General features: G+C 36.4%; 5 protein-coding genes across 8 annotated transcripts in view; 1 reads left to right on the forward strand and 4 right to left on the reverse strand.

Annotated features, from left to right (window-relative positions):
- Window positions 1-4944: 4944 nt before the first annotated feature.
- DR1 (down-regulator of transcription 1) lies at window positions 4945-15821 on the reverse strand. Its single transcript, XM_057374070.1, has 3 exons — window positions 15200-15821; window positions 10297-10460; window positions 4945-7095 (listed from the first exon to the last, which is right to left on the reverse strand). The coding sequence occupies exons 1-3, from the start codon at window positions 15417-15419 to the stop codon at window positions 6949-6951; spliced, it is 531 nt and encodes a 176-aa protein (XP_057230053.1). The 5' UTR covers window positions 15420-15821; the 3' UTR covers window positions 4945-6948.
- Window positions 15822-17246: 1425 nt separating this feature from the next.
- Window positions 17247-26858, reverse strand: LOC130578142 (retinol dehydrogenase 8-like). 2 transcript variants are annotated; one of them, XM_057374036.1, is made up of 7 exons: window positions 26805-26858; window positions 23833-23901; window positions 23297-23458; window positions 21879-22058; window positions 20720-20813; window positions 18955-19138; window positions 17247-18112 (listed from the first exon to the last, which is right to left on the reverse strand). In XM_057374036.1, the coding sequence occupies exons 2-7, from the start codon at window positions 23861-23863 to the stop codon at window positions 17879-17881; spliced, it is 885 nt and encodes a 294-aa protein (XP_057230019.1). In that variant the 5' UTR covers window positions 23864-23901; window positions 26805-26858; the 3' UTR covers window positions 17247-17878. The 2 variants fall into 2 exon arrangements, with proteins under 2 accessions (XP_057230019.1, XP_057230009.1); XM_057374026.1 differs by lacking the exon at window positions 26805-26858 and having other exon boundaries at window positions 23833-26588.
- Window positions 26695-48447, reverse strand: CCDC18 (coiled-coil domain containing 18; the record flags this gene model as incomplete). Its single annotated transcript, XM_057373157.1, has 23 exons — window positions 26695-26882; window positions 29703-29850; window positions 30322-30438; window positions 31445-31544; window positions 32110-32323; window positions 33142-33305; window positions 33724-33866; window positions 34296-34463; window positions 35779-35895; window positions 37441-37518; window positions 38128-38262; window positions 38989-39120; window positions 39728-39838; window positions 40612-40832; window positions 41379-41539; window positions 41649-41749; window positions 41962-42271; window positions 43081-43202; window positions 43826-43922; window positions 45493-45621; window positions 46519-46628; window positions 47549-47716; window positions 48259-48447. Coding segments are annotated over 22 exons (3201 nt in total), but the record flags the coding sequence as incomplete, so codon positions are not given.
- A 1030-nt stretch (window positions 48448-49477) lies between these two features.
- Window positions 49478-57915, forward strand: TMED5 (transmembrane p24 trafficking protein 5). Its single transcript, XM_057374061.1, has 4 exons — window positions 49478-49708; window positions 51991-52088; window positions 52758-52941; window positions 55250-57915. The coding sequence occupies exons 1-4, from the start codon at window positions 49529-49531 to the stop codon at window positions 55466-55468; spliced, it is 681 nt and encodes a 226-aa protein (XP_057230044.1). The 5' UTR covers window positions 49478-49528; the 3' UTR covers window positions 55469-57915.
- A 3162-nt stretch (window positions 57916-61077) lies between these two features.
- Window positions 61078-71872, reverse strand: part of MTF2 (metal response element binding transcription factor 2) — a 13360-nt gene continuing 2565 nt past the window's right edge. For 2 of the 3 annotated variants that reach the window (XM_057373981.1, XM_057373972.1), the window contains 10 exons: window positions 71564-71712; window positions 70236-70331; window positions 69065-69133; window positions 68265-68388; window positions 67393-67460; window positions 66848-67018; window positions 66089-66197; window positions 65868-65926; window positions 65636-65740; window positions 61078-64842 (listed from right to left, as the gene is read on the reverse strand). In XM_057373981.1, the coding sequence (XP_057229964.1) occupies window positions 64485-64842; window positions 65636-65740; window positions 65868-65926; window positions 66089-66197; window positions 66848-67018; window positions 67393-67460; window positions 68265-68388; window positions 69065-69133; window positions 70236-70331; window positions 71564-71712 (1308 nt within the window). In that variant the 3' untranslated portion in view covers window positions 61078-64484. The remainder of the gene's footprint in view (window positions 64843-65635; window positions 65741-65867; window positions 65927-66088; window positions 66198-66847; window positions 67019-67392; window positions 67461-68264; window positions 68389-69064; window positions 69134-70235; window positions 70332-71563; window positions 71713-71872) is intronic. The other variant, XM_057373989.1, reaches the window with a different exon arrangement.

The raw sequence follows: 71872 nt of genomic DNA on the forward strand, positions 1-71872 counted from the left end.
GACACGGACATGGACACGGACACGGCACCGAGCGCTGCTGCTGCCGCTGCTGCACAGCCGGGCCCAGCCCGCTGAACGCCCTGTGAGGGACATAACGGGACACTGAGAAGGCCAACGACCCCTGCATTGTCCTACCTTCCGTGCACCTGCGAGTCTTGACTTCTCTCCTTTAAAGACTTCATTTCAGTGGCCTCTGGTTTAATTTCACGTGTCCTCCTTCCCTTATTTACCTCTGCGGTGGTTCCTCCTCCTTTCCTGAGAAAGTTGATGACCACGTTGCATAATATCACATTTAACTGATGCATGAAAAGACTTCCAAACGATCACAATCTGTAGAGAAACTCAAAAGTTACTCACATGTCAAAGAAAACTCTTTCCCTCCCACTATTAATCACTTTAAAAGAATAGGAATTAGTAAATAAATCATCAATGGGAATGAAAACTCTGTGCTGTGCATAGAATAGCTACCCCACTAAGCAAATCATTTACCTTTCTATGTCTCCATTTCACATTAATAAAGATAACTRCAACTTAGTCTATCATTTTTATTTGCTCCGAGTGAGATTCTGATCAAAGACTAACTGCAGAAATTTTCAACTAATCCCAGAGAAACAAAACCAAAAGTAAAGAAATCATTTATGATAGAATTTTGGGTTTGTGACATTACACTTTTGAAGCTCTATTTAACGAAATTCAAAGAGCAATGCTTGCTCTTTGGATTTCAAAGGCAGATCAAATCCAACAGGTAGCAAATTGCATCCTAGTAAGACTTTTCCTCCACATCCCTTTCTCTTTGCACATTTTTCCCCTTGAGACAAGGTTAGATGCAAAGGGAAGAAYATACACAAATTAATAAGATTGTTCTTTTCCCTCCCTAACACACTCATCTTCTAGTAGCCAAGGTTTTTCCCTTTGGATTTACCACTGYCTTGGGTACTCTCCTTACGTTCAGMCCTCTTCAGTTAATAAACTTCTGAAAATTAAATACACAGAACATAAAGGTTGAGTTGGGTTGGCACTACCTTTATGACTTTAGTAGCTAATCCACAAAAAGAAGTTATCATGTCACTATTTCCTATGTCCTCTTTTCACATTAAAAAATGCACTATTTTCAGCACCAAATAAAATATCTGACCAATTTGAGGAATAAATTCCCCCTCTGGGTTGGAATATAGAGACCACAGAGGCAGGTTACAAAAATACATCCCAACACAGGTAAGAATGAAAACTCTGTTTCAGCGTTCAGAATCTTTATCCTGTGTCCATAAAGGAGAAACTTTTAAGTTAAAGCAATCAGTGAAATGTTCTCCCTCCAGGCTGCTCTGCTACCATACCACAGGACTGTGTGATTCATGCCCTAGATCCTTCACTTCTAGGAAGGGATGCACACCAGCTGATCATCTGCCTGAGAGCAAAGTCTGAAGGGTGATTTTTGCCTCACAACATCCACTAGAGCTTTTGATAAAGGTAAAATATTTTAATTTTTTTACACATTTGGAAAAGATAATTGCTGACAGCAGTCACATTGAGTTTTGACTTGTTTTCACATCCTGCAAACAGGATAAAAACCTTTCTCATATTCACTCAAAAACTGTCCCTTTCATTTTAATCATACAATCCATCAAGATAAGTTTTTTGTCTGTAACATTTTATCTTGTTTAAATTCTTAGAACTTTTTTTAAAAAAATTTAGAGAACATATTGAACATATTRAAATGTTAGAACATATTGAAACAAGAACAAGTTATTAATGATTTAAGGGTCAYGAGTTTACCCAGCAATTCCAGACAATTAAATTACCACAGGTATAGAAAAGTTAACGCCATAAGATAATACGGAAGATAWATGTAAGTACGTATTTAAGAAGCAACTGTATTTAAATTTTGAATTTTATCTGCCTGAATATTATCTGTATGAGAAAATTGTACCAGTTTGGTGTTTACATTACAGTAGAATGAAAAAAAATTTTTTGATCACATTACTCCTTTATCGCATTTTGTAGTATTTTTAGTGGTGTCTCCTTTACTGTAGGATGGGATGGTGAAGACTTTCAGATTTTGCATTACTAGCACTGCCACTGCCCTGATAAATGTACTTTTCTTCCATGAAAAACAAACTACCTGAAACAAAAACGACATTGTATTTGATTTCTAATTCAGATGTGGTTTTTCACTCTGAGCTCACAGTATGAAACTCGAACACATTAATAAAAACAAGTCCTGGTCCATAACCAGCAATCCCAAGCACTGTGCTATTATAAATAAATGCTTTCATCTCTAACAATGACTTTTACAAGTCTGTTTTCCCAATTACTTGTTCTGTAGATGACTCACCCAGTCATGAAGATAACATYTTCTTCCTCTACATAGTGCACCACCTTTTAGTCCTGTAGCATGTGAAAGTGTTAACTGTTAACTTCAAAGCACAGTGTAACATTGCCCACACCTAATTAATACTTGTATCATGCTTTGAAGATGTGAAAGTTTATGATTACTGACTAGTAAGTTTTGAACTAATACCAAAACCRGACTAATTACTACCAAAATGAGTGTGGAAATCAAAGTTATACTACACAACTCTACTACTCCAATGTTAGTCACCCTGGGTTGGGGCTCAGGGAAGACCAATTACTTCCTTTGAAACAAGAAAAAATATCTCTGAGGTATTACAAAAATGAACCACATGAACAAAGCTTAAAATTAAGTGTAATCTTAAAATACTTTTAATAGGCTCTTACAAATCTTCACCCCGGATATGTAAATCATAGTAGCTGTCCACATTTAAAACTCAGGAAAAAACCCAAACTGGTTGTAAGCAGTATTGTYCATCCTTACCTGAACTTTTGGCTCAAGCTGAGAGATAGATGTCTTCATGTATTTCTGTAGTTGATGCAACAATAAATCATGGCCATGAAGAATTAAAAAYCAAATGTTTCTTTCCCAGCATCTGCAGGACCATCATCTGTTACAGATTTCTAGATCGTTGAAGTTTATGCTAGGCTACTCCACACAGCAAAACCCATGTTTACAGGATTTATCCATGACTGATGTATAAAATTTGGTGTATCCAATTGGATTCACTGTTTAATTATTTTGTTGTGAAACCTCCAATCCCCAGGTATTTGCTTCAGTTACATTACAGCACAGGACCGCAGAACAGAACAGCGTTCACTCAATCTGTTTCTTTCCAGAAATGCACAGCTGTAACACACTTGTTGCCCTACACACTAAAAAACTGGGGTAAGTACTTCCAAAGCCATTATCAGATTCTCAGAGTTACTGATTTCTGTAGATATGGTAGCATGGAATCAAAAACTTTATTTAMATCAGGGGAAGAAGTTCAAAATAAGCACAAACGTATTTTCAAAAGGAACCTATTGGTTTTGATTGCCAGCAAACCTTAACAGGCCTACAATGAGGCTCACAGACACTCCATTTTGTCAGTGAGTTGCACCCATGCAAGCATCCTTTAGTACCAAATGGCACATTTATGGAGTGGACTTTTAACAAGTCCAAGAGCTCAGAGCTAGACTGCCTAGTACTGACTACAGGCAAAATCCATCTCTGAACACTGGCCAGCATCCCACTGATGTGCTCTCATTGTAAAGCAGCAGAGTAAAACTTTTCCATGTTAGACAGGTCAATAGTATAATACCAAAAGTAAATTTAACCATAGCATGCTTTATCTTTCATATTACACTTCTCCTCCTGCTCCTTCCACATGGTTTTGTGTATGGATTACACAAAATCACAATCTACCACTAGGAAACTAAAATGAAGTACACATTTCAGAGCAAGGGTTCGGCTGTTTCTGCAATGATCATTAAGTCACTTTRCTTGGCATTGTTTCAAATGCCAAGTCACCTTTACTTGGCGTTGTTTCAAATGAAAACAATCTTCCCATACAAAATTATCAACCAAGCATTATTACAAAGAGTCCTCCTTAGTGGAGGTACTTTACAAAACCTGAAGATCATTTATATTTGTGCCTTTCAGGGACATTTTCCATAGTGGCAGAAATTCCAGTGTTTCAAAACTAAGCTCAATTAGCCACATGCAAATACTGAAATTCAAATATCATTTTAGGAATTTGAYGTTTAGAATCACTAAGATACTCCTTTAAAAGCACCTCCATGTAGTAAATACAACTATTTTCATTACCCACAATGTCATGCAGACATGCACTTTATTGAAGTAATAGAAAAGAAAGATTTTGTAAAAAAGTCACTTGAGCACTCTGAAGCAGACTCTCAGAATAATTATGGAAAACCCACAGATAATCTCATCAATTCAATATCAATTCATCAAGAAGCAGACACATCTTTGTACATGTTTCTTGTGAGACAAAGCAACAATACAGTTCACTAACCAAACATTATGCTCTATGTACCTGGTGTACCAAAGCATCAGGGGTACCATATATTCAGAAATCTGTCTTCACTGAGCAGCTCCTGCATCGAAGCACAACAGCAAAGTAATACAAAATTCATTTGTTGAAAGATCAGTGAAGATTCTCCCTGCAAGTGCCACAGTTTATTTCATTTCTCATACTTAAGGGGGAATGGCTGAATAAGTAATCTCTAATCAGKACTATCTACATAAAATTAAATTCTTACCACCTCTGCCTGTGGCCTTTCACTTTGTGAAAGTATTTCAGTAGCTGGCACACAATCTACAGGGTTTTTGTTCAACTTCTTGGGTGAACAATGTCWGGTTATAAAATACATACATACTAAATGCAATGCCCAAGAGGAAAGAGAGCAGGACAAGCCCAGAAATACTGTTTGCAAGCAGTAACAACCCAGTGAACAACAATGCCACCCAACAGCCCTCAGGCTGTAAAGACTTCAGGTCACAAAAAGTGTCCAGTGAGCCAAAGTAAAAACAGGTTTTATGTAGTCTTAACTTTTTTTTCCATAAAGGCAATGAAGAAGACAGACGGTTCATTAAATATAAAAGCAATTTTATAAAAACACATCAGAATTTTATTGCTTGAAGAATACAGCATATGAAAAAGCACAAGAATGTCCAAAAAGAAAGGTCACAAAAATTCAAACATTACACCATACATACCAGATGCAGTAAAATGTTAACCTGATTTCTGCATCAGAAAAGAAGGGTGTGAAAATATACCTAGTATCATTTAGAAGGAAAAGACTCATTTAAAATAGAAAGTGTGAAGGTGTTACAGTACAAATTAGAAAAGCCAACACTGCACATTAACATTGTATCACTAGACTAGATTTTCTACCTTTGGTACTTAAACCTTTACAGAAAATCACTTCCTCAGTCAAACCTTGCCTAACATATTTTATGTAGCATCCAGGAAAGTTTTTTGTTGTTTTTTTTTTTTTTAACTTAAACATTCAAACAAATACTCTTCTGAGTTTTCACTGCATTATTGCATTTAAAGACATGTTCRCATTTATTCAATCCACAACTCAACGCATCTCAAATTTAAATCAAAAGTCACTATGTGACTTAGATCTGAATACTTTCCAATTGGATCTTGTTCAGATCTTTATGTAAAAATGGGCCCACCATTTGCTGTTTGCATCCTTATGTAAACAGATGCAGCCCTCCTAAGAATTTTAACGAGAGCAACTTGCTGAGGATGTAAGTTAATAAAATCATCCACATTGTTAGAGAGCCATGGGGTCATCTACAGCAGCATGCAAGTGGCTTTTCTACTCTGCTCAGATTAGTGTACCAGAAGATATGCCAGTATTACTTCAAGTAACACATTAAAACTCAGCAATGGACACTACTGTGCTTTATTTCAACACAAAGGACAGCTGCTCATCCATTAAATCAACAAAACCATCAAAAGGACAAGTACATCACTTCTGTTTCATGTACCTGCTGACCACTCTTGGGGAACAGTTTATCAGAAACCTGGACTTACCTACAATTCATTTCGAGTGAAGAAAAGGTTGTCTTTCAACAAGGTATCTAAGTAATCCAGTGGCAATCTAGTCTGGAGAATGTTAGCATTATGCTGACCATGACTAATCAAATTTAAATAAATTCCCTCTTTTAGGATAAACATGCTGTTAGGGTCAGCTTTTGCCTTCTTGGGCTTGAATATTCAATCACTCCCAGTCACATCAGCAGAACAAACAATTCTGTTTCTTTAAGTTCCAGCTTTATATTTCAACAATACCAATAAATCTGGACTATGAAATACCATCAACAACAGTTAACACTAAACTGGAGTGAAGTAATAGAAGAGTTAGTTCTTCAAACCAGGCAGTCTTTAAAGTGAAATATTCAGTTAGGACTGTCAAAAGGATGTCATAATAAAACCACGGGTTTATTTTTTTTTTCACCCCCTATACAAAAGAAAAAAGACTGAATTTGTACAACTCCTATTAAACATACCTTTTCCTAGCTTGGTGAAAATGTATCATTTTCAAATTTTAACAAATGTTGTATTTGAGCATATATAATATTTATTGCCATATACATCCTCATTTTAAAAAGAACTAAGAATTCAGACTCTTCTATGCTGAACTCTACTTTTTTCCCATTAACAGATTATGTCTACTGTACCACTCCCCCAAAAAACAATTAAAAATTCTAAGTAAGATTTTATAGTTTAGTTAAAAGGGAGGAAATGCAAATGTGGATTTAGAGCTTTTTGTATAAATCTCACTATATTTTATAAACATGTTGTTTATTGTAACACTGTTTATTGATCAAATAAATGACGGACTATCTAAAATTTCCATATACACCATTAAAAATCCAAAGTTGATATGATACTGAACCTTAAATCTTCAAGAGTTCAAAAAAAGACAGTTTATACATGTACAGCACACAACAGCAGACACCCCTAGAATACCAACTGCCAGTCCACAATGCATACAAACTTACAGGTAAGCATTCATTTCACTGTTTTCATTGTGCAGGAAAAGTATTTCTTAGTAAGACAACTCAGCTGGTGATTTTCAGATATCATCTTCATCATCTTCATCCTGAGAAGATCCTGCCTGATTGGATGCACTGGCTGAGGCAGCAGCAAGCTGTGCCTGTTGAGCTGCTTGTTGCATCTGTAGCCATTCCTGCTGTGCCAGTTCTGCTTGCTGCTGTCTAGCCTAGAGACATGAATTTAATTGTTAAGGCCATACACGGCTTGTGAAGAATCTCTAGAACACAATACAAGCATTTTTATCTGTACCTGCAGATTCCTTTTATAGATTTTTTATTAATTGCACATGCAAAACCACATCTAGAAGTACCTTAATTATTTGTGCCAAGAAGTTTAGCTATAATCTCTCTTCCTCTGAAGACACCACTGTTTAGAGGCTTTACATTTATAAAAACAACTCACAGAAACTAATGTACTTAAATTCCATTGTAAGGATTGTGCTGAACCATTAGCTAATGAAAAATTTAACTGAGGCAAAGCAAAGGAAACTTTAGACATCAGTTTCAAGGGATCTTAACATTTAATCACAGTTCAGAGATGAGAACAACCTTGCTTTGTTGATTACAAATAACAAAACTTCCAATTAYGAAATCATCCAACTAAACCACAGAGGCACACATTATTACAAAAAACAAAGAAAGCCATTATCTTACTTTGCTAAGGAATCTTTGTAAAACAGAACTAGGTAAGGTCTTCTCAAATTCAGGTATGACAACTGAGGATGGCTTTGCTACAGAAAAGTACAATTCTTTACTGAAAAGTACAAGACATCTATCAAAACATTTCAAATAGAAAAATGAGAATTCACCAGTTGAACAATCTAGGGTTTTCACCAGTTTTTTGGCAACTCCTGTTGATTTCAACCATATACTAATTGCTTGTGTTAAAGTTACAACTTCAATCTCTACTTTGAACATTAAGAAAACATTCTCAAAATGAAAAGCTTTCCGTCTTTTTTACTAYTCTACTTTTACAAGTCTAACGCTATAATAATTTCCTTTCTAATCCTATTGCACTCAATGAATTTTGCTTTTTTTTTTTTTTCAAAGCATCAAGTTTTTTACAGTTTTGCAAACTTTAAGATGCCAGAAGATGATGCTTTGGAAAACAGTCARATCCAGTTTTTCTACTTAGCAATGTGAAAAAAAGGGAATCCTCCTTTATTACTACAAAGTGCCACATTTTTCTCAGTCAGTTCTACAGTAAAARAATTACTTTATAGAGGTAGAAATCTCTTCTCAATGAAAACTTTTCAGTATTTCAAACTTCCAGTGGTAGCATGGTTACAAGCGTTGGAAAACAATTTAAGACATCGTAAAGTTTTAAAGGAAAGACAGCAGCATCTGTACACATAGGAAGGCACAAATATTTATCAGACAGGAGATAACAACAGGGCTCCCTACTGACCCTGCTATGRTAAAGTTTACTGTACTCTCAATGTGGTGATACTCATGCATGCTCCAGGAAATAGAGGTTCAGCACCTCACACTGGATACATCACTTTGGCAGTGCCCACCCTCACTGCCATACTCGTAACGGTAACACTTCACCATTTCAAAAATGGGAAAAGAAAAAAACCTCACATACAATTCCATTGTGTTGGATCGACCAAGAAGCTCTATAAGCATCTGMTAAAGTTTACTCATTTACTGCACAGCTCCAGCAAAGAAGCCTCAGAAAACCCCCAAATCTGTCCTTGTCTTGCACAAAAACTTAGACACGCATGAATATCAGGATAAGCCATTCCCCTGACTTCAAATATTTACATTCATCCAAGAGAGAGGTGTCAAACATTCATAATATTAATAAGCAGGTATTTTAAAACCAGAGCAAGAAGTCAGCATAGTGGCATGCTCTAGAACATTAAAAAGATTAACACAAATAAATAAGCATGCCCTTGCGTAACTATTTTTAAGACTAATTACAGTACTTCCAACAGCACATCACAGCTACTATTTTTGAAAAATGAGACTGTCATCTTTGAATCTAAGCAAACATCTTCCATATTACCGAATACTATTTTTAAAAAACATTCATACAATCTTGTCAAACTGGCATGTGCTGTCTTAATTTAGAAGGCACAGTAACAGAATTTTAAAAAAAATATACTGCAAGTTGTCATTCYTTAGACAAAGTGTGGCTTGCATATGGTGGTTTCAGTAATTTTTTTTTTTCCAATGATACTCTCATGCTAATAGTCCCTTAAAATGATCCCTCAGTTTTGTTGTGTTTTCTTTTTGTATATCATGCTGAGTTATTTGCACAATTTAGTAAGCAAAACGCAGGTATCAAACTGACTATTATTTGTAAATCTTCCCCAAAATCCAGAAGCAGCCATATTGGTTTTTCTAATGTTAGTACAGTCAAACAAGAGGCACATGATTTGATCATAAGTAGCTCACTGCAATAGCTACATGGTATGCCGAAATTTTAAATGCCTTAAAATTCATCATGCAATGAAGATTAAAGTAGTTGGCATGTTATAAGATGAAAAACAACAGTTTCAGCAAGATACAAGTATAGCAAAGGAGAGAGAAGGTCACAGTAATCAGACTTTAACTGAATAAGCATTTTCATCAGAGGAAATCAAAATAAGCAAACTGAAAAAATAAAACTCTGGCCTTGGTTAAGAGAAAAGAGAGATGCCAGACAACTTTCCCCTCRCTTACAGAATGATCCTGTCAAACTGACAGAATAACAGAGAGAAAGACAGTGTAGATAAATAAATAATATTGAGTCTTAGTCAATTAAACTGGGAGATGTTAAACCATCTAGGAAAGCTGGAATGGGATAAGGCTGGGATGAAGGAGAATGTGAGTGTGTGTTAGTACATTATTTGGAGGCAAATGCTTTTTCCATGTCTCAATAGCCTCTTTAAAAATTAATGCATGATTTCAATCAATTACAGTCTTGCCAAGATTAAAGTTTCTTTCAAAGTATAAAACATAACATTGGTGCACTGATGGTCAGAAATTGAAAAGTTATTTTCACCTTTTAATGTTTCAAAACTGGTCATTTTCTAAAATACCAGATGTTATTCTTTTACTTCCTCAACTAAGTAATTCTTCATGTATTCTCCATGATAGACTGGAAACACCCAAGTAGCAGCAAAACCCCATGCTTTTTAAACTAAAGTATGAAATACATTCATATACCAAGTTCTATATATCAAATCACAGAAGTATCAAGTAGCAGCATCTTATTTGTTGACTTCACATTCCCCAATTCAAATGGCCAAGGCCAATAGCATCTTAGATGCCACATCAATTCATGGGGATACTTCTTGAGGTGTGCACATGTCTGTGTGGCCCTAGACCTGCAGCATTAATTATTCTAACTTCATCAGAACAAGTATTGCTTCACTTACTTGTGCAAATAATTCCTGTTGCTGCCTTAGTAGCTCTTCTTCCGGAATGCCAAGGTTCTCCAAGCGTGAACTGGCCTTTCTTCTCTTTAGTGCTACTGTTTTGCATTCTTGTAAGACTTCTTTTACTTCACTGATATAGGAGCCAAACCCCAAACTTTCTAGTGCTAGAAAAAAAGAAAAGACACTGTTTACCTTTTACTAAGTTTTTGATAATAGATATTGATTTGTTTATCTAAATTTCTRTATTTAAAATGCATATATATAAAACTACATATAAGCTATTCATTGTTTTGTTTCTCAACAGAACCTCTTCCATTTATCTCCATATTAAAATGTATTCAAAAACTAAAATCTTGCACTTTTATCTGCCCAAAGAAATCTGTAATGTAGCTATATCCTGCAACAACAGTTTTTTTTAAAGAATGCAAAGGTAGCAGAAAGGATTATAAAAGCCCAGGTAGAACATGTGACAAAAGACAACTGTTTCCTCATGCACCATTTACTGTGACATGCCTCCACACACACCCAAAGTGAACCTATTGCAGAATATACTAGAAACTTTACATAAACACCAATTATCCTAGAAACAGGTATCAGTTTAATAAAAAAACTGGTTTATTTCCAGTATTTACACCATTCAGAGTTTACCTCACAAAATTTGGTTTAACCCTTATCTTAATCTCAACTTTATGTGACCRCCTATTCAAGGAATAGCACTACACTGCACAACAGCAATCGACAGATTGATATAAAACAGCTTGATATAAACAAGATCTTTGTTACAGTAACTCAGACAATATTCCAACACTAATGTTGTAAGCAACATTTTCTTACCCATAGTTACAGCAGCACTGCATCATAATATAAAYAATAACCCAAAGCCATTCTCTAAATTTTCAGCTTCCAACTTGTACTCAGGGAGACAATTCACAGTCTTCAACAGGGATGTCAGTGCTGCTGTCTACTCATGCAGCACCACTATCCCTTTAAGAAAGAACACTTGGCAAAGTAATTTACATAATACTTATTTCTTTTAAAAAATTAAKTTAAAAGATAAACTGATCTAGAGATAGTAAAATTACTTTAGAGAGAGTATGCCAGTTTAGCCTCAGCCCACACACAGACACTGGAAACACTTTTTCTAATTAACCCACAGTTTGTAGGAGAATCACCTAAAACTTCAGAAACCTGTTTCATCCACCCTCAGCAGACAGGAGGCAAATCCATGTCTCATAGTCCAGAACTGGTTATCTTACCACTCTACAGATATTTAAGAACTCATTCAATTTTAAAATGTAAACAGTATACACAGTAAATTTTTTAAGTCACACTTTTTTAACCGAACTGAAGAAATATGTAAGTCTAACATCACTAAGACAAACCATCACAGCAAAACCCAGAGGTGTTTGTTAAAAGACCAGGGCTGGCAATCTGTTGTATCAGAATATGAACAACTGCCGAGTCTGAAGTTAACAGTAATATGTGTTTTTAGAGAAATTTTAAATGGTCCTTACAATAATATAAATAATGGAAAGAACTTACATTGTACAGCAGAGACACACAAAAACAAATAAAATCCCCCCATGTGATACAACCAAGACAAATTTTTACAATTACTCAATATAAGCAAGCTATGAAGAACCATATATGCATCATAAATCTACTGCATTGAAATTCTCCTGGCTGTGAAACAACCTACAAAACTTACCATGCTCTTGAAGCACATCAAGGCTTTACAGAACATATGAATGGAAGGAATACAGATCCCTTTATACCACCATGGTGCTAAAATGTGGGAGAAGTGATTACTACTTTATCAGAGCTGCTGTTTCATCAAAACTTAAAGCCTCYCAGATGGCTGAAAATCCAATATCTCACCAAGGCTAGAATGATCCCACCAAATATAAACTGCTGAATTCCAAAACACAGCATTTGGGGGGATAACCCAACTCATAACACCAGACCACAATTACCCTTTCCCCAGTTTTCCACTCTTAAMGACTGCAAGAAGGTGAAGGTCTCTGAGTAAGTATAAGGTCTCTAAGTATAATTAATATCTGATACTTTTAAATTTTTATGCTCCTTTCAAAGAAAAAAGAACTTCCGAAATACAATCCTAAACAYGAACAGTTGTGTGGGATTTTTTTAATTAAATAATAACACACACASAGAGTCAGTATCCGAACAGTCCATGAAAAGAAGCTACAAGATTTGACATCCATCTGCAGCCTACCTTACTGCACAACAGTTCCACGTGACCAAGTAAAGTAACCAACTTCATAAAACGGTGATTTTATAAGTCACCATTTTCTGAATAAAAAATTCATTTCTTATAAAAAGCCTCCTTTATCACAAGTCATGTAACACTCAAATGACTCTGTTTTCTCTTCCAGAATGGAAGAACATTCTTCTGCTTACTAGAGCTGCAGATTCACTGCTGGGTTCCTGATGGTGGGATTCAACAATAAATGTGGAGATGTCCACTTAGAACTATTGCAGAGCCTAGATGCTTTTGGGTATTCTCCAAAAAAGCTGTCTGGCATTTCACTACCAGTAGTAAGTGCCTGGCATAGTCTGAGTACATCTATCAAATCAGAGTGCTAATGGGATGCAAGAAGCCTCTGCTTTCCTTTCCCTATGCCATGGACAGCACTGTACCAGTCAAATGTTTGTGCTACCACACAATAAAACGTAGCAGGGACCTCATCTATCTCCCAGTGGTGGAGAAAGAGTTCTTGCTCAGCATGTGGCTACACAATCATTTTACCAGYGCAACAAAGGAAGGGGTATCTCAAGCATCACTGCACCAAACATCTAAGCACAGTGACGAAGCGCAGTTTCATGTTACCTCTAATATTGTCCAATGGCAGAGTGTCACCAACTGTAGAGTGCCTCTTTCCCCTTCCTCCTGCCCAGGCAAATACCCTTCCTGCTTCTTGTTTACAGTCTAATAATTTCTAGTTTACAGCCCCAGTCAGCCAGCAAACTCACCTGAAAGCACACCGTGCTCTGCCCTAAATTCTCGAAAGCCACAGGGTCAGTTGCATTGGCAATTGCCAGATCCATCTCTTGGAGGGTACAAAAAGACTCCTCTTGGCAGCACCTTGGACCAGGTGTGATGTGATTGCCATTAACCTCAATTTACTTCCACGCATTCAGAAGGACAAAGATACATATATGGCCACAACAAACAGATTTCAACTGCCTAATTCGTTAGCATCATCATCATGAAGCTGCATCAAGAGGAAGTCAAAATAGCAAGTCTAGAATGTATGATAATAGATAAAAATTATTAAATACTCTACCTATGCACACAATCACCATTTCTCAAACTTCACAGAGAGAACACCTACTAACTGACCAGAATCTGAAAGGAGCTAACAGCAAACACACCTCCTTCAAGATAAGAACAGCAGAAAACCCAAGAACAACAACTTCTATCTCTAGAACATTACAAAAATGGATACAATGACACATTTTACTAGAGCGTTTAGATTTTATTTCCTAGCTCTATAGTGTGGTAACACAAGGACATAGAACCCACCAAAATACTTGGCATGGGACCACCTGCTGATGTTATGCACACATACTTTAGTTTCAATTTGTTTTCCAAAAAACTGAGACCAAGCATAGGACAACAATACGTGAAACTTTTTCCACAGACCACTATTGGGCACAAAATATTTTCACACATAAACTCTTTATAGCCCTCAGCCTTGAAGACCACATCTATTCCTGYGTTAAGAGTTAACCTCAAACTTTTTTTGTGGTGACTGGAAGAAACTTTCTGCATATTAAAGAGCTTCACACCTTCCATGTGCAAGCACAGGTTTTACTCTTTGCATCCTAGGCTTCTGTGTTGGAGCTACTTTGCTAAATTTTTAAGGTACATGTATTTATTTAATATTAAAGCTCATACACACTACATATTTTCTTTTTCTGTACTTGAACCTCTTGAACCTGTACTTGAACCTCTTCTAGTGAGCAAGCTAATACATTTCAAATGAACCATTTTTTTTGTTTCAAACAGCAAATACTACTAAAAAAACCAGCAAACAATAACGTTCTTTTAATTAAATTGATACCATTCCAGTTCTGAAAACAGCTCTACTACAAATGCTACTGTTCGTATCTCTACTACGCAGCAAAGTACTCTTTCACTACTGCTGCTATAAATTTGTTTGCAGTAGACACTGGTATCAACAACCCTGTCTTAAGTAGCAAAGCAAATGAATTCTGACAAAAGATTCCTGATGCAGACTTTAGGATGAGGCAAGAATATAAAGAAAAAAAACGAGGCACAGAGAGAGAACTCGCCTTTTATTCAAGCAAGGGGAAGTGGAAGTCAACAGCAGAGAAAGATACAAGGGCATAGGTCACGTTTAAATGCTTTCTGCAACAGATACAAAGATGCAACATTAAACAATGAGACTATAAGGACAGCCCTAAAGAAAAATGATACTCTTTAGAGATTCCAGACAAGACTACCACAAATTAAGGCCTGAGTCCCACATAATCAATCTCCAACTAGAAAGACGTTTAATATATTCAGAATCTTAAAGCACTCTGCATATCCTTTCGAAAAAGCAGACCTCGTTTTACAGGTAGGAAAAAGAGGAAGAGATTCGGTGACTTCACTCAAAGCATCACAGGCTTCTCTGAAGCACAAAACCAGAGCTGGTCCTAAGCACACGCAGCAGCCGCTTTAACCACACAAAGACAACCTCCCTTGCAGCGCGACTGGCAAGCCGGACAACACAGGCTTTTCCTCCAGACCCTTACGAGACTCTTCCTTTTGTGTTCTACACAGCTGCAAGCAAGCGGAGAGGAAAAGGCGGCAGCGGGACAGGAGAGGCTCACAGGTGCCSGACCCGGCAGCGGCACAGCGCCCGCGGAAGCTCACCTTGTATGACATGCTCCGGGGAGATAGTTTTCTTCTCCGATTTGTTGCAGATCTCGTTGGCCTCGGAGGAGATGAGGTGGATGAATTCAGTGCAGCAGTTGACCACCAGCTCCCGGGCGTCGTTCGCCACACGGACGTTGGGCAGCGTCTCTTTGATCATCTTGTTGATGGCAGCCCTGGGGATGGTGAGGTCGTCGTCGTTGCCGGACGACGAGGCCATCCTGGCTGCGCTCGGCTCACGGGCTGCGCTCAGCGCCCGCACGGGGCTCCAGGGCGCGGGGACCCGGCGGGGGCGGGCGGGGCCGCGGGGAGCGACGTCGAGGAGGGGCGGAGGGCAGAGGGGGCCGGGCCGGGGGTCGCTGCCGAGCCGGGGGAGTCGCGGGGCCGGGAAGGGCTGCTCGGGCTCAGGGCTCCCTCGGCCGCGGCGCCTGCCACTGCCGCCTCCGCCACATCCTTCGGCCGCCGGCGCCGCCGCCTTATGACCAGCCTGAGGGGAGGCGAGCGGCGGAACGCCCCGACGCGCGGCGCAGCTTGACTCGGCTCGGCTGGGCTGGCTCCGGCCGTGCGGCGGCCGCGAGGCGGAAACGCTCCGGCTCCAGCTCAACCTGCGAGGGACGGCGCTTCCGCCGGAAGGGGGAACAGCTTCCGCCGCCGAGAGCACCGGAAGGGCTGCGGCGCCACGTGCGGGCCCCGGCGGCAGCGGCGGCGGCAGCGAGGGCTCCTTTAGCCTTCCCCAMTGCCAGGAGCCGCGCTCGGGCCCCSCCGGGGYTCCCCACGGCCCCGCCCGCCCTTCCCTKCGGTTCCGGCAGGCGTAGGGGATCTGACAGCCCCGGCAGGCTTGTTYCCAAAGCAGGACGGGCTCGGCGCTTCATCCGCAGTTTATTCACGACTTGTAGGCATGGCTGGTTTTACTCGGCATCTGTCTGTAACGCTATATTTTCTGCTTTCACTGGCGCCCTAACCAGTAGCGTCAGGGTTGTATGAGGCAGAATTAGCCAGACCACGAGGGCGTTTGTGGAAGGCCCGTTAAAGCTCACAGTCCTGATTGTGCCTTGGTTGTGCTGTAATGGAAAAGCGCCTGGGAATGCAGCCCAGCCCAAGCTGCGGGCCAGACACACCCACAGCTGAGCAACGCTGAGGGGCTTCTGACAGGCCCAGCCCTTCTGTGGATGGTCCCTGTGCTGACCCTCACCGGCTGGCGATGGGATTTTCGGGCTGCGGAGGGGCGATTTGCCAGGCTTCCCTCAGCCCCAGCAGCATTCTCCTGTCATTTAATTCCTGCTTTCTGATTTTCAGCCTAGCTGCTGTTCCCACCTCTCTGCCATCCGTAGGTTGATGCTGGGCTGCGGGYAGCTGGTGTTTTGCAGGAGGTGTGSGTTAGGATGTMCAGCTGTGCACCGGGGCTGCTGCGGGTGCTGTTGTCCCCTCAGTCCCCGGCTGCTGKCCGAGGGAGGTCCCTGCACGCCCCGCACCTTGGGCCCCACTAAAGGAGTCACAGCTGCAGAGCAAGCCCTGCGTTATCTGCAGTGTTTGGTACCCGCGGGAGCTTTGAGCTGCTCTGGGGAAAGGCAGGGCAGGGCAGGGCTGCTGCAAGTCCCAGCACGGAGTTAGATTTTGGCTTACTGAGRCAGTATTGAAGGAAAGAGAAAGTTGTGTATCCCCAGTGAGCTCCAGCCGGGCTCTGGGGGTGAAACAAGGGCAGCTGCTGGAATGTGCTGAGAAATTGCAGCCTGGAGGCCCGAGGGACACTCGGCCTTGCCTCAGCCCGGGGCAGCCCCGCGGAGAGGCTGGAGGTCACGGAACAGGAATGCCAGGCAGGAACAGCGCCTCAGCCCAGGCACTTGGCTCAGCTGATTTATAGGACTAGGCTGAGAGAAGAAAGGGGAAAAGACCTGCTCTACATGACAGAATTTTGGTTTATTATTAGGATAGCTTGGAACAAGAGGGCTCTGTGTCAAACACTCAAAGTACTGATGGCATTTAATGGATTGAAATTACTTATTACTGACAATAATTCMAAAAAATAGTACTCAGACAGTAAGATATTTTATGTTATGATGCTTCTAAAAATCATTTTATTGTTCACTAAGTGCAATATGCTAGTCACCATTGCCTATAAAGGAAGCATTCCGAATTTTATGGTAAATATATATTAATAATAAATATTCTATTTGTTACATTTTAAGATTGATTAAACTTTCTCTTACGTTGCTGATAAATAGGTCTTGGCTTCTGGAAATGAGAATACCAATGTGATTGAKGGATTACTATGCTAATTCTATCTTAATAAATAAAAACATGTAATATTTTTATGATACTAAGAATCTAAACARTTTGCATACTGTACACATCTTAGTGTGCATTACATTCTCATAAGTAAAGGGGATTGGGTTAATATTGAATACGCAAATATCAGTCAGCATTCATGCTCCTATGAAAACATCTATGGAAAAAGCAAACACTAAACAGAATGAACCTATAGTTAGAGGGTTTTAATTGCAAGGCTTTGCAAACTGTAACATTCGAGAGATACACATTGAACTGAATATCTTAGCTGAGCTCAAACAAGCTTCTTACATGCCTTTTCATAATTACAGACCAAAGGCATTTGAATGACAACATACTGTGTCATCAGTAGCTACAAGAAGTAATTGCAATTTGCACTATATAATCTCATACTTATTGTGAGGGTTTTCCCAGGTCAAAGCTCTTTCTACTTCTCCACCGTAGCAGTTTGATGAAGTTGAGACTTGCACTGAAGATTTTGTCATGCTGAAAAACCATTTTGTAGAATATGTCAATGGGTAGATCYCCATTTGGATCTGCATACTTCAGAGTTGTCATTGGAGTATACARGGTGTTGGTCTGATGGCGAAAAGGTGGGTTTTCTGCAAGAATTATCTTTATTGTGTGCTGTAGAGAAGGAGAAATAAACATTTTTAAGTACTTTTACCAAAATAGTAAAATACCAGTTTTCAGTTAAACTGTGGAAAAGTAGAAGAATAAAGTGCTAGAATTATATAAAACCCTCTATATTGTTTTAATAGAACTCATTAGAAGTTCTTCTTAAAGTATCTTAAGGCCATAAGAAGTATTTCTCTTTCTTAAGAGAAATAAGCATAGTGATAGCACCTGACACCTAAGTATCCTGAATAGTCTTCCAAAATGATTGTGGGCTTATATGCCCACAAAAGGCAAATCCTTCCCTTCACTGGGAAAGGATCAGGACAGTGCATTTTGCAGCAAGTTCTGTGAAACCTCAGTTGACACCAAAGCTATTCCTTACCAGCAAACACCTGAAATCATCATCCCCTCCCACAGCTTGCCTAAACTTGTCTTCCTGTAGGAAGCCCCAAGCACCAGAAACATCATATTTCTTCTATTGAGCCTTGGTGGACTGTGGTGGCTGAGTGAACTTCCCTTAGTGGAGGGATTATTAGTGAGATGGAGAGGACAGGGCWTTTCCAGTGGTGGGAGATCTGTGTGGATGCAAAGAGCATCTGATATCTCAGTAGTATTTAAATTACAATTCATAGTTGTCTTCAATACTTCAAAATCAACATTCTTTTCTTATTTTATATGCTTTTGCTTAAAATTCTGAAGATTCTCTTAAACTTTTAAAAACACTTTTTACTTGTGTATATTCCATTTTATTAAATCTAATGCTTCTGCCAGAAAAACCCACCAACCAACCACTGCATTTATAAATGATGAAGAAAAAAAATTTAAAAGAAGATGAATTTTTGATGAGTTACCTCTGCAACATCTTCAGCACTTTGTCCCAAGCTCTGGAAAATTTGTTTGTAATTTTTAAGGTAAATATTAGTAAACATCTCAGCTGTTTCTTCATCTGCAGCTGAAAGATCCATTTTCATTCCATCTTCAAACACTTTTCTTTCAAATTCTGTAACCACTGGCCCTGGTTCAATCAAACTTAACCTGTTCAAAAAAAAGGTCTACTGGTTGTTGACTATCCTCCATGGAAAATATACCTCTCAATCTGTCTCGAAAAGGAATATTGAGGAGTTGCACTAGCAAGCAGTATATAACAGTACCTTCTATAAGGGCAATCTATACTGCATTTTTGCTTTCCTGCTCCTCCCACCCATCCACATATGATGATGTAGAAATCTGCATAGTTTRATTTTCAGAGAAGTGCTATGATTTAATCCATGACAAAATGAGTGCAGTTGTTACCTGTTGTCTCATGGCTGTGGAATCTAAAGGTGATTTATTCACAAGAACAAAGCAGATTTAAGAAAAATAATTAATGAATGGTAACAAAATTCATTATTTTCTGGACAAAATTCTGCATAAGTTCCTTTGCTTCTCATGATRGAGTAGCTGAAAGAGATGGGGCAATTGCCCAAACGTGTTGGTGATTTTCTTTGTTGAGCTGTCAGTGTTACATAATTTATGATCCCACCACTCTATGATAATAAAATACAATATAGAGACTTTTACCGTGGGTGGACAGGTTCTGGCTGCTGCCAARTCTGAAAAACTTTGTTTTGCTCAGTAGTATATTATAGCAAATCATGGAAATACAGTTACTGGTCAGGTTTTTCCTGGTTCTTTTCTCAGGCAGTAAAGTAACTCCCAGCCACTGTGTTTATCAAAACATTCTTTGGGATTGGGCATCTTTTTAGCCTTGAGTTCTTCAGGGGATGTTGTAAAGGCTCTTCTTTAGAACTAAATCAAGCTCTTGACCTTCACAGCAGAAAAGCAGCTACTGCTGAAATTAAAGCCTTTTCTCTTGTATCACTCTTCCCATTGGACCTTGAATTTTTCCTATTATACTTCCTTACTTTAACCTCCTTTTTGCTSTGTCTGATACTCTTGAAATCTCATTATGAATTGTGATATATTAAGTGTATCATTACATTTATTTAAAATCCCTCCAGACTTTGCAGAACAATCTGCACAATCACAATTTTGTCTCTGAAATTCCACAACAGCAGCTGTCYTTTTTTCCACAAGGCTTAAACGCTTAGACACACATGGGCATTCACCAGTTGTTGGACTTTGCACAAAGAGCAGTAGCAGAATTACATGTGTGGATATACATGTGACAAATCAAACTAAGGTCATACACATGATGAACAGGACCAGTCTCTAAATACTTACTAAAATGTTAGAAATTAGTACACCACACTTCTCACTTTCCTTCCACCTCCCTTCATTGCAGCTATCTCACCCTGTGTAACATTCTGGTGGATTTGCACTTGCTCACTCTCTGTGATGAGCCYTTGAACTTTTTTATCTTTGAATTGCCTAAGAAGGCCATTATCCTTTCTAATAGCCTTTAACTGTTCAAGAGAACATGTTTATTTTAACAGCTAGATCTTTTTATTTGCCTACATAGCATGAAGAGCATGGGTATTTCTATGCCTTTTGTGATGTACAATTTTCAAGGGCTTCTCAGTCTGTTTAGCAGCAAGCTTAAAAGATATTTTTACTACCTCTACATATATTTTAAACTATCTAAAATATATTTGACACCAGTGGAGCAATACTTACTGCAGTTTGAACTTGAGTGCTTGTATAGCTAAACTTTCGCAGAATCCTTCCACAGCAAACTTAGATGCCGCGTAAACATCATTAAATAAGATGCCTGATGGTACAAACAAAACATCCTGAGAATGTGATTGTACCCAACATACTYGTAGTTTAATTTTAAAAACTCAGGTGTTTTCCCAAAATTTTTATAGTCTTCTGGGAAAACATCAGAAAAATCCTTGTGTATACTGAATCTAAAGAGTATTTTGTGCCTGTGTTCTCAAAATTGCTTAGTCTAGGAAAGATGCTTGCCTAATGGTTTTCCTCGTCCTAGCTGATGCTGTCGTCTCCTTGGATGATATTATTTTGTAGTCTAAGATATGAAAGTGTCTGTACATAAAACACTATCTGCATTATTTATCAGCAAGACTTTAATAGGCTCTAGATTAACAGAGGCTGAGTGTATTGCAGGAGATACAATTATGCAAGAGATCCAGCTTGCATCTGAGTGAATTAGAAAAAGCACATCAATCCATTTAGGTGGAATGTAAGTATTGTATTAAAATACCTATTCTTGGAGTTTGATGGAGAACACCTCCTCACCAGGATAATCCAGGTAAGATCAATGTCACAGTTGTAATAATTGAAAAAAAACCACAGCTAGACAGGATGGAATACAAGAGTAGGAATGTCATTATCTGGCACTAAAATTTGACTCTCAAGTTCTATGAGACTAAAACTTTACAAAAAGGTGGTGCAGCTRTCCAGGATTTTATTCTATTATTATTGTGTACTGTAGAGAGTGTGGTAAGCATGTTTGTCTGTTCCCATAATTTTTTCCAAGAGGAAAGAGAAAAGCAATGTGAAGGCCTATTTTCCAGATAATAAAAATAGAAAAAATTTAGAAATATGTATAGTCTAAGTTAAAACTCTTTAAAAAATTTAYTCTGCAGCTTTTGTTGTTAAAATACCATGATAGTAGCTGTGTAGTAACAAACTACCTGGATGCATAAAACCCACCATAAAACCACCCCTGGATTTGAGTTTTTTAGCGTTACAAAACACAAGAGTCAGAATGCCAGCTCCTAAGAATTKTTTTTCTTTTTAGATAAAAAGAGGAAAGCTTTAGACTTTGAATACAGAACTCTTAGTTCAAGCAAACAGGAAAAACCAACTTTACCTTGTATTCCCATGACACTGCTTATTATAACTATATGCCCACTCTTTCTCCTCTTCATGTCAGGCAAAATCTCCTTCAGGAGTCGAACCAGGCCAAAGAAGTTGGTATCCATCACAGTTTTCATTTCATCTATGGTCTGACATTCAATAGGTCCAATGAGCCCCATTCCAGCATTGCTCACTGCACAAAATGGGAGACAACAGCAAGCAAAAACCTCCATAAACATACACTTGTAATCTTTACTGGAAAGCATTTGAAAGTAATGTGAGGATTAAGGGTTAAATGATCCTAAATAATCCTTAAAGAAAGGATGAAAAAAAAAGGTTAGTCACTAAGGCTTTCCAAATACACTCGACATTTCCATATGTCTTTATTTTTAATTATGCTTTTAATCAAATTATCTGACATTTTGCATTTTAACTCATTTATTTCTGATTAATYCTTTTAAAAAGTATTAAAGGATTACAGGAAAATGAGTCAAGAATTACCTGTATTTATTTATAATTCAGTATTAAGTATTGGAAGCTACAGCCAATACGCATAGAAATGAACAAAAACCTTCCAAGAGTGATAGACCAAACCATATTTTGATCTATTTTCTGTTTTATTAACATTCATATCTTCAAGAGAAAATAAACCCCCGACAAAATAGACAAACAAACCAAAACACAYTTCCATTGATTTTTATTTGACTTCTGGATATTTATAAGTGGGGAATGATGATAGGACTGGTATTCTGCACTAGAAGTAGTATGTCAAATYAGAGTGTAATAAATTTTGCAGAAATTGTTGTTAAGCACTGCTTTAATAATTAATCAGAAAAAAAAGCAGGTCCATAATTTTCTATTAGGTAAGATTTATTAGCTGATGGTGTAAGCATTTCCATCTYAATAAAAGACTAATATTTATTTTTAGCAAAGCTATATGCAAACATTTCTTGTTGAATGACTGTAAAGTACAATTGCAATTCTCAATACAAAATGAARATATCCTTACTTGCTTTGTGTTTGTTCTTTTACTTGCTAATTCCCAAATGCTGCTGCTTTCTTAGTAMAGACAGTTGTTACCTTCATTGTAAAAAGGGCTATGCTTTTTCAATAGGGTAGAAAGTCTTGCTCATGAAGGTGCCAGTTTAGGCAAAATTTCTCACATTTACTAAAAATATGTATTGTTTTAGCCAAAACACCTCTCTGATCAAGTTTCTCCTTTGTAGGCAGGGAAAACAAGCTTCACAGAAGCAGGGTAAGATTTAATCCACTCATATCTGCCTGAAGTGTTAAGAATCTTGAACCAAATACTCTAAGTAATTATTACTTTGACAATTTAAAAAATACACTAATGAAACTTCTCCTGGGTATTTGAGACAATGTTTTGTAGAAATCTGATATCTGTTCAKAGCACACACATCCTGTACTTGCCTAGGACATCAATCCTTCTGTCAGGGATACTATTGACACAGGTTTTAATGGACTGTTCATCACAGACATCCAGTTGTTTGATTTCGAGGGTTTTGCCCAGCCTGTGACCTGCAGCTTCCTCCAGTGGTTCTTTCTTGGCCAGATTCCGCATTGTGGCATACACTGCAACACACCAGAAACAACACKTACCAGAAATAAACTCTTTATTGTGGCAGTCTTACTGAGCACTATCAAAGAACATTGCATGTACATCTAGATTTTAAATATCAGTGATAGAAACCAGATAAAAACTAAAAGTTAAAACATTCTATTTTCAACATATATTGTCATTAATTTCCCAGTCTGGTTCTAAAATCTTCAAGAAATTCAAAAGTAGAATTGAACAGTATGTTTTCAGTGTMTTTTCTTGACAGTAGAATAGGAAAACAAACCAGAAACAAGTCATAAAACTGAATACAAATGCCTGTTAAATCACAGGGAAAAAAACAGCACCATCTCAAAAAGTATGTTTTTATTAAGAACAGATAGATTGTTACCTTTAAATCTTTTCTGTTCATCTTTTGCCATTTTTACAGCTAGAGCCAGTCCAATTCCTGATGAGCAACCTGTAATGAGGACATTTCTTCTTGCCATTCTTTTCACTGAGTGGTTCAATTCTTCAGAGGAGCAACAATGTAAATGTACCTACAGCATAATGTGGCTGGCCTTTAATGGTATCTCCAGCATCCCTGAGTCAACAAATCTGAAAATGCACACCTGGACCTTGCATGATTAAGGGATAATCTCCAACTAGACAAATAGAAGCAGATGCTTCTACATGTGCTTGTAATCTGCATTACCAAAACTGATTCTATTTAATACAAAACTTGATTAATCTATAAAATGAGGCATTTGTAAACTACATGGATTTTTTTTTTTTAATAGAATAACCAGCTTGCACAGTACTGGCAGGAAAAGCCTTGCCACAGTTACAGTCAGTCTGTAGTGCCAAGTCCTCTACTCACATSTATGGAAAGTAAACTGCACCAGGAATTTACCAGTTTCAGCCGAGCGATCCCTCTGCTAAAGCTGTTCAGAATTCCTACACCTACAGCACCCTCCTTGTTCTTTTGTAACAGACTGAGGAATGGATTTCTTCCCTGGTGCCTTACTATTGTTAGAGTCCTGATAAGCATTACAGAAAAAAAAACCCATTGAAAAATGGGATGTGAATTCTGAAAGAGACAGGTTGTTGGACAGATTCCTCACATTTCATTTTGGCAGTGTTCCCAGTCAAGAACAGAGAAAGTGAGCAACTATGCTGCAGTGGAGACCTGAAAGGAAGATGTTGAACAGACCAGCTTCACTACATTCTTGCTAAGACTGAAATCTCTTTCAACACTTGACTCTGCAATTGACAAGTCAGAAATTTAAAAAAAATAAGAACTAGCCTAAAGTCTAAGTTTTGGAGAAAATACTTTGCATATAAACTGGATTAAACAGAGAGGCATTTGGACTGGCACTTCAGTGCAATTCCTGTTTAACATACAGTAACTGTAGGCATACTACATTCAGGAAGAAAATCAGTCCCTTGTTTCCTGAGTGACAGAAAAAAAATACCCTAATAAACAATTAGCCTAATGAACAGTGTTCAGCTAATTGCAGTGCCATTATACACAGTAAAATGTTTTCCAAGATTCAAAAACCCCATGTCAATGCARTGCACTTCAGAAGAATGAACTCAGTGTTCCAGTATTTGTATAGATGTAAACTGGTTATTAACTGAAAAAAAATAGGACACTACAGAAATATTTAAATTATGAAATTATGTTTAAAAAAAAGTCCATCCTTTCCAAAAGAAATAAATTGACTTGAACAGTATAAGTGGAATCGTTAASTTCTCAGGCAAGCAACAATAACAGCAAAACAGCAAAATAACTAAAGATAAAATATAATTATGATTATACTTATTTATCCAGTCCAACCCAAAGTTTAACCAGATAAGACAGTATACAGACAAAATTTTAGTGCAAATGCTATTTAGCTGATTCAGAGATTAGGCAAATTGCTTTTGCTGCTCATGCACATTTATATTTAGTGCATGTAGGAGGAGCAAACAAGGCTTTATGCAATGCTAGGTAGTGGCATTCCACTAGCGTTGTGATGCAGCTGTAATTACAGATTGGTTATATTTACCACTTGAAATCCTGATTTGAAGGGCTTATATATTCCACTGCTTTTAAAAATCTGTCTGAAATTTGATGCATGTACTTTTAGGCTGAAGCAAAGTGATGTGCATAAAGAGAATTAAAAAATAAAAGTTATTGCACTGGTCAACCTAATTCTAAGGTATATCCTTTCCAGTCATGTAGAGAAACAATTAGCTTGATTTAAAACACACAATATATTTATTTCTGTAAATAACAGTGGGTTTTGCCACATCATAATTTTCATAATAGTAGAATAAATAATCTGAAAATGCAGAAATACTTCAGGTGAGGGTATCTTGCCCTTATCACTGGTAGCAGAACGTGTGGCTGGTTTTGTAGAACTGCTTAATGTAGACCATGTGGCATTTGTGGAACATATTTACATAAAGTGAAAGGCCCAGTACTGCCCAAGGAGTTTAGCACACTGCCACTTGCAGAATTGCTGAAATACGTCAGATAGGATTGTTGGCCAAGATCCACTTTTAATATGCAAAACACTTAACTGAGGCCTGGTATTTAAACTRAAATATATTCAATTCTGTTCCTCTTCTGTACATCAACTAATCTACTAACTTGATTTTCTGAAGTATGAATCTCGTCTTAATGCACATAAATCATGTGTGCATTAATCAGAMTTAGACTGAGGCCTCAAAACCATATTTGCAGTTTCTGATGCTTATGCAAATATTAAAAGCGGGGCCATTAGCCATTCATACCAGCTAAATTGTGTAGTACTTTTGGAAACCTGGAAATAAATACATTTTACAACACACAGTTATGATGCAAATTTAATCAATGAAAATTTTGTACGGATTTTCATTTAATTAAAAATAACAAAAGAAACAAGCTCAAGCTTTATGGCCTGTCCCACAACCCTTTGCATCTTAAAGATACTGCTTGGAGTAAAGCAAGCAGGTTTTGCCGGTGTCTATGATCAAATCAGTGTCCCAAAACATCTTACAAATATGTCAATTTGAATAAGGTGTTGTGTCTGCAACACTGCATGCGTACAAAAAAGATAAAATATTCCCAAACAAAAAGTGTTGATAAGRTAGTACCATGGTGCTTTTAATTAGAAGTGAGAYAGGAAACAAGTACATMATTTWAAAAAAAACTTTAAAAAAGATGACAGCTGAAATTAATCCCTACAACTTAGGATATATAATTTTATTTTTAAGTATAAAAAATAAATACGTTATTCTATGAAGGCAATATCCCAATAACAGTAGGAAAAATAAAAAGGTTGTCATCTGCTTTAGTACAAATAACTACATTCCTTAGTTAGAAATACAATGTTAAAATTTCCTCTTTGAATGCACCTTTATGATGCCAGTAACCACATTCCTGGGTTGCTGCTTGTTCAATGAGCAGCAGTCATTTCTTCACACTTCTTGCTCCTGAAACAAAGTATCTCTGATTAATTACATTTCTAAATCAATTTGCACCAAGATGTAACTCCTCATTACTAAAAATTACCATAAAAATTCAAGAACACTAACAACAGGTCTCAAGTCCATGGCTTCCTTCTCAAATGCTGACCCCCTACACTGATGTTATTTTTTTGTTCCCTGTTACTGTAACTGGAGTGCATTTGCTTCTGAATGAGCACAACTTACAAATTTTCCACTACATAATAAGTTCTAGCAGATAAGTAGGAAGGTATTATGCAGAATATTTTTGAGAAGAAATCTTCATATGCAAATCCCTGTAAAAATTTTGTATAATGTAAATTTTGTACAGTACTATCTTTTGAAATAACTCCTCCGTGTAAGGCTTAAGGTTTCATGTTGGATTGCACAGTTGTTCTTAAGTTCCCAACTACKTAAGTTTCTATCAACTGAGGAAGTGCCTGTAAAGACGACATCAACAGTATTACAGTATCAAGTATCAAGAGGAAAAAAACCTATGATGTCTGCCAGAGCAAGAAAAATAGCAACACAAATGTAAGCTGTATAGAGAAATAAATGCAGCCAAACAGCATTTTTGAGATCGGAGTACTTCTGTTAATTTCTAGAGCTTTATCTTCCCCCTACCCCTCCTTTTAAAAACAAGTGTATATGCTGGATCTAATTATTCAACAGATCATTTCTAGAAAAAACAGAGTTTTAAGTCTCTTTAGTACATGATACACAGCAGCTATGTTTACATTAGGCAGGGTACAAGAGACTGTACCAGCCACTACTATTTCACATCATATTAYACTATGGTTCCTGTTAACTATGAATTTTAAAAGAGATTATGCTGGTTCTCTGTTTATCTGTGTTTAGCTAGGTGGTTATTCTTTATGAGGAGTGCTATACATCCTGTACACAAACACTCGTAAGTAGCATATGAGCAGCTTACAGTTAATAATTTTTTTATGCTATGCACATTTTTTCAAAAACATTGTAAAAATCACCCTTTTAAAAWGTCAATCAGTGTAATTTTTTCCTACTTCACTTACCAATTTAATACAATTTTGCTTCTCATTTCAAAAGGAACTATGGTCACAAAAATTAAGATTGCTATTAGTCCAATCTGCCTTTTTTTTTAATAAAGGTAATTACTTCAATTTTCCAGAAAARTGAAAAACCCATTCCTTATGTTCAGTAAGACATTTTCAGTTCCTTTATTTGGAATATTTACAGCTTCTAAGGGTAGCAGAGTGATGTTACAAAATCTTCACTGCAGATTGAAGCAGAGTAAAACAAAGRTTCAACTGAAAACTCTGTGACCTGGTTATTTTATGAGTCCTAAAGGGACAGAGTGGACCAGAACAGAAATCAACCCTCCTAGCAGTTCCTTCCCTGAACTAATATATTTTCTGTAATGAGCAAGGAAGGTAGTGTGTTAAGAAGAACAAGAATGAGACAGACTGTAGCCCTGGGCAAGACACACTGCCCCTCTATTCCCTAGACAGATTAGGCAATTTAGTTTTTAGAACTAGGACAGAAAATTTCAGTGGAAGACTGATCAATCAGTCTGCCATGGAGAAACTAATAGAAAAAGTGTTTTCTTACATAAATATACTCAATTTTTAACAAAGAAGGAACCACATCATATTCTAGGTGGAGGCAGAAGCCCTCTGCAACRTATTTCATATTTTACATAGAATGCTTCCAAAATCCCATGGTTTTTTATCTTCACTCCAATGAAAATAAAATTTCATTTCCTTATCCCAAGTCTCCTAAGGAACATGACTGGACATAGGTCTATTTTCGAAGCCTTTCTTAWATCATTCTTAGGCCTCTCTCTACGTGGTATTCTTTAGCAATTTGTCTGGAAAGAAAGGGTCTAGTCAGCAATTGTACAGGGCCTAGCTAGGAAATTCTTTCTTTCACAATCATCCCTTAGGAGAAGTTGGAAATTGTTAACAGTATGTGTGAAAGGTAGCAGCAATCACTGTCCTGTTCTGGAACATTGTCAATAACTTAAGAGAATTCAAGATGGAAGAGCTGACATTGCTTTAATTTGCAGTGAAAAACCTTCCTATTCAGTTGTGACATAGCCAAGCCCTCATGCTCTAGAACACAGATCAAATGCCTTTGGTGTTCACACAGAAATAAGGCTTCACTGACATCTCACCCAAGGGAAAAGAAACGCAGAAATACAGCATAATCRAAGTGGCAGAGGCCATTTTGGCTTTGATGTTTAGCTCCAGCTTGGAATCATGCTTGACCGAACTTAATTCTGCAGAAAGTTTGTTTATCTCAGATCCCATTTATACTTGTAGTGACTGATTCATGYACCAAACCAAAGATTTGTATAATTCATTAAGTTAGCCATCTTCTTGAGTCCCTCCATACACTACCATACACTGGCCAAAAAATTCTCACTTCTCGTTCTGACAAGCATGCAGATCTCACTGCCCTTTTGATGCAATAATTTTCACAAGATAGGTKCCCAAGTCAGAAGCTCTCATTCAGCATATTGGTTTTTTTCATTTCAAGGAAGACCATGCTGTCCATAGCCAGAAAATCAGGTCCCTGAAGACAGCCAGTAATCAAATTTCTCCAYAGAAAGCAAACAATTAAGAGTGTGCCATTAAGTTTGTAATTTTAATCTAATTAAACCAGTTTAATTTTAGGGGATTAAGATTCAGCAAACACAAGGATATAAAATACAATGATTCTGGGAGAAGTAATGACACTTAAAGAGACACCATATAATTTCTTCTAGGCAGTAGAGTAATGGCATTAAAAATCGATAATTACTTGTGCAGCCAAGGTATGTTTTACCTTTCCAAGAGCTTCTGGGCTATATTATTTTCTTTCATTTTCTTTTTTTCTTCAGCTGATTTATTTCCTGATCTCTCTGGAGCAATTCAAACTCTTTTTCACGAAGCTCWTCTTTAGAATGCTGGAGTTTCTTCTCTAAGCTCTCAATCTGAACATAAAATGCAATTAAATCAGAAAAAATATTTTACCAAAGTTAGAATAATTTTATTAAAAAMCAAACAAACACACATACAAAACAAAGAAAACTCACAAATATTGTCACTTTTACTGCTGACTTTGGATTCCTCTGTCAATTTTTTATTTTGTCTACATTTTCCTTTACTAAAAGAGTAGTTTGGGAGCTGCATCATATATGAAAGTGATAAAAAATAGGTTTTTTATTGAAAAAATAGGTTTTAGCTTTTACACTGTTACAGCCTTGCAAAATTTATAGTTTTAAGTGACAAAGTATGTTTATTGGTACGTTATTAAGGTACTTCCTTCCCTCTCCCCACAAAAAAAAAGAGTTTTCAGTTCCTAAATTAAATCTGGCCAGCTATTGTGTCCCAGGACCAGACTTTCTCACAGAATCAGCTGTCCTTTGTTAAGGAAACTGTGTGTCTAATTAAGCAAGAATTACCTGTTTATTGCATTCCTTTATTTCCAACTCTGACTTCTCTAAATTGCACTGTAATTGAATTATTTGTTGTTCCATTTCTCCCTTATGTTCACGAACTGTCATATCCAATTGTGCAATCTAGAGGTAAAAAGGAAAGAAAATTAAGTATTTAATTTTGAACTAAAATACAGATTAGAAACAATATTACAAATTATGAGAGCAAAAGGAATGAAATTAATGCTTTGTAGCCTCAAGAGTACTCTCTCAAGTAGTCAATATAAAGCTATACCCTAGCTGTTTCATTTAAATTGKGGCCAAAYATAAAAATAAAAGGRRAAAATTGGGAAAAAGTCCATAAYTGAATATGTTAAGTGCTCATATGCAGAATGCAASCCTAGTTCTCCTTTAAAAAGAAGTATGTGTAGTTTATTATCCACCTTGTTAGGAACCTTGCCAARCCAAAAGAAATCAATTCATGAAATGCTTTGATGAATTTCTGGAGCAGCTCACKGTAGCAAAAATATAGTGCAAGATCTGTCCTCCTTACAGTGTCAGTTCCTTAAACAGATTYATTCAAATTCCCACTCCTCCTTCTCTCTGAACCTCAAATATTCTTGAATACAAAGGCTGGTAACTCCTGCAGGAAGAGGCTTATTSTAAGTGACAGAAGAAGAATTTTCCCATGATGGGCATCAAGTCCTGAAGCCAGACCAAAGACTGAAAATATTTCAAGTGAGCTACAGAAATTTATTCACAACAAAGATATCACTTCATATTTAGAGGCTGCTTTAATGTGACTCAGATATGCTCCAGTGGAAACAAGGAAAGGAATCTATCATCTCCAAGCACTCTTCAGCACAGATCTTTCCTTCCTCTTAGCAAACGTCAAGATGAGAACAGTWATCCCATAACTATCATTAATGAAGACCCTTCGGACAGGTTCTATCATAAAGCTTCTGTTCTATCAAAACAAAAGTCTGTGGTCCCTTAAGAGAGCACAATCTGATTTTCCTGGTTGACACTGGCTGTAGTAACCAGTACAGTTTGAGACAATACATCAAAGTAACCAAACTGGCAGGCTTTTTTTAAGTTATTACCATACAGCAGGAATAATTGACAGTAACATGCTTAAAAATTATCTGACCTGAGCTACTCTTTGTTTCAGTTCCCAGTTCCTTGCTTTCAGTGCTTGGTCCATSTCAAGGAGTTCTTGCTTTTTGTCTTCAATTTCACTCTTGCAATACCTGAAATTCTCATATGTTTAAATACTTAATACACATTCATTTACTTAAAATATCCAGCTTGAAAATCATGAGATCTATTACTTAAAGCATGTTACCCTATATGAGAATCAACTAATTGATTGCAAGGAAACAAACCCAAATAGAATAATTCTGTTAATTATATTCCAGGTGGGAAATTCCTAATAACTCTATTATTCGGGTTATTTAATTGGCTATATCAGGATCCTTTAAAAAGAAAGTATCATTAATTTTTGGTCAGAAAGGAAACTTGACTATTCTTATGATTACTTCAGCTTTGGAATTCAGAAAATAATTTCAGCAGATTTTTAAACAGAATTCCCAAAAAATAATTCAGCACCACTTTTAGAAATTAAAGAAGAGCCAAGGATCTCAAGTATCAAGTTATCTTATAGCCCCAAAACATCCAAAAAATAGAGCTGCTGCTAAGAACATTAAATAATAGAAAGCTGCTAAGAACATTAAAAACCCCCATCCAAACTACTTGCTGTTCTTAAAGAATAACTAACACAACTGAGCTTTCATGATGGRAAAGATCCCAGCTTACCTGAGCTCAGTTGTTAGATCCACGATAGCAATGTGCTTCTCCTCCAGAGAGGACTGTGCATTCTGTAATGCATCTTGCAATTCCTGAAGCTGTGGCAAAGTGATCTTTAATTCTCCACGGGCGTTCTGTAATGCAGACTCCAGTTCTGCTATTTTCTGTAAGGCTTCCCTGTGGCAAGTCTCAGTTTGAAGCAGCTTGTCTTCTAAATCATTCACTATTTTACAGTCACACCACAAAAGACAGAATGTTTAATTATCAGTACATCAGGGTCTTTATGCAACACCACTATCTTGTAGCACTTTTGATCATAATAAATTTTCAGTATCACTATTTTTTACGACAATCTAGAAAAACAGTGACTTCTTATACAACAAAATTTTTATGGCACCTCAGTACTTGCTAGTTTTATTCAGTTCATAATCAACACTGGACTTGAGACATGAGGACATATCTAAAAACATCTGGCCCAATGAGACAGCCCACAGAAATACAGTAACTGAATATACAGTGCTAGGGAAAATGAAAGCAGTATTGCTGGTATTTCTCTGGCTTAAAACAATGATATGATTAAATGAAATGGAAGAGGATGGATTGGAAAGTTTGTTATTTCCACAGACTTGTGGGGTTTTCTGTTTGTTTCAAAGAGCTGAATTTTTGCGAATAGCATATGCCTTTATTAAATCTATGTGTCTTGTTTGGTTATCACATTAAGAATGTGCATTACCAATTTATAGGGAACTTACTTATACATTTCACCTGGGGTAAGGGTATATACCAAAAGAGTGAGAATTTGCAATAGTAAGTTTAAAAAAAGTTGGTGATTTTTTTCTGGGTTGTGGGGGTGTTGTTCATTTGGGTTTGGTTTTGTTTGGATTTTTAAAAATTACCATTTTTTTACTTTTTTTTTACTTTTTTGACAAGTACACTCTTGTACTTGATTATGAAATGGAGGGCGGGGAGAGGAAGATGTCTAATACATAYAGAGGACTACTTTACTGAAAGGAGGCCTGAGAAACAAAATAGCCAAATTACCCTCATTTGCCTTTTTATTAAGCTCTGATCTTGCTTCTTCCAAAGTGATATCCAACTGATTTATCTGCAGTGCTTTGTTTTCACCATCTTGTTTTAATTGCACTATTTCTTYTTCCATGCCAGTAAGCTCATTCTTGCACTGATCCAGCTCCAATTTAATCTGTCTAATAGAAGCAACCAGAACAAAATGAACCATGGAATAACAAGAGCAACATGCCCTAAGWCAAGTGTTTGTGAAAAAAATAGAAATAAAAGTCATGTTAAGTAGGCTTTACTTGAACTGAAAACTATATTCTTTAAGATGAGCAAGCTCTTGCAGAATGTACTATCTGCAATTACAAGCAAGTTGATACATCTAWAAATTGAACTGCTTTGTGAAGTGCTATCTTAAGGCTAAATAGTTTGCCAGAACATGCATTAATTCCAYTGGAAAACTGTTCCAGGAACTCATACTTCTGCTTTCCAGTCTATGCTCAYGGAGACTGAAGTGTGTAGCAAACAGGTGAACACCATCTCAGACAGCAATATCTCTCATCCATATGTCCATGTGCAGAATACAMCTCTCATTTATGCCAAACCTACCTGATTGTACAGTTAAGTTCATCCACCTTCTGTCTGTTTAAATCTGCTTCTTGAGCAGCTAGGTGAAGTTTCTCCTCCACCTTTCTCAACTCATCTTTTGCACATGCTTTCTGCTTCTGAAGCTCTTTTTCCAAATTGAATACCTATTTAAAATGGCATTTAAAGAGTACTTTTAAATTGCATACCAAAGAAATACACATTCTTGTCTTACAACTCACATGGGGAGAGTTTTTACACAACAGATTTCTTTATAGTCTCTGTGTAATTTAAGACTAAAACTCTACACATTYGAAAGACAATTTGTTTCTAGTAAATATAACAAGGTGCAACTTTCTGAATTTAAATGCACTTCTCCATAACTGCAGTCAGATTTTCCAAGTACCTAGCCATTCTAATGCTAGCTAGAATTTTTGATAGCTCAGAACCACCTTAAGGTAAAACAAGTCACTAAACTCTATKTTAGAATTATCAACTCAGTTATCAAAGAAATATTCAGATTTTATAGGTATTATGAAAACATATATAAAGCATTTCATTTTCTCTATGTGTAGACACTTCTCACCATACTGTACCTGTTTTTCAAGTTTAATTTGATTATCTTCCAGCTCTYCATTTCTAAGAGTTTCTTGCTGTAACATTTGCTGCTGATGATACAAAGATTGTTGCAGGAGAGTATTTTGTTCACTCATGTCCTGAATATTCTGACCTTTTATTTTTATTTCTTTCTGTAAATAACAAAGCTGAAAATACATTTATTTTCAATTACAATAAAAGATTTTTATTTGCACTTGCATCAGCTATTCTGTGTCAATGAGCACAGAATCAAACTTGTGATTAAATAAAACTTTTGGATCTGAATTTAGTTGCATTACAGTTTCAACAATACATAACAGACAYCGTAATTCATCACAGAGCTGTGGTCTATAAAGTGGAGAAAGTAGTAACTTCTCAGCTCCAGGTTTTGGTACTTGCTTTTTAAATATAGCCTATTACTATTTTAAAAACATGCATAACATTTTTAGTTTCTAAATAATGGAACTACTTTTCTTTCTGTAGAAAGTCTTTGTTTTCCCCTTGAGATTTTGTTCTCAGTCCTCCTATTTATTTCTTCCTGCCTACATGACAATAGCCATTACAATAAAAAATGGAATTTTGAGTGCCTAACTTGTTTTATGTTGAACTGTCTGGTTTCTCAGTGATGAATGCCAGGAGGAGCTCTTGGAGGAAACAAAAACAAGGGAACTGTTCTTTCAAAAAAAAAAAAATCAAAAAGAAATCACTAACTGCTCACTCTGAAGACAAGTAGTGACTGGAACTTAATTATGAAAACAATGGTCACAATTACAAAGCCTCACTTGCCACACTTGATGTTTCACACAGCATCCAGTCCCTTCATATGCAGTATGGGAACAATAAAGTTTAGGGCTTAGGAAGCCACAGTAAATATCACAGGCTTGTGTGCGACACAGAGCACTGATTCCCATTAAGTTAACCCTGTACAGGATCTAGCAATCTCCACTTGACTAAAGCCTCTCTCTCAGCAGGTAGGCCAGCACTGACATGATCAGCCTACTATATAATTTGTTCACCCACAAATTAAAATCCAGCCTAATATTAAAATTAACTCTTTCTTGCTTTCATGTAGTAGTAGAAAATATGATAAAACTCAGGGTCTTAAAGTAAGCATTTTCTTATGCYCAGGACTTCTTCCCCATTAAGACAGTTAAAAAACAGATCAATTATGTGCACTTAAATTTATATTGCAATAGTGTTCTCTCCATTKTTTCCTAGATAATGCTTTGTTTCACATAATTCTGATTTTGTTACTTCTTTCAACTTCATTTATCTTAGTGCTTCTTTCCCATTAACTTATCCATGTGTTTCTTACTTATGATTTTCCTCTTTACCCTCACAAAACGTATCATCTTTTCCCAGCTTACTTTCTACTCATAGTTCCTGTTGCAAATTTTGGCTGTAATTTCACAAACCTTTAGATTAAATCAATCATAACAAGTGTTATGTGCAGCACAGAAGAGTTAYAAAACAACTTGTTACCTCTTCAGACCTTTCTTTCAGCTGATTTTCAAACACCTCTTTATTTTCTTGTGACTGACTCAAATACAGTGCAACTTCTTCCTTACAAACATTTAGTGCTGACTCAAGTTGTCGTACCTGGTTGAACGCAACAGATTACTTAAAATTGCATAGCATGGTTTGTGTTAACTAGTYTAAAAATTGTGTTAAAAGACATCTTTGTGTAAAATATCAGAAAAGCTACATTTTTATCRTAAGAGTATTAAAACAGTCATGGAAGATTATAGTAAACTTTAAAACAGAAATAGTCTTCAAAAACTAAAATTATTTGTGAAATTCAAAATTACAGTACTTTAGACTGTGTTTATATCAGATGAGACTATCGGTTATGAGAAGATATGCCAGCATTTGTCAGTAGCTAGAATTCAAAAGCAAACATATGGTCAATACCAAGTCCATCGTGCTTTATTACATAYAGAACTGTATAAATAAATTTGGAATTATCATCTTAGGTGAGTTGACACACAAGTTTTTWAAAAAAACCCACTCAGATATTACTACACTTATTTTCAAAAAGTTACCAAGCAGCATGTTTTCCCTTTCTGCAATGGCAGACAGTGTCTGAGTTTCACCGAAAGGGAAAGGAAGAGCTTTGAGCAGTGCAACACTGTTAATATATTTTACACTTTTAATGTTCATTTAGATTTGAGTAATCTCTAACACATATAACCTTGAACTGATAAAAATGATAACAAAAAAATCCCCAGAGATCTTAAGGCAAAATAATTAAGCTTTTCTTAACTGTTTCGTTTCAATGCTACGATTTCTTACCATTGAGAATTGTGCTGAATTTAGCTGCAGAATGACTCCTGCTTTCAATTTTGCAATCAGACTGATGGTTTGCTAAATCATACTCAGTGTGTATCTCTGTCCCCAGCTGATTCAAGGGCTTTYTGAAGACAATGTGTCCTAATTTTAAATCTCTAGAAAATATCTCAAATGCTACAAAGCCACTTGGATAGACAATTGGTCCAACACAAGCTCAGAAAGAGCATGCTAACAGCAAAGTTCCCACTGTCTTCTCCTGGTATCCTGAAGATTTAATACTGTTTGAAACATGACTGGCGCCATTCCCCACACGGCACTGGTTTATTAAAATACATTGCAAGTTTATTAAAACATGTTGCAAGTGCTGCATGGAAAATATTTATCAGGCAAACACTAGGAAGAGGTATAGATGGCTAAAAACATTACCAATATTATAGTATATGGAACTAAAATACACACACACACACACACACATATATATATATATCTCTCTAAAATATATACTATATATAGACCAAAATCACATATAACATTAGCTCTGTGAGACGATGTTGGACTTTAAAGAATATAATAAGCACAAGTTTGCCTTATTTGTAACTACAATATTTGTATAAAGCAATTATGAATTGCATAATGTCTTACTGTAGGTTTCATCATATTTCTTTTAATATAAAAAAAAGAAAAAAACAAAATTAAGCAACAGATAAAAAAAGAAATACTTCAGATAAATGACTTCTGGAATATTTACTTAAGACAAATTTATATAAAACTGTTTTTCTATAGATGATAAAAGGAAATACACTGTTAMTGCAAACTTTTAAACTGTTACTTGAAAATTACAAAGAGCTTACTAACCTTGATTTTTTCTTCTGTCAACTGATTTTCCAACATCTTCAATCCTTGATCTTTTTTGACATTTAGATTTTCCATTTCCTGTTTTTACAGATATTTTTATTTAAGAGAATAAAATAAAAGTATTGTATAGTATAATAAATATAATAGCAGTAATAYAATAACAGTAATTTATTAAAGTCATGTTCACAATCAGGAAAAAAAACAGATCAGTGTATTTAAAACACAATTGCTTGTATAATGTATTTGTGTACATGATACTCTGAAATTAATTTGGTTGCTGATAGATGTCTCTTCATATTCTGCAGCAGCAGGCATTATTAAAAGGAATAAAACATCATCATACTAGAACATTCTCRGTTTTCCCCCTAGTGAAGGATAGAGGCAATAATTCTTTATCCAGATCTCTTTCCTTTCATTAGAGAGAGAAGCCCAAGGGGCAAACCAGAGGCATAAAGATTATGCTAAGACACAAAATACTGAAAGGTCATTAAAATTTGTACAATATATAGTGGTAGTAGTAACTGGTRACTACACTAGATTCAGTCAATTTTTCAAACAAGAATTAAGATGCAAAATCACAAGCACCTTTCATTTTCCACAATTTTTCCATGTATTTATGGATATGCCTTTCATTATTYTTAGTCACTTGTTTGATTTGAATTTAAACAAAGTCAAAACCAACCTTACCTCTCTGCTTCCTATTAGCATACCATCCAATGATTCAATGTGATGCTGTTTATGTATAACCTCTTGTTGTAAAACAGATATTATTTTCTCTTGTTCAATAAATTGTTGATGTTCCTTCTCCAACTGTGTCCGAAGCTGTCCGTAAGTAAATCATAATTTATTATATTTTAATAAGAATTTGTGCATCTAAATATGTCATTCAGTTCTATTCACCCATCATTTTTATAATGAAAATTAAATATATTCCTGCCATCACCAGTATTACAGGGTCTTAAATTTTTCAAGAAATCCCAAGCCCTTAGTATCTTAAATCCAGGAGAATGAGGGCAGAGTGTAATTGTCTGTCATCAGCCAAGACAGTAAGACATGAGACATTCTTTAGTAAAAGATGACAAGTTTTTTGAACAGCTAGAAATATTTCCAATCACATGGAGCAACAGACTTCTTCTCTAAAGACTGAAAAAACGACCAACAGTTCTCCCTGAACGCAGATGCTCATAAGGGTCAGACGGCAGAGGCTCAGCCAACAAGAGAACTTTCTTGGAAGCTGTCGTGTTTAAATGCAATAGGCACTAAAACTATACTTTATTTTTTTTTCTGGGTGTTTGGACCAAAGAACAACAGTACTATTCCTAAGTCCTTATTTCTTGCCAGTTGAGCAGGATATGAATATTTCAGAGGGAAAGTTGTATGGTTAATTAGATGGAAAACGTACCATAACTAAGAAATGTAGGGAAAAGAAAGAGCTTTTTAACAGAACTTTTTAAATGGATGTGTCTCAAAATTATAAGACAAACTAACATATTTAACACTGGAAAAAGTATTACATTCACACRTACTACCACACAATAAAGGTCTTACCAGGTCAATCTGTTTCTCCATTTCTTTGCGCTGCTCAAGGTGAACCAACTTTTCGTTTTCAAGAGCGTAAGTTATTTTCTCATGCTCCTCACTGATAGTTGTTTCCAGCTCATGAATGCGCCTGTTTTTTCCCTGGGAAGCAGCAACAATAAAAGGACTTATTAACATATAGCTGTGATATCAAATAGTTTTATTTGATCATCTAGTTTCTAGATTTCATAAAAGAATAATGAAAATACTGAAGTTACACAGAGCATGTGTCATCTCAAAAGATGCCACACCTATCACACAGGTATAGAATGTCAGTAAATGCAGCCACTGCAGAGACAAAGTGTCTGCCAAGATGGACCATGGCACAGATAACAGCTTCTGACAAAGACAAGAAGAAATTCTGTGTTCACGTGGATAGATGGAATCTTTAAAATACCATTTTGCAGACTTTTTTACTTACAAATCTACATTTATTTCAGTGAAACAAATGACAATTCAACAGGGACAACATGTGACCACAAGGAAGAAGTAACATGCCCATTAAAAACTTACCACATTCATAGGTAGGGAAAAAAGGATGTTTTACTTCAAACAAGACTCAGTTTTTAAAACCTGTGYTCCCTAAAATCTGCACCGATTATTTAGCAGATCTGAAAGTCTACACATTTTGAATACAGGGAATATGAATGTTAAGTTAAACTTTTATGTCTTTTTACATAAATGTAGTTTCTCACTGAGAACATTTTACCATKAGTTCCTGTTCCAACTCAGCATTTCTTTCTGCAGCAGTGGAATAAGCAATAACCTTTTCTTCCAGCTGTTTCTCAAGTGCAGAAAGTTGAGAAGATTTCTTTCTAATCTGAAATTAAATATGGCACAAAACAGCAKGTAGACAACTGTTTCAGGTTTATTCAAATATTTGTGTACACTTTCTTATCACAAATTCCATTTTAGCTACCTCTATAATATTTTTAATAAATTGTTTGGTTGATTTTGTTGAGCTGTTATATTCTATTACTTACAGAGAAAGATTCTACTATCAGAGAAAGATTATATTCTATTACTTACAATTAATCCAACTATCTGTCAATGAAACAGCTATTACATATTTATAACATTTGTGTCCATTATTAGGAAATACTGCAAAGCCTATTATGCTGAACTCTATAAACACATTAGCACCAGAATGGAAACATTAGCAATTTAACTTATTCACCCAGAGAAAAGCTTAAATTTTTCCTTTTTTGAATCTTTGGTAATGATGTTTATCTCTGGCACCTATAGTAACATTTAAAAGAAAAATACAATTGTTCYTTCAACATCTATTTGCTAAGATTACCCATTAATTCAATCACACCAAAGCAACAAGACTGTGCATATTTTTAACATAACAAATCAAAGTAGTAGCAGAAAAGCCTATTAACTACACCAGCTTTAAAACAGTCTTTCTGACAAGTAACAAATTAAGGCTGCTAAGTCCTYCTGCTTGTTGAAAAGTTTAAATTTCTCTCAAATCAGATTTTAAAATTAATTATGACAATTGCAATTTTTCCATAAGTATTGTCCTCAGTATCTTTAATTACTGAACTAAAGAAAAAGTGATATATTTTTTCAGTRCTATTAGAAACTTACTTCTCTCTCTAAGCTGTTAGTTTTTGAAGCCTTCTTCAATAGGTCTTCTTGTATGATTTGAAACTGACTGGTTCTTTGAGCCATGCTGGTCTTCAAAGCAGAATTCTCATCATCTGCTTTTGTCAGTTTAGTGCGTAACTCTTCTATCTCTTTCTGMAATTTTTGCCTCACCTTTTCAAATTTTCTGCTTATAAGTTCTAACTGTTGACATTTTCTCCCYTCTAAAGTAGAAAAAWKAAATTTAAGATTAATTTATAAAAGAACATGCAAACCCATAATGTAGYTAAAAGCTATGACTTATGAAAACAAACAACAAAATCCCCAACAAAACCCCAAGAAACAAACAAAATAAAGACAGCACGAYCATAAAGGTGCCCTGACATAATTTCATGGAGCAGTCCTAATGGTAATGACAGAAGCRAGCACAGAAATACTGTGACAGCAGGATACAGAGAACAGAGTGAACAGAAAGACAGAGACCTTAGCACAACCTGCATAGAGAAAAAAATACATGRTTCCATTTCAATACAACTCCTAGCCTGGCTATTGCTCAATGAGTAATTTCAGTAGAAAAAGAAAGAAATACATTGTGCCTGGAGAACATGACAGTTTCCAAGGTGGCAAAATGCTCTCTGTTCAACCAAACAGTACCTGCTAGCTCAGAGATATGTTTAAAAAATGCTGTAAAACCAACTTGAAYCCCTCCAGAACATTTCTGTTCTGTGGATTAACTAGACAGAATGGCACAGCTATTTCAGCCAGCTTACCTCCTGGATTTCTGATCAATTTGACAGGCTCTGTTTCCAGGTCACCTAACCTGCTGTTTCCTTGTCCTTCATTACCGTTAGAAAGATGCTCAGCTCCAGTACAGATAGTTAAGTTTGCACAAGGCTTTTGAATTTCTGCTTCTTTCATTGACAGTTTAATGCTATTATAAAGAAGAAGACAATYATTTAACATTCTTTCTGCCTGCTASTTCTAATTCCACCTTATTATCTGCCTATTCTTGCCATAGTTCAGTAACCAGAAAGTTATACCTTAGGTCTGCAATGAAAGGTTTACTTGATTCACAAGATCCAGAGGTAGCTTCTTTTGTTGARGAACTCAGTAGCTGCTGTTTTAAATGGTGCCATTTAAACTGAAAGTWAACAGAAAACAAAGATGAAAGAAAAACCAACTTTTTATTGCTTTAAGCATACTTAATTCAYGTGTTACACTAGCATATAAATTGTAAGACACATATGCCAGGATGTTAAAAAAAATCAGAAAGAAATCATAAAGTTTGGATAACTCCACCCTTAAAATGATGCAAAATACAACACACTGTTAAGACTGCATCAGTTACTCTACCTCTTCAGATGTACTTAAAGACAACTGAGAAATAATGATTTCTAGTATGTTCAGCTCTTSCCTTGAATCCTCAATTTCTTGACGACATAATTTCAATTGGTTATGTTGCTGTGCAGTAAGTGCTCTCAGCTCTTCATTTTCACTAATTAGAGCGTTTTTCTCTTTAAGTACTACTTCTTTTTCAGAAAGTTCAGTCTCAAGCTTGACGATCTTCTGATCAGATTGACTCARCATTGATGTCATTTCAGTGTTCTTTGCTTCTAGGGTTTTTATTTCTTCTTTTGTGTTGTGATTCTCTTCCTTTAATTGCCTAAAAAKACGTTTAAAGGTATACCTCAATATGCAAGATTTTCATTATTAGAAGTGGAAACTTACTAAGGAGACTCAAGCTAATGTAAGGGTGTTCATACCCTGCCCACTCTTGCCAAAATGGCCCAGTTATGACAGGAATGTGAGTGTGGACAAGGACGGAAATTAAATAACCTCAAAGCATCTGTGCAGGTGTTTGTCCAAACCTAGCAATTCTAAAGACAACCAGCCAATGATTTCTTCCCTCATTAAAGCAATAAGGAAATTACCAAAGGACTTCTGAAAAAAAGGGAGGTTCAGCTTGAAATGAAACATACAAGAAGCATAAAAAATTGTAACAGCTGTACTTATGACAGAGAGTCAAAACCAGGTCTGCTGCAGTCAGCATCACAACCTCCACTGAGGCCTGAGTGCAGCCTCCCATCAGATGCCAAGAGTATCTTTCATTCAAGCCAGGGACCATCAAAATGGTGTGTAACAGGTGGGGACCCCAAGTGGCAGTGCCAGGGGACTCCCAGGGCACTGCTCTGGCAGGTGAATGAGCAGAGCACAGGCAGAGCACAGGTACACAGCAAACCAGAGCAGCCCTCAGGAGCAGCGAGCCACCCAGGGAACCAGTGACCTCAGAAGGCTTCTTACTGTGAATGGATGGATGTGAGATTAATACACTTAAGAATAAGTTATTGAAAATAAGTAAAAATTCATTGCTTTGAACGACATGAATTGAGCAGCACATTCACAGTGACAAGTGAAAGATGCAATTTCTTCTCAAATAACTGTGCAGAAAATTTTTAAAAGCCTTCATGTTACCTTAGCTGCTCTTCCAGGATGTGTAGATCCTTTCTGTAGYTGATACACTTTTCATTCAACTTATTTCTTTCTTTTTCACAATTAATTAAACGTTCTCCCAAGAYTACTTCTTCAGCTTTAGCCTTAAAAAGCAATTTTTTTTTTTCATTATTGTACAACAATAACCTAAGCTTCCATGGTCAAGAGGCTATTTTTAAAAGACTATTACAAACACTGTGATCTTTCAGGTAAGTCAGTAGGTAATTCTATTGCTTACTATTGTGAAGGAGAGAGGSAAGGAAGTTTTCTTCTTCTGTCATTTAGGAAAAAAAACCCTTAATATTTTAGGGCATATTTGTAGTTGGCAATCKTGTTGCACAAGGAAAGAAGCCTAAAAAAATTCTCTGTAAGAGCTAACTGTATTTTCTYCTCCCACAAGGCAGGAAGTATTAACATTTTTGATCATTGGAACTTTATGAGATGACTTCATTTTCATYTTAGCTTTTCTTCAGCACACGGTTTATTGAACAGCTTATACATCCAGAGAAAAAGAGTTTTTTTAAAAGAACCTTGAGAGAGTGCAAAGTTTATAACTGAATTTGTCACCACAAACAGTTTCTTACCCTGTTCCACCTCTTTTAGGATTTTGCCACCAACAAGCAGAAACAATTGACTCACTGATGAACCTGTTGCTGTTAGCTGCCTGGCCTATTGGAAGAAAAATCTTAATACCAYGGCAAAAACAAGTGATAAAAAAAGCTCTCACCATTTCTAATTTTTCAGTKATTTCTGCTTTATACTTTGTAAAAGCTCTTGTCAGCTCCTCCACATTCAACAAAGCTTCATTTCTTTGCTGTTGTGCTCTGCCAACCAAAAGATGCAAACCCATTTCAAAACCCACAAACTCCAGCCATTATGTAAGTACCTTYTCCAGTTACTAAAAACAACTACTCCAGTAATTGCTTCAAGTACTTTGTTTCTTCTCTGAGAAGAGAGAATCAATGAGAATCAATGAGAATCTGTTCCAAGGAACCACCCAGACTCCCGTTTCCCTGTATCACTCCACATCCCTGCTCCTTTCCCTATCATTGCTCATTAGGGAAGAAGATGGAAGAGTAAACTCAGGACAGCTCAGGAATGCCAACATAGGCACACAGGAATTGCTGCTGCTCAGTAACATTTCTCTCTTCCACTAAGGGAGCTGTGGGCATGGGKCAGTGCCTCACCTAAGTACAGCCGACCCTCAGATCGGTGTCTCAGTCTGAGGACCACTGCCTATGTGGAGATGGCAAAAGTATTCAGAGAAGAGCATAAAAGCATTYCAGAGCAACAAAATAGTATTACTCTAAAGCACTTCAGTCTGCCTGGGTAAAGAATAATAAGTTGTAGCAATTAATGATTAGAAGTAAACCATAATAATTATTAATACTAATCATAACACCATACTTTGCCTTTAATAMCTGGCAGAAGCTCAGTTTTTCTGAAACACCAAAATATTTACAGTTGCAACCAATAACGAAGTACAGTTTGTTCCAGGCCCACATGCTCTGAATGAACAGAAATCATAAAGCAGCACATTTCTCCAATCAGCAGTGCAAGCCCCATGGTATTTCCATTTTTCTTGCCATAAGAAGGTTAGAGACAATTTCMTGGGTAGAGATTCAAGTCAAACAGAGTTTGCATTCAAAAGATCTAAGAAATGCTTTCCCAAGCCATTAATTCAGTTAAATTTTGCCCCAGGTAACGCAGTTAAATTAAAAGGGCAGGTAGGGATCTTTTTATTTATTCCACTCACTTCTTTAAAATTACATTTTGGAGGTGATAAGAGTGTTYATGGTAACTTCCAACAGTCAAATTCCCTAACAGTCAAATTCTCCCAGTAGTGACAGAGTCACAAGGCTAAAGGAAGCAATATGAAAGGGAAATGAGGATTGAGAAGAAATTATAGCACCCTTTTCAAGAGTACCATATAGACAGGTAAGATTAAGGATGACATAAAAATGTTCTTATGATTGAAAGTYGCGCTTTTATCACTTTCCTTGCACCAGCCCCAAAAATACAGTACTCAGTACCGCKGAATACCAAGTACTGAGCATACACTGTAGGCTCTCGTAAGAGAAACAAAAATAATTCAGGGAAAGTATATTCTGGACACTGAAGCTTTCCACTGAAGTACATCCATTCCAAAGGAAAAAAGCTATGTTTTTTTTTTTAAAACTGCTTACTAGTGTGTGCTATCAGCCTGCAGCTACCAGCTAATTTTGAGATTTTAAATGTGCCTATTTAAATAATCAATACCTTCACACAGAATTTCTCCGTTTTAAAAAAATAACATCTTTAAACAGAAATTTGATTCCACAAAGCAAACAACTGCCAATGGAAATAAACACTTGCGCTCTATTTTTCCATGCTCCATTTATTAAAATTAGTTACCTCTTTCCTTGCTTGCTTTGTTCAATTAACTCCATTTTCAGATTTTTATAGCCCTTCTGATATCTTTGCAACATGTTTTCTCTTTCCATTGCTGTTTTCCGATTTTGATCTAGTCTATCTTCTGCATCTCTAGCAAATAAACAAAGCATAATTAAAAGATAAGCTTTTTTGTAAAGAAAATAGATTTCTGTTTTTCTTTTCTGCACACAATGTTCATTAAGTGTTAGACAAACATGCTGTAACTCTCAAAACTAGGTTTGAAACATTCATAGGCTCCAGACTCCCCAGGAGTATGTCTGCAGTCTGGAGTGGTATCTAAGAGCTATCAATAGGCACCAGGTATCACGACTGCCAAGGACCCAGAGAGCTGACTTTGTGTCATGAGCTCTGATCATAGAAATCATGTTTTCTCTGCCAATAGGTGTGACTGGGAAAGAACACTAGAATACAAATTTAACGTAAGTATTTTTACTTTTTTTTGTGAAGACAGACTACTTAAGACAGGCATATTACTTAAGATTACTGAAGACATATTAATTGAATATTACATAACATGACTTTGCAAGGCAAGCTGACAACCAGGTATGTCTTCCTGACATCTCTGAACACTGTTTACCTCAGCTTTATTTGGTCATGATTAATGTATTCATGAAGGAAGAATGCTTTATGTTACAAATAAATGTGTTTACTTCCATGTTTGGAAATACAGTACAAGAGATGTTACAAGAGAATATATGTGGTCATGCAGCAAATAATCACTCTATCTAGTTGTAAGCGGACATTTCTATTCAGCATACATTATAAACTGGTTTCTTTTACCAGTCTTTATTATTTTTTCTCAATTTCTTGAAGTACATTCATCACAAAAAAGATCACTTCCCTCCTCCTATAAGTGGCTCTGAAATTAAAGTTTTAGACTCCAGATTATATGACCCACATAGCACTGGTAATTATGTCATCCCTTAAAAGAGATGRGACTAGCAAGCAGACAACAATAAAATATTGATTGAAAAGTACACTCATTACTTCAGAATTTTATCTTGAGCTGAAACTTCTGCTTCCAAGTTTACAATCTGTTCTTTCAACTTCGGAATGCTGACTAAATGTGTATCTAAAGCAGATTCAAGATACGAAATCTGAAATACAAACATATTTGGGGTTTCATTAACATTTGCATATTTACAGGTGAGAARCATAAGAACAATCTGCTTACTGAACAACAGTGCTCTTAACCTTACTGTAAATTATGTTTGTTCATCTACACCACCTTAACTCCAATTTTCTGCTCATTTAACAKTCCTTCCAGTTCCAGTGTGATATGCTGTCTAAAAAAATTATTTCTTTATAGGTTGATCTTGTCTCTTGCTTTTCCCCAAAAGCTTATAYTCAACTATTTCTTCTTTCGATGCCAGGCAAACATTTTGTTTATGTATTKATTTGTAGTCTTTTGGAGATAACATTTCTCAAACCAAACACACTAAGCCTAGCTATATAATATTATATATAAACCAAATAAAAGAACACAGTTGTCCTGAAACAAACCTGTGCAAACAAGTGTACCATAAATCAGTAATGATTTATGAGATACAATATTTCCTTCTAATTAATCACTTTTTTCAAAATAGTTATGTTTATCCAGCCTGAGAGGTCAATTATTTAAATTTTCTAGACAAATGGCTACTGTGCCATTATTATTGCCATTAATGTCTATGTAGCTCAGACATGTGAATGTACAGTACTAAATACACTACTGAACTATTTTCTTTCGTAGTCTATTTTTTATTCTATGGCTTATTGTCTTTGGACTAAACTTTGGAATATAAATAGATGGCATTCACAGTTAATATAGTTGTTCTGCCCATGGAGAATGAGATTGCAAACTATTCTGTCCAAGACTTATATTGAATATTAAATATGTATTAAATATTAAACTTATACAGATTAAGATAAAACAAAAAACAGCATATTCTGCTTGGAATTATAAACTCAAAAATCTTGGCCACTGGGTGTTCTGGGGCTTGTGTTTCTTTTTGATGAATACAGTAAAGATACATACTTTTGATTTTGACTGCATCAATTCCAAATTCATTGTTTCCACTCTGTTCTTTAGGTAGTGATTCTGAGAAGTCAAAGATGCATTTTGCACRTGAAGGACATCCAACTTCTCCTGAAGATGTTTATTTTCTTCAAAAGTTTTATCCAAAGCTGGGGGTACTGAGTAAGACTAGATACAAAATATATTAGTTTATTTATTTTTATTTATTTATATAGAAATATATCATAGAACCATAAATACAAAAGGTCGAAMGGGACCTTTAAGGATCATTTACTCCAACCACCTAGCAATGAGCAAGGACAACCTGAACTAGATCAACTTGCTTGGAGTTCTTGCTTTAATGTTTCCAGGGATGGGGATTTACCACACCTCTGGGCAACCTCTTCCTGTGTGGCATCACCCTCATAGAAAAACACCGGTTATAGATGATCTAAATCAGTTTTAAATCATTACTCCTTGTCTTATCACAACAGGACCTGCTATAAATTTTGCCCCCTCTTTCTTAAAAGCCTCAAATACTGACATGTGGGAGAGGAAACCTCACTGAAGAAATGTACTCAAATGATATCATGTTTAAGAGCCTTTGCTTGAGATCATTGTCCACTGCTACAGTGTATCTACTGCAACGCAGCAGCCAAAAAATGTCTAAAAACACAGCAAAGAATAGAGAGCCAAAGTAATAAAAAGAAGTAATGAAGAGCAATATTTACTTTGGATCTTCTTTGATAWTCCTGGCAAGATGTTCTACCAAAATTCTTCTGACAGCTGGAAAAGCCTTGACAGTTGTAATTCGGCTGTACAAAGTCCTCCAGAGGGAAGTCTATCGCCTCRTCGAAGCAGKGGCTGTAATGTTCACTTRTATTAGTGCTTGGAGRGAGAGCAAAAGTAACTACTCCTTTTTATCTTTATTAGGTTGTTCATAAAGACTAYTCAAACTARAAGCACAAAATGAGCTAATTACAATAGTYYRTCGCACAGAAAAACAGATTCACACTGCAAGAGACAGGAGGTTCTTATTCCCAGACACACTCATACCTGGAGAGCTTTTTCTCTACAGTTTGTAGTTTTTYTTCAGTTCTTCTCAGCTGATTCTGTAATGACTGTACATTTGCGAGCAGGTCTTCATCAGCACCACATTTAGAGCCAGTCCACATACTACTTTCCATTGGTAACATGCATAAGGCTAAAGTAATATTTAATATTAAACCACTGTTAAATGCGCATGAAGACTATTTGCAAAGATTTTTTAAAAGGCGAAAAAAATACAAAAAATAAAATACTGTATTTTCAAACGTAGATGTACATTTCACACATTACTCCTTACCATATTCACTAGATAAAAATAATAAATTGTCTCTTCTGTGAGGAGTTCTATATGCATTCATTAAGTACAAAAAGCTTCATGACTTGCCACATAAGAAAACAAGAAAAACCTRTATTATTTGCCAAAAATCTGTCACCCAGTGCATCTCAGGAATCTCGTTCGCGCCCCGTCCTGGCGGGGAGCCCGAGAAGTGCACGGCGCAAAGCGCAAAACTTGCCTCGCCTGCCGGTGACCAGCACAACGAGAGACGAAAGCGAAACAACCCTGGGCGGACGGGCAGCACCAGCACCGAGATGGGGAGCGCCGCAGGGCCCGGGCTGGCGGAGAGCCGGGGCTCGGGGCGCTGGTGGCCGGTGCCGGTGCCGGTGCCGGTGCCGGTGGCGGTGGCGGATCTGACCCGGCCCCTCCACAGCAGCCCCCGCCGCCCCTCCCTTCGCGCTCGAACCGCGCGGGGCCCTCACGGCGCAGGCGCGGCCCCGCCACCCCCGGCGCTCTGGGGGCGGGAGCAGCGCGCGCCGCCGCGGTGCACTGTGGGCGCCGGCGATTGGTGCGGCGGGCGGAGGGGGCGGGGCGGTGGCGGACCCACTCCCGGCAGGGGCGCCCCGCCCCTCGGTGCCTGCGCGCGCGGGGGCTCCGCGCTCCGAGGCGGTGCCGCGATGGGGCCGCGGCTGCTGCTGGTGCCGCTCGGCTGCTTCGCGCTGTTGCTGCCGCCGCCCGGCGCCGCCGAGTTCAGCCCCTCCCTGGACAGCGATTTCACGTTCACGCTGCCCGCCGGCCGCAAGGAGTGCTTCTACCAGCCCATGCGCAAGGAGGCCTCGCTGGAGCTCGAGTACCAGGTCGGGCAGGGCGGGAGGGGGCGTCTCCCCGCCGAGTGTCCCGAGGGGAGTTTGGGTCCCGCATCTCGCCGTGACAGCGGCGCTGCCGTCCCCGGGCCGTGTGCCCGTCCCACCATACAGCGGCTGGTCTCGGTCCTGCCTTCCAGGCGCCCAGCCTCGGCCCTGGAGGGGCAGCGCTTGCGGAGGCCGAGGGACGCGGTGCGCTGTCCCGAGCAGCGCCCGCGGGGAGCCCAGCCCTGCCCGAGACTCTGCCGGCCTCGGCAGCGCCCGCAAAGCCACGGTGGAATTGTACACTCTTAGAAGTTCTGTCTTCGGGCGTTAAAATTAACTTATCGACCTTTTTTTAATTATTCTAATACGTTGTTTCGGTGGTTGGGGGGAGTTTATAAGAGCTCAAGTCGCCATCCTTTAAAAGGGCAGGATGTAGAAAGTTCACGGTTGTGACCTTGTGTTGTAGCTCTAAAGCTAAGGAACGTTGTGCTGATATACAGAGCCCGTTCTTGCCTATCTCTGTGCTGATATTAAACACTTTTCACCTCAGTGATGGAAGTTTTACAAAAACAGCCCTATTTAAGTAGATCTTGATGGCCTTCTTGGGAAGAGTTGGGTTTTCCAGAGGTGGAATAGGGATAGGTCTCGATCTCAGAATTTCTTGTCCTTAAAACAAAGGCTTTTTTCCCAGTAAAATAGATACAGTGAGCGAAACTGCACTGAATATTTTCTCACCCTACTACTGTGCCTCGAAGTTGGCAGGATCTGTTGCTCTTCTCCCCCACCTATTTTTCCCCCCTGTTTCCCAACTGAAAGACAAAGCTGAAATTCCTGATTATTTCTAATTTCTAATACTGTTACACACAGAACTGAACAAGAATGAAAGACAGAGGTGTTAAAGCTTTGTTCAGAGCCCTGTCTAAGCCAAACAGAAGTTTATTTTGGACAGAATAGGTTTTTAGTTTGATCATAAACTAAATACATTATTTTAGAAAGGACTAATGTGTATAACATTATACACATAACTTATTTCTACTCTGGCAGAAAGTTCTTAGCACTATTGTTAACAGTAATGATTCCTCTATTTGAATGCATAGAAAAGGAGCTCTGTATATTTTATTACAAATAAATTTCTTTTGTACTTAATTACTTTAGTGCCTAAAGCATAGGAATATTTAATATAGGATGCAGGTCATTCTCCAAAGACATAAGGTAAACACTGTGCTAATACAAAGGTTCTTTTCTGAGTGTTTAGACTGGAGCATAGCCCTTAAGGTATGCCACTCTATATGTTTTTTTATTTGATCAGCTGTTAGCTAGTCATTTGCTTTGTCCTTTATCCTTTTTTTTTTAGTCTCTCGTGTCAATTTGAGTCAGTGTAAACTTTGCCCTCAATTTCAGCAGGAGCAGACTGCTGTACTCAAAAACCTCACTGCAAAAGAAGCAAACAAAAAAAATCCCTATCATGGACTTAAGTAGTGTCATAAAAATTATCCCTCTCTGTCCCCTTATGTAGTTACTACCTTCCCTATAAAGAATTCCTACAACACAATAGATGTGGTGATACAATTGTAGCTGTGTTACACAGTTAAAGCAGCACAGGTTTGTAATGCTGTAGACACTCCTCGAGAACATAGGACTCTCTATGCCTTCGATTCCTCCTACCTTCAGGGAAAGAGAACACCCTGGCAGAATTCAGGCCTTACATGTGAATCAAAAGATGGAAGGTCTTGTGGTACAGTTTTGATTGGCATAAGAGGTTTGGTCCTGTCTTCAACACTGTTAATTCACCCAACAAAGAGATCTTTGGTGACAGCACATAATGCACAAATATGTGTAACATGTATATACACAGAAGTGACATATCAGAACATTTCTACCGGTGAAATGGAAATAGTGCAGGTACTTACCAATCAGTGATATCTGCCATAGAARTGCCAGATTTAGCCATCTGTTGTTGGTATTTTTACAGGTTGTCTAACCCTGCCTGTTGATAAAACAGTATGCATTCTTAAAAGTAATTAGGGAAAGGTTCAATATAAGCCCAGCCTAGCAGGTTTAGATCACATTTAGTTTCTGATTCTGAAGTTGCTAAAATGCATTTAGTTTGAGCCGTTTTTTTTTTTTTTTATTTGTTTCCAGTTAATTTGGTGTCAGCTCTAGTCTTTCAGATTCTTTATTTGTTAGTTCCCTTACCTAAAAACGTTTTGCCTTTCCTAAAAAAAATGCTGTCAACGATGCAAACAGGAATTCCACTGGTCAGAGGTTGGTTATTTTTGTTTRTTTCACAGGTTCTAGATGGAGCAGGATTAGATGTCGATTTTCATCTGCTGTCCCCAAAAGGTGAAACTCTAGTTTTTGATGAAAGAAAATCAGATGGAGTTCATACGTAAGTTTAAAACCTTCAAACCTCAGAAGTGTTACATAAAGAATTACTGGTTTCTGTAACAAATATAACTAAAATGTAGGTTGAGTCATTTTTATTCCTTAGTATTACARAAGACTTTATAATAGGACAGTTTGAGAATACCAATTATCTTTTTACAAACACTGAATGCTTTTTATATGAACTGTACCATGAAGTAAAGTGTATTGTTGTTTTAATGATAGCTGTTACTAAAATAATTATGGAGTTGAAAAAGGTGCCCATATCTAATATCAAAAGATCATGTCAGCCATACAAATAAGAAGATAAAAGCCCCCTATTTCTCCAGTCCTRTTGTCAAAATATGTAATATTTGCTGAAATTTTACTATACAATATAAGAATTCCACTTACTGTGTAATTTTGGTAATGATTAACAATTATTAAAATCCCTGAAATTAAATCAAGCTGCTGTCTTGACCATTTTGAGCCTTTAGAGTCAGTGGGATTGTTTTGCTGTGACTGTATAATCTATAAGGTGTCTTTAGACTTCTTATTTTTATACAAAAACCAGATTTGGTTATTTCTAAGTGCATGATTGTCAGTTTTGGAGAGAAAGGTGTGCTTACAAAAACTGACCTTTTGAGAACCAGCACAGAAAGTGTAGTTAATCACATTTTGCATATACACACAGGGTAGAAACAGAAGATGGGGATTACATGTTCTGCTTTGACAACACATTCAGTACCATTTCTGAAAAGGTAATTTTCTTTGAACTGATCCTGGACAATATGGGAGAAGATGGTCAAGATGAGGAAGACTGGAAGAAGTACGTTACAGGCACAGATCTCCTAGACATGAAATTGGAAGATATTCTGGTTAGTATTTGGTCTCTAATTCTATTCAGTGTCATGTAGCCGTGATGCCTTGATCTGTTGTGTCATCCTGGAATGTATTCTAGTTCCATATATTGCATTTACTAATACAGGAAATCCAGCACTATGGATCTCTTGTTTAAGCACAGAAACTCGAAGATCTTCTTAGAATAGGCCCTGCATCAGCAAGAAGAAACTGCCTAGCTCTCAATCAGTTGCTTTCCAATTCAGCTTCTTTTCTTCCTACTGCTAAAATGGGACATTCTTCCCTAGCAGCAATGAAATGAATACTTAGAGCATTTAAGTACTGCTTAGTCCCTGTGATGAAGTAGGAATTACTGCATAATTTTTATCAATGTTTAAAAATAAAGTACCATGTTAGCCTCTTCATCACATCTTTGCAGAAGTATGGATTACCGTTTCTGTCCTCAGTAAATTASGTATTACTATATTAGGTCTTTTGCCCCCGAATTTTAATACATCTTTTCAAACTAGTAAATATAATGGGAGTTAATTTGCCAGGTTCATCTTTGCAGACATTGTTTGAATGGTTGTGTTTGCTTAAACTGTATGCTGACCCTATTTCATGTTGGATTCAGACTACTGCTGAKTCAAAGCTCTTATTCCCTTTATGATTATTAAATATTGAGATTACTCTAGAAGCAAAGGATTGCTTGGTGCTCCAGTATCACTCTTATTAATGCAGGAGGCAGTGACCTATTTGTTTGATTGTAGCTACARACAATAGGTATCTTACAAAAACAACATAAAACCCCAGCATCTACACACACTTGCTGACTACATCATGTGGAAAATGACAGTGTATTATTTATTGTCATAAACACAATGCAGATTTTTTTAAGAACAAAATAAACTATTTAAAATCTTTTATAGGTGAATGATACACTTCTAAATAATGAAGAAACCAAATACAGAATCTGGAAAGCTGACCAGATCTGTAAAACTGGCAGTCAAGACACTTAGAAAAAAAAACAAAGTTTATATTTGAAGTTTTGAAGAAAATCCGTCTCACACTAATCACAGAAAATACTTGCATGGATTTGGTAGATACTTGTTGATATACTGGTATCTCTTCCAGAAGAAAAAGAAATGCAGAACTTGTCTGAGGGATTTGAAAATCTTACAAAGTAGCTAATTGTTGTAAATTTAACATTAGTATTTGATCCCRTTGTTTACATAGTCAAGGTATTTCCTTGCAAGCTCTATGAGGGCTAACATAAATAGTAGTTTAATTCCTTATTGAAAACATGTTTTCTGGTGAAAATAGGGAATTGAGTCTTATTTTTAAAGCTCTTGYGTGGTGTTCATGTTCCTTATTGTGTAACAATGAACTTTATCATCATAAAATTATTTGGCTCCCCGAAATAGCAATTTTGAAATATTTTTGTTAAATATGAAACAGAGAAAATGTGACTGCTGGGTTTAACCTTATGGTTTTGGGGCTTTTAAAAAAGTTATTAGCCTCTTACTGCAAATGTTACTCTTCTCACTAAAAGTTACTTCAGGATCCATAATTATATCAAGAACATAATTTAACACTTCATGAGATCAGCCTTTTATCTTGTTAATATCTATTATGTGGTGGATGAAACTTCAACAGACCACAGGACCAGATGTTTACTTTGTAAGTGCAGAATAAGGTGCAGATCTTGAGCTGCTCTTGGAATGGCTGGAATGTTCATGTACTTCCTCTAGTTCCCAGGGTCACACTCTTCTGTCCTTTGCAGAACCTCCAGTTGTCCTATTCAAAATTGGTCAAAAAAAAGTCAAAATTTGTCAAAATTCTGCTTTTGTATCAAGGCTGAAGCAGCTGTTTATAGCCACTACAGTGGAAACACCAGAAGCAGTCAGGAATGTAACATTATTGTGCTTTTCTTTTGCTACAGATASAGCACTGATGGTAGTTTGCATTAAAAAACACTTTAATTTTATTATGCAGTAGAAAAACCGCTACATTTGCTTGCCACTATATAACTTGTTTTGAGACTAGTTCTGCAGAATTCACTGCTTTTTATTTGTCCAAATAGGTTTGATTTCTCTTACCTCCCTACCTATAAAAGAGAAAAATCAGAATTACTACAGAACACTAATGCTACATTAATTAAGTCTTTTCAGGTGATACACAATAAACATGGTAAACATGCAAATTAATGAAAACTGATGAGGTGTATATTCTAAAATTAAATTACAGGCAGTAATACAGTATTAATAGTTTTGTATGTGCTGTAAGCTATCCATTTAATTCAGGTGTTCTTTTTTCTTCTAAAAATACTCTTTTGTTACTTACCAGGAATCCATCAACAGTGTCAAAGCCAGATTAAGCAAAAGTGTCCAGATTCAGACCCTGCTCAGAGCATTTGAGGCTCGTGACCGAAACATACAAGAAAGCAACTTTGACAGAGTGAATTTCTGGTCCATGGTCAACTTGGGAGTAATGGTGGTGGTATCAGCTGTTCAGGTTTACATGTTGAAAAGTCTCTTTGAAGATAAGAGGAAAAGTAGAACTTAATATTCATTAATGTTCATATTACGGTCATAACAATATAACAGGTATGGGGGAGAAGGGGAGTARTAAACCACGGTAAAGAAAATAAAGGACTTTCAGGTTCTTTTGAGCAGACAGTAAAAATCAGGTTTTCAATTCATGTTGGGCTTTTTGGGTGTGATGGTGCCGGTCTTGTTTGTATTTGGGGGGGTTTTCTGTTGTTTTTTGTGGTGGTTTGTTGGGGTTTTTTTTAATGTAATGCCTCCTTCCAAGCTCTCCCATTTTTCCAAATACTACTAACTATTTTTTTGTACTTGTAGGATTTGTTAAYGATTGTTAATGCCTACCTTATGCATAGCACAATTGGTGCATTTGCAAAGTAATGTTAATATAACTGTCATTTTTTTTCATTTTCATGTGAAAGTTGTAACTTAGACATTGCTTTCGTTTTTGTTAAATACTGAGTGAATTTACATGTGTGCCTAAGTTTACAGGATTGGTAGTTACTGTCAGTTATCTTCAAAGTTACATGTYTTTTAAAATCCTCTGCTTTTGTTCTTTGGCATCATGGAGAAACACTGRGCTAACTATGTAAGAACCTGACATCTCTTTTTATAACAGATGACTAATATCRGCACTTTAAAAAAAGCACCATCAATGTGAAATTGAGTTAGTCTTGAAAAACAATTGGAGAAAATAGGTACAATTCCTGTTCATRAATCTTTCTGTCCTGTAGTTGCACCAATCCTATTTTCCTTTTTGGCTGTTACATGAGACAAGTGACTACATGGTATTCAAACAAATGTAGGCACACTTGAAGTATGATTTGCAAATTCTTAGTTACTGTAACCTCATGTAATAGCTAATTTTTTTTAAAGTAATTTCTCATGGCTTTTTCCTCTAATAAAGGCAGGGGTATGCCAAAACACACATTGATTGGTARTCTCAAAATCCCTCTTATTTTCCACTTTATTTTTATTACAATTATGACTAATGTAAGAATCAGGTGACTTACATAGGCATATAAAACCAAAGCTGTTCACCTAAACTTTTCCTTTTTTGCTCACCCTGACAAGTCTTTCAGTTGTGTAAGTACACTCTCTTCATAAAACCAGTGTTTCTGTATCTAGCTGTTYATATGAATAAGGCACAAATTACAGGAGCAGTAAGTGCAGGCTTCAAGTTTTATGATCAACTGAACCTATAGTATCACTTAACTAAGACAAAGCTAATATCAAATCAGAAGTTTATAGTATCTGGATGAAGTGGCATTTAAGTGTAGTGAAGGTATAGAGTTTTTGCCAAAACCCCTGCTGCGTGAGAACTAACTTTTTTTTAGTAGTTCCAAGTTAGTAATTTTCACAGTGTGCCAAGAGATTGGAATTTCTTGCATAAATGTGTTAACTACATTTCATCATAAGAGTTTTTAAAAAACTTTATTAAAAACCCTTTTAAAGAAGTGTTTTAAAAAGTGTAGTGTTGTGCCTGTTGTGGGGTCATCTGTATGAATGGCAAAGTTGCAGCTTTGAGACTGTCTGTGATTAAATACYGATTATTGCATAAAAACAGGGTCATTAGGTGCACTGAAGAAATACTTTGTTCAAATGAAGCAGATGCTAGCAARGGCTACAGAACATAGGAACAGCACTTCAGTTTCAGCTTCAGACTAGAGGTCCTAGCAATAATATTTCTAGTTTTTATAAGCAAAAGTATTATTACTACAGAACTTGTTACAGAGGGCTCAAAGGCTGTTGAGCTACTTCATCTTTCTGCAAAGCTGTGTCCAAAATAAGACTATACCCCTTTAGCCTATTGGGTATCTTACTTCCATATGATGCTTTCTAATGTAAACTGCCTGGAATTAGAAAGCTTATTTCTGTGATAAGAAAAATGTCTAGGAAAAAATAACTCAGCTAGAGTAGAAATAATGTTTTCCTGCCATTTCCCTGTCCATCGGCCATTCGCACTATACCACATCATTATCTTTGCTTGCATCACCATGTGTGATGCTACAAACATCTGCAAAACGCTGAACCAGCTCTGGGAAGCTGTGACTAAGACATCTACCTCTGCTCTCCAAGCGACTAGATTCAAGATTTCAGCTTAGAACTCCAAGAAATAAGCTCTGCCAAGTTTTCTAAGGGCACCTTAAGGGATTTGGTTCCCTAGCTGCTCTGCTGTGCCTCTCTTGCATTAGTTACACATCAGTGGCAAAACTTTGGTGTCTCAGTTTAATCTGCTCCTGAATGCAGACTGCTCTAATCAAAGATGCAGTTCTGCTGCAGTTCAGTGTCTCCTGTTACAAGCAGTAAACTCTAGTAGAGGGGAAATAATGCAACAACAGGCAGCAAAGGTCATCTGAGGAAATTACTGGTTTGCGACTAAGAGCTCTGACTGTATTTTCTCCTTATTTAAGGTCCACTATAGAAAATGAAAGGGGGAATAACTAGAAAGGTTCGTTGATTTTGGCAGCAGGAATCTGTTTATGACAGGTGAAGGATCTGGCACTCAAACTTGCAGTTAAATAACATTTTATCTAGATTTTGAAGAGTAGATTGCTTTTGACTGTATAAAATTTACAAAGGAGAATATAAATAATTTTTTTTCTTAATGGACTTTTTATTCAGAATTAAATGTTTTAAGATTTGCAGATGTTGAATAATTATGCAAAACTGAAATTTTCAATAAATCAAGTTTAAACCTGTGTTTGTGTTCTTTGTTTTATAAGGAAGGAAGAATGCTCTACCTGTGAATGCTGCAAAAAAATCAAGGATGCTATGCCAACAGGAATTTTAGTTTTAGTAATGCAACTTTTTCATTTCTTCCTCATGCAGTGTTCAAATTCTGTTCTTATTCACCATAACTCAAAATTAACTCTATCAGTGCAAATAATTTAAGATTTACACAGGCATCAGATCAAAAAGACCAACCTCTGGTCTAAGAGAAAATATTTAGGATATTTAACTGTCTATTTCAGCTGCAAACATCAACAGGAAATAGTATCACAATATCAAGCTCACAATTAAGTTTCTCATAAATTGCTGCTAGTTATTCATATGTAATATTTTTGAATTATTCATAAAATAAGACTCGAGATCCCGAGACTAAAGCTCAAAACATTAGAGCATTTTTTTAGGTTAATTGAGTAATACACAAGACAAATCCAAGCTTGTTTACTATTTCATAAGACTCCTGAGACACCCGGGCCTGTCCGGAAGCTTGCAAACCACATTGTTCGAGTAATGAAACAGGAACTTCCTTTATGCTGTGTTTTGAATCAATGAAATAGATCAYAAAATACCTAAGGTACAATGTTATGTTATCAGTTTGGGCAGTTAGTGGTAGAAGGAACAGTGATTTAACTTGAAAAAATACATGAACAGTAAAAACTCTCAAGAGCTATTTTTGGACACAGACATGAGAAATACCTGCAAAATCCTTTCCTATCTCTCCCAGTGTGTACCATGAGAAAGGACACCTTCTGCCTTCACTTCTCATGTACAACACAACACAACCTTGTACCTCAGACTGGCACATTGATTCTTGTGGTCAGCAGTGCGGGACGGCCTTGTTTAACTTGTCAGGTTGCATCACCATCCTCAGTCCATAACCATGTGCTACAGTGTTAAAGCTACATTTTTAAAAATTTTATTCAATTAATTACAGCAATTACTTTTTTTCCTTTCCCTTACAGCAATTGCATTTTTAAATATATGGCCATCTATTCTAAAGATTATCCCCAAAACTTCAGACAGCTTGAAACTAAGAAGACTGAGCTATATCTGATGTCATTAAAAACTAACAGTTCCTATGTTTTAAAGAATAATCATCCTCAAGGCTTTCATTTGAGAACTTACCAACTTGTGGTATAAACAGGAACCACACAAGTCTTAGTTACTGCTGAGAAATGGCTTAAGCCATTCCTTTTCCATGCTTTTCCCCTGGCTCCAGCAGAAGTTTGTTATTCATACAAGAGGAATGCTGGATGAATAGTKAGCTACAGCAGTGAGTAAGCACAGTTTAAACTAAACACTACAGAAATTAAAAATGCAGATCAAAAGTTACATACCTTAATGTATCATTTTGTTTTCAAAACCAAGATTTCACATAATGTAACTTGATTTTTATCAAAGGTAAAAAAAAATCAGTAATGAAAAAATGAAAAAAATAAGACGATAAATTTAAAAGTAGTAGTAAGCACACCTACATTGCTGAACTTTCACCAGAAGCATCTGAATTGATCTCTAATACTATCTAGTGCAATAGTTGACAACAGTTAAATGAACCTGGAACCCTTGCTGTTCACAAACTTTCCTCCCTTGGTGCCCACCAAGTGTCTGGAAACAAGATATCCTTCCTCACKCTCCATCTGCTACCTGCTAAATTGGAACACAGGTGCAGAAGGAAGGCATAGAGTGCCAAAAGAAAGGTTCTAGAAGCATGTATCTATACATTTCAACCTTATGTTAAGGGACCTGAAATGAAACATCTATTTAAAGTCATTTTCTTTCATGCTAATGGATTTAATGAAGTTAAATTGATTCCATTTCCCATAATTTCCAACTACTGTTGATGATCTCTAGAATTTTACCCTTTCTAGTCTTTGATACCACGCAACCAGTTTTTGAAGTTATGAATACCAAATGAGAGCAACCAAGTAACACAAAGTAGACAACCTAAGTTATGTTCATGAATGAGAAAAATATGTACATAGCAAAGCAATAATTAGCTCACTGGATGGTGACACAAGTGAATGCAACAATAGCTAAGTTGAGTATAATAGCTAAGTGAGTATTCACCATAGAATGGCAAAGCACAAATGAAGGACTTGGAAATGGTGCTTAGAGAAAACTTTATTTAGAGCAAGACAACTATTAATTAGCTTCCTGCTTTAAAGTGAGTTTTGAAGTAAAAGAGCTTGTTAAGAGTAAAACTGCAGATGTCAGGATTGGAAGGTACCATGTTGAACATTAAATAAACAGAAGACTAGGAAACTAAAACCACATGGAAGTCAATAAGTGCCAAAGACTAAGTTGCTAACAACAGGAAGCAAATGGAATATTGCCAAATGGAGAAGCTGGAAATATAAATTAGAACAAGAGAAAGAAAAACACACACTGGTGAAATAGCATCAGTACACAGAGGAAAGATTATATGAAAAGAATGGTATGAACTACTGTATTGGAAAACTAGATGTATTGGAAAAATTAGCATCTGCAGGCAAAATATTTGGTACCGTACTATCAGCAGGAACAACTGYTGATATTATGGTATCTGGATCTCAACACTGAAATATGCACATATCTGGTCTAAATAACAGCAGATATTAGTTAGCTGAGAATATTAAGGGATTCAAAAATGCAAAATACTAAAACACCAAGACAATATAAAAATCTTGTTTCATTGTTGCTGAATGATAAAATTGAAAGCAAAAGCATCAAATTTCAAGCTCATTCTCAGACTGCACAGCTTGTACTCATACTTGTCTTTTGCTTTTCTTTCTATTCTCCTTCACTACCTTTACTAGAAGACAATGGTCTCCCCCTCCCACTTCCTTGAGGCACTCCAAAGGAGACTCTTCAGTACACCTCACCTACAGATGATCCAATTTACAAAAAAAAAAMCCCAAAACAAATAATTAGAAAAGCATTAATATGYTTTTCTAACCAAACCAGGATATCAATAGATGTGACACCTCCATGTGGGTGTTTAGCCATCAGTTTAATTTCAACATTGATCAAAAGTCAGCAKCCTAAACCCTTTTCTCCATTTCTAAAAAAATCTAATTTTCTGCCATCAGAAATGTTATTTTTCTTTCAGATAGATAGGAGGCAACTAGAGACGTGCCTGAACATATTACCTGTGTAACATTTGCAAGACACATCCTCTTCCCTCTGTGCACAGAACTGATGCYTCTGTCCAGTTTATTCTGATCAGTCTGTTCTGACTATTGCTGTCTTCAGCCTCAGTATGTTCCATCTCAATTCACCAATTTCCTTTTAAAATATAACACTATAGAACACTTTAGTAGGATGTTCAAAAGACAYATACATTTTTCTGTTTATTAAATTATCTTTCACCCCAACTCCCTAGACAATCAAGTGCTTGTCTTCACCTTCAAGGCCTTTTAAAAATTTATTTGTCTTCATGTTAAACCAGAATATTGACCTTCAATTTCATACATCATGCTGAGAGATTTTTCAGAATTCCTTCGTAATCTCACTCAAAATGCCTGTTATGCATAGAAAAGCATAGTTTTATTCAAAATTCCTGTGTAAGTTTTTGTTAAGAACAATTTAAGATTTGACAAATAGCTTGCTATGATGCTTACTTTACAATTCTGACCAGTATTGTGCCGTTATTTCTTTGCTGTCCTGTTCATGCAATAACTATATTTTTAGAATGGTCACAAGAGACTTGTCCTACCTAAATACTACTGAAATACAAATAAAACATAAAGGAAAAATATTAAATATCATATACATAGAAATGGTTCTAAATCAGTGACCACAACAAAGTTGAATTACATATATTTACACACATGCATACATACAATGATCAAGTTATACCAAAATGAAATCATTACAAACAGCAACATTTGTCTTTTTCCTTTAGACACACCACTACTACATACAACGAAGTTCACATAAAATGAGAAAGGCATTTGTAGGTGTGCTTTAATTACTATTCTAGCTCTAACTTCAGCAGCACTATTGCAGCATTTTCCAGTACATGACACCTTGTAACAAAGCATCCCTCAACCACAGCTGGAACACCAGTTTAGTGTCTATGTGCAGGGCAAGTGTCTCCAGGACAGGAACAGGAAAGCTAGAGATTAGGAGATCATGGATGGGAGAATGCCATCAAGTATGTGCTTCACAAAAGTACAGAATCAAAACTCATTCTTCTCTCTCAAAAAAATACACACATTTAATGTTGGTCTTTTAATTCTAAGAAAAAAACAGTTCCAAAAATACAAACTGAACATCAGAGTTAAGTCAACCACCATAATAAAATGTAACGACATTCACAACAGTTAGGTCTATGGACAGCTTAAGTTTGACAAATATTTTCTCCCCAAACCTCCCCCACTAAAGTCCCCAAGTACATTCCAAWATTTATCGTTAAATGAATCTTTATGAAAAATACTGCTGGTGTTCAGTTAGAATTAAAGGACTTGGATAAAGTGAAACAAAGACAAATACAGATGGTGTGAGTAAGGTTACAAAGGCTTTACATTTTGCATTATTTCAAGTTATAAACATTCAAAAATTAACATGAAGTTTGCTGTGTTATCAAAATATTGCAGCTATAGGCAAGGCAACATTAAATTAATAGCTGAGGGTGTGAGAAAAAAACCCACACATTTTAGTGAAGGTAAACAGAAGTGGGAGTTTTTAATTACCATTTTTATAAAGCTAATATAACCCAGCCAGCCATAAGCCAAGCACAGGATAAAAAGCTTTCTCTGCTTCCTTTGGCTATAAGGTGACAAAAAAAAATTCAGAACAAAAAAATCACCTTTTCAAGATGTTCAAGATGAGCAGAAAAAGTCAACCAAGTAATGGAATAAATACGTACTCTGGCAGTACACTTTAAACCACTCTGTCATTTGTTAATGTTACATAATTTTATTTTGGTGGCAAACTGTAAGCATGTAAGAAAACTAACCTTATGCAGTACAGTGAATAACCACCAAAGTAAAAATATTCTTCTGTTTACTCTTTGGCTAAAACCCCCTCAAAAGTAGCAGACAAAGAAAAAACATCTAATACTGGCAAGAGACTTTTTGATTTTCTTTTAAACAAGTAAAATAATCTTACCAATTTAAAACTTGGTACATTTTATAAACACAAAAGAGGTAATGTTGTAATAAAATCAGTAATGTTACTTCAAATGGCAACATTTGTTGACCCTGTGCAATAATACACTTCGTTCATACGACATTTATCAAAATATGACTGTTTCTACAGATATGTAGAAATGCTGCACGACTCCTGTCAACTTACTTTATAACTGGGACATTAAATTTACAATCAGAATGAAACAAGAACTTTCAAATTGTTATTTCCAGTAGAATTAAWTTCAAAATCTTCAGATTCTGGATTATTTTTTAACAGTTAATTCAAATGGAAAATAATGGAATGTAGAGCACATGACCATCAATGACTGCACCCATTGCCAGAACACGCTGCACTGGTTGGACACTTTTCCTTAGTACATAAAAAGCAACAGCACCCAATAAGCCTGAGAAGAAATGCTGCTGTGTAAATACTGGCAACTATTCCTGAAAAAAGAATTATGGGATGTATTCTCAGAAGCTGACCGATCCCATAATTTGTATTGCATAGGTCACAATCACACATCTATATACACGCCCAGGTCTGTGTGTGCATATATGTCTATATATACGCACACACGCGCACACGCACACACACAGAATATATTAAGAAGACAATGAAGTCTGGTCACAGAGCAATTTACAGGCTCAATATATTTTTTCTTTTTTTTCTTTTTTTTTTTTTTTTTTTCACTTTGTTTGAAAGAAAACTTTAGTATTTTACAGTCTTCAGTAGGCATTATATACACTGCACTTAGGAAATCTAGAAAGTATTGAAATAGAAATACATTTTTGCAAACATTTGGGTAAGAAAACAAACCAAGATTTTTTCAAATATTTGTGCTATCTACATAGTATTTCTCTAAATCACAATAACTGTATCCATGGAATGTTCTCTAGAAAATGTCATCTTTTTTAAACACCATGCACATTTTTAAGCAATTGTAACCCAAAATATCCCAACCTAAAACAATCTACCCATGTTCAGATTAAAAAATTTAAGTCTCAGATCAGATTTGAAAAAGATAAGTCTTTATCACAAGAGCTGTAATGRTAACAATTACATGTTAAGGCTAAACTGGTTTTGTTTTGTTTTTGTTTTTTTTAGAAACACATTAAAAGACCATTTCTCTCGTGGCTCTGCATTATGAACTGTACTTACAGATGACAGTGCAGTGAACATAATGTTCAGTCCTACAGTCAGGATGCAGTTGCTCCTTCCCACTCCACAAGGTACTGCACCTTTCCATCAAGTGTCACCCGACGAGCCAACACGCGGTATTTTTCCCCACAAGCTATTCTACCTGCTGCACCAAAATAACTAGTGATCGAGTTCTTTAGATGATTGAGCTGTAACTCTTGATCTGCTAAGTTGTTAAGTATCTCTGTATTGAGTTCATCATACTGGTAGTCTTCCTTGCTCTCATCATCTTTTACAATTTCTGAATTTTGAGTCTGGAGTGCTTTTCGTGGAAAGCGACCTCTCCTCCTCAAATGTGGTATTGCAGCAGGCCAAGTTCTTCCTGTACGAGTCCTTTTTCTCGAGTCAGATAAACTGCTGAAAACAAAAGCCCACAGCATTAACTCCAAGGAAATTCAAAATGTATGCTGTATTATCAGTTGTTTCCATGCCACGCATGTAGTAATTTTTGCTGGTTTTCACTCAAAATACTTACTGTCTACAGACAGGTAACAATTTCAGAAGTCTAAATTAAACATTAATTTTTTGCAAACTGACTATTTATAACAATAATGCATACAAAAATGACTCATGAAAGCACTTAATAGCATGAACCAGAAAGAGGAGACAAAATAAGAGAATCCATGTACCTCAATAATAGAGAATTTCATATTTACTGGACTTGAGAGAGGGAAAAGTTCAACTAAAAATTTACTTGCAGGAAGGTTGAGTGTAGTTAATGATTTATTTATAAAGAGTGCCAAAATTTTTTCATGCCCTATTGACTGAAGAAAATCACAGCACATTTACTATTTTATAACATCGATAGGCAAACCTATAAAAACAAAAGCTGCTAACATTAATTCAGGATACACACCAGTTGTTTTGGGACCATTAGAAGAAAACTAAGCTCAGCAAATGTTTATGCAGTATAATCCTTTTCAGCAAATGTAACTTAGCCACATATTTTACATTAGAGACAATGGTTAGTGAGCACCAAAAATTCCTCACTCTATGAGTTGTAAGCAGAACCATTAAAGACTAATTTTCATTCATCCTATTTCTTTAGATTTCCCCATGCAAATTATAGCTCTACTCTGAGAAAATTTTATTAAAATTAATACACTGCAAATCTATTCAGTTATTCTATCTGCTATAAAGAGCAAGTTACCTATAATGTCTGGAAATGCTAGATGAGGTAGTTTCTTTCATACTGGCAGCACCTGTGGATTCCACATCTGAGGTATTGGATGAATGTGCAGTTCCATCAGATTTCCTGTTTTGAAAGATAACAGGTTTGCCATGTAACAAAAATAATCTTACAAACTGAGCTGACATTTCAGAAGTAAACAGATAAATTACAATGTTTTATGGGAGGTTGTTTGGTTTTTTTTTAAATTTACCCAACAGTGCAGGGTAATTCCAAGGCTGGGTTCTCTATCACCGGAACTGGTTCATTATCCTAAGGGGAAAAAAAAAAAATAGATACTTCAACTTAAATTCTGTTATTTTTTTATTTTATTTGAGAGCAAGTGGGAGAATATTCATTTAACTTGTTATGTTTTTCTTCAACATTTATGATGCAGTTAGAAGGAAGGGAAGAAGGGGGAAGAAATATCCTTACCAGAGGAGATGACTCTGGAGCTTTGTGAATCATTTTTCTTGTATAGGGACCAGGTGGACGACCTACTGATTTTTTTTTCCCCTTTCTTTCTATACCATTACTTAATTCCCTAGAAGAAAATTTGCATTTTATTCTGTATTACTGATGATAATTTTCATTGAATGCATGTTTTCCTTTGGCAATAAATATACAATTTAATGTTTCTTTCTAAAACATGGTATTAAATGAGGATTCTGGCAAATAAAAATTTTCAGGAACAAAGCTAGGTGGTTTTGTCTTCATAGTAACATCAACAGATTCAATGTATTTCTAGGGACATTACTGATTCCCAAATGTTGAAGAGGAATGAACAAGTATTAAACATAATTTATTCACATGATCACATTTGACGGAAAAGATGGCACATTTACCAATACAAGTTACTATTTCACAACATACTTCCTATTCAGAATTCTAGCTAGATTATTGACTAAGAGATCCAGTAAGGCAAGAGATTTTGTTTCCCAAATGACAGCAATATTGGGAGATTTTCTATTGTTCTTGCAGCTAAATTTCCTGTCAATTTTTTAGGAGAACCCTAATAGAAAGTTAACTACATTTGTTCTAAGACCTTGTTCTTACAAATAATCCACCTTTGCAATTATTTCTTAAACATACATTTTACAAAGAATGTCCATTTTTGTGAGCACTGAGAAATACMCAAAGCAGCCCAATACAGCCCAAATTAACCACACTGCTAGAATGACTGGGTTATTTTACCTCACATCAGGGATTGGTTTAGACGACTTTCTGCCTTTAATTTTGAACTCATGAGAAGTTCCTTCTGGTTCTTTATCAGCCTTAAAAGCAGCATTTGGTGGCACAGGAGGAACTCGAATTCTCAAGCCAAACAAATGCTTCTTTTTCTTTATTTCTTTTCCAGACATAAACCTAGATGATGTTAAATTAATTGTTAAAATGATGATCCCAGAGAAAGCAACTTTTAAAATAGCAGTGTACATGCAAAGCAAAACTAGGCAAAGAGAATATTCATTCAAATACTATTTTACTCCTTCTTCACCCTATCACAATCCTCCCTCTTAAATTCAGAATGTGAAGTGGAAAGAGGATGGAAGTTAAAACAATTTTTCCCGTTGTCTGAGTTCCACTCAACATAGTTATGTAATGTTATAGATTGAAATAGAAACAGTATTTAAAATTTAAATGTTATCTGCAGTCAAAGTGATTATCACATAGACTGAAGACTATAATCTATGTCAAATTAAATAATCAAACATTTGAAACAGAAAGTACCAATAACTTACATAGTCTTGTAATCATTTAATGCCTCCAGGACATGCTCATATCTTTCAGATTTTGGTGTGTCTGCCAGCTGTAAAGTATTAAGAAATCATTTAACCTGTCAAAATCATTAGCAATAGAAAGATTCCAGTTACTCTGATTCATGATAACTACAGATTTGAATGTGAAGTACATTCATGGAATACTAGCTGTGGTTGCATATTAATTACTATCCTATATATTCATGATTGACATCCAAGAATTAATGCCAAGATCAAGCCCAGGCCAAAGAATAAGTTTCACTTTTAAGAAGTACAAGAAAAATACCTCAAAAACATTTAGTGAAATGAAGGAATGTAACATTAAATTGCATTCCCGAGACTGCTAACAAAAGATCTTCTGTATGTACTCCCAAATTAATTGAGATTGCAAACAGAAGGCTATTATATAGACAGAAGAAATTTTTGAGTACAGTATTTCATCATGTATTACACCTTAGAATGTGGTCTTCGCATGCAATATATACTCTGCATTCACTTCTACACTTAGATTTCCTGATAACAGCATACAAAAATATCAAAGTAGTAAAAAAATTATTAAATGAAAGGAGAATGTAGATATGCAACAGAATAAACAGATAATTATAAGCTGCCATGAAAATAATTAGCTGCATAGGTAACTTGAACAAATTTTGCASCTTAGAAAAACATACACCCATTACAAAGCATTCTATTTCTGCAAGAAATTTTAAAATTCTTTTATTATTTGGAATTATCAGATCTTAAGGTACTACAGGATTTAACATCCAGAGTAAAACGGTTCTTAGATTGTCAACTTTCAAGACATATGTAAGCATAGTGATTTAAAAACAAGAAAGGGTATTCCAGTTACCYACCTCACCAGGATGCAATCTATCCCAGTTTTCATTAATGTAGGCCATAAGTTCAAGCTCAGAATCAAAATATTTCTTTTTATGAATAACACTTAGGTTGTAAAGGCATAGATGTGCTATATCTACCCTAGAATATTTGAATAAAAAAAAAAACAGAGAAACAAGTATTTTTCTTCAAATTACTTTCCTTTAAAACAATTCAGTAGAAAAGTTATTAGCACAATACAGTKGAAGAACACAAAGCCCAACCTAAAATACTCAACCCAGACAACACTATGAAGCCTCTTGCAATTTCTCTTCAAGTGATTCCTTCTATTTTGCACCTTACTTTCATTTCTACCTCACCTCATTGTCATGATCTTTTTTTAAACTCCAAAACTGGTCTGAACCAYGGGATATGTAAGCAAGTCTGAATTCATAGGTAAAACTATTATAAAATGTGTCAGGGTGTGTACTCTGGTACTCACTACATTTGGCTAACATAATACAACAGGATCCTAAACCTGCCAAAAATATTTAACTTAGGTATCCCAATCTTCACATACACAAGAAGTGAGTAGTTGCTTGTTACTTCACTGAATGCTCCCAGGAATGAATCCCAAGAGCACACAATCACAATATATCTCCACATTTAAGGATCAACTTTGAATGAAATTTATCTCTGATCAAACACACAACAAAAATGACTCAGGAAACTGGTCAAGCGAACAAGTGGATTTCCTTTTGAGCAAGAAGAACCAAAACATCAAAAAGAAAAGTAGAGCATGCATTCAACTTATCCTTTTTTAAAAATTCATACTTACCATCTCAAGGGTAAACGTTTGAGGTATTCTGGTCCAGAACTGCAAACTGAGCAAATGAACGTATAAAACCTAAAAATATATACATATGAATATGTACATTTGTCTGGGTGGTGGGTGTCCATATAAACATACTCAGTATTTTAACACCCTGATTATGACAAAAATGAAAGTTAAGCACACCAGAAACTCAGGCATATGATATTTGTGAGTCYCTTTATTATTTCTTACTTTAGCAAGAAATAGTACTTTCTATAATCTGTGCTGATACCTACTGGGCCAGATACAAGGTACTTCTTCAATTTCATCCTATTACCACCATTTCATTCTGCCTGAGAAAGTCCCTCAACCTGTGACTATCAGTGAAGATGCTCTGTAATGTCCCAAGCACAATCTCTCAAATGCAAAAACCTATGCATCAGTATAAACATGCATTTTAAGGATGCATACCTTCCTGGGTCCTAACTCAGTTCCTTCATACAAACATTCCAGCAAAATTTCCAAATAAAACTTTAATAAATAACGATTGAGATAGTCCCTGATTCTCTTCTCCAGTTTTCTCTCCTATCTGCTSCAAGTGCTCCAAGCTCCTCTTCAAAAAAGAGCACAGACTAGCACTCTTATTTGTTTCTGACCCAACTCCTCACACATKAAGAGAGGATGTAGAGTTCCCCTCAGTCCAAGTATCCCTTCAGCTCTGTTCAATACCTTAAACTGTTAGTGCAGGGAACTAACCCTCCAGGTTGCCCACCTCCAAACCTAGTATCCATTGTGTGTAGAAGATCAGTCACCTACACTCCAGGAACTTAAGAGCCTTTATCCTAACTCACAGGCCCACTGAAGGGGTCTGCTTTAAAGCTTCCCATCTCCCACTTGCCAGCACCTACAGTTGTAAGGGATTTCCACACAAAGTGAAGATAATAACAGCTAGAATTCAACTATCCATTGGTTACTTCTCAMCCAGCCACCACTGCATCCCGCATTCAACTGAGACCAAGAACTGCATTTTCCTGACACCTGAACACAGGCTGTACTCGGTATGAACTTCTACTCAAAACTCAACCCATTTTTGAAAAATATGGTTGTATTATGGATGCCCTAATAAAAACTCATACATGATATTGCCCTGATATTTAAATAAAGACAAACATGAAGTACGGCTTAATTTTCTTACCTGTCACCAAAAAGCATTGGTTTTTGGAGGCACTGCACACAAGCCTCATGAAACCACTGTTTACATTTGCAGCACTGCAGCATCTTTAGATACCAGCTTCAACAATCGAAAGAAAAATAAGATGTGTTAAAAAAGTTACTGAAAATTGCTTCTTCATTACTTTTACATTAAATAGGAAGAGATCTTTTAACCCAAACTGATTTTCACAGTTCATAAAGCAAAGTCATCTCTAGAGACATTTCAGTAACATTTATTCTGTAATGAATTACTAGAGAAGTGACTAGAAATAATCAAAGATAGTCTAGTAAAAGAAGGAATTATTTTTTTTTCTTAATTTAATAACTTAATTTGTCTGAAAACCACCTTTTAATTCTCAATAATAAGAATTCRGGAGCTCCTTCTGACATACCAGACAAGCTTTCTTTTTATTTTCTAAAGCACAACATAACTGCATTGAGTCACAATGGGGATGTGTGATTTGTTCTGGGGATACAGCTATTTGAATCCTCAAAAGCAACCTCATAGTTTACAGCTTTTCCTTTTTCAGCTTCTCCCTTGAGAAAAGGAACCATGCAAAACTGAYAATCATATTTGTCCAAGTCTCAAAATTCTCAAACCAGAGCTCTGTCCTTGTGTGTCAAAAACCTTACTTCTTTGTGGAACTATTTACTTGCCTTGACCTCAAATTTTCCATGCTATCTTACTCATTCACTCATTTATGAAGACACCAGAGTACTCATCTCTACCTACTTAAAAAGTCCTTTTATCTTCCTTGTAAAAAAGAACCAACAGAGGACTGGTAATGTCATAAGAGGGGAAAAAAAAAAAAATCTTTCCCCTGCTATTGACTGAAAACCAGGATATTATATTATGATAGAATCAGACTGTCTATTCAGACCAAATTTAATAAACTAATCTCTAAGTACATTTATTTTTGTGACTTGTGACAGAGCTGAGTTAACATCAGAAAAATACTGTTTAGAACTACAGCATCATCAACAAACTCCATCCAAACTCCACACATCAACAGTAGCAACAAAAAAAAAATCCTACTCATTATGGAATGTCCTGTGAGGATCTGTGATGGTCATATAACAAAATTAAAATAAACCAAAATACTTTATGGGACTAGTAAAGAAATYAATAATGTATTTCCCACTTCGAGACACGTTAAAAATGTATAAAGAATTCAAAATCCCACTTTGTGCCCAGTTTCTAATATGTATACACAATAGAAAGAGAAACTAACAAGTTCACAAGCAAGTCTACAAGAGTCAAAGTTGCAGCTGCATTCAAGAAAAGTTCTTACATATTATCCATTTACTTACTCTCCAGGTCCTCCACAATAGCAGTAACACTGCTGGACATTGGTTTTATGACCTGCATCCCACTCAAGGTCTGTTACATTATATGGTAATGTTTGTTTCATGACTTGCAGTGCTTTGGCATTTGGTCCTTTCTTAAGCGCACCACCTCTCTGGGCAAAAACAAATACATTGGTTAACGAAAAACAGTAATATTTCTGAAACTTTCAAAGCTTTTAATTTGATTGTAGACAAGTTTTCACAACTTTCAAGTCAAATACTTTCACCTGCATTTATGTTTTAATACGAGCATGTTTGTTGAAAAGTGAAACA

Source organism: Malurus melanocephalus, unplaced genomic scaffold, assembly GCF_030028575.1.
Source record: "Malurus melanocephalus ecotype Western Australia unplaced genomic scaffold, MMel_1.1 scaffold_8, whole genome shotgun sequence".
In the NCBI taxonomy this organism is placed as follows: domain Eukaryota; kingdom Metazoa; phylum Chordata; class Aves; order Passeriformes; family Maluridae; genus Malurus; species Malurus melanocephalus.

Bases quoted from the DNA above. Each gene is read 5' to 3' on its own strand.
- DR1 (XM_057374070.1), bottom strand. From the start codon at position 15,419: ATGGCCTCGTCGTCCGGCAACGACGACGACCTCACCATCCCCAGGGCT. The intron at 10,461-15,199 runs GTGAGCTTCCGC...CTTTTTTTCTAG, and splicing joins CCCGGAGCATGTCATACAAG to CACTAGAAAGTTTGGGGTTT. The intron at 7,096-10,296 runs GTAAGTGAAGCA...TCATGTCTCTAG, and splicing joins AACAGGAATTATTTGCACAA to GCTAGACAGCAGCAAGCAGA.
- TMED5 (XM_057374061.1), top strand. From the start codon at position 49,529: ATGGGGCCGCGGCTGCTGCTGGTGCCGCTCGGCTGCTTCGCGCTGTTG. The intron at 52,089-52,757 runs GTAAGTTTAAAA...ATATACACACAG, and splicing joins AAATCAGATGGAGTTCATAC to GGTAGAAACAGAAGATGGGG. The intron at 52,942-55,249 runs GTTAGTATTTGG...GTTACTTACCAG, and splicing joins TGAAATTGGAAGATATTCTG to GAATCCATCAACAGTGTCAA.